Source organism: Salvelinus alpinus, chromosome 1 (assembly GCF_045679555.1).
Source record: "Salvelinus alpinus chromosome 1, SLU_Salpinus.1, whole genome shotgun sequence".
NCBI lineage: Eukaryota > Metazoa > Chordata > Actinopteri > Salmoniformes > Salmonidae > Salvelinus > Salvelinus alpinus.
The window spans coordinates 120,033,508-120,100,596 of record NC_092086.1 but is presented as its reverse complement, the minus strand read 5'-3'; the positions used below and the strand labels follow the sequence as shown (position 1 = coordinate 120,100,596).

Sequence of the window (67,089 nt, the reverse complement as noted above, 5' to 3'; positions counted from 1 at the left end):
GTCAGGGCAGGCATTGATAAGGGGAGAGAGCCATGGATTAGTGATGGAGGGGGGTTGAGGTCAGGCATTGATAAGGGGAGAGAGCCATGGATTAGTGATGGAGGGGGTTGAGGTCAGGGCAGACATTGATAAGGGGAGAGAGCCATGGATTAGTGAAGGAGGGGGGTTGAGGTCAGGTCAGGCATTGATAAGGGGAGAGAGCCATGGATTAGTGATGGAGGGGGGTTGAGGTCAGGCATTGATAAGGGGAGAGAGACATGGATTAGTGATGGAGGGGGGTTGAGGTCAGGGCAGGCATTGATAAGGGGAGAGAGCCATGGATTAGTGATGGAGGGGGGTTGAGGTCAGGCATTGATAAGGGGAGAGAGACATGGATTAGTGATGGAGGGGGGTTGAGGTCAGGGCAGGCATTGATAAGGGGAGAGAGCCATGGATTAGTGATGGAGGGGGGTTGAGGTCAGGCATTGATAAGGGGAGAGAGCCATGGATTAGTGATGGAGGGGGGTTGAGGTCAGGTATTGATAAGGGGAGAGAGCCATGGATTAGTGATGGAGGGGGGTTGAGGTCAGGGCAGGCATTGATAAGGGGAGAGAGCCATGGATTAGTGATGGAGGGGGGTTGAGGTCAGGGCAGGCATTGATAAGGGGAGAGAGCCATGGATTAGTGATGGAGGGGGGTTGAGGTCAGGGCAGGCATTGATAAGAGGAGAGAGCCATGGATTAGTGATGGAGGGGGGTTGAGGTCAGGCATTGATAAGGGGAGAGAGCCATGGATTAGTGATGGAGGGGGGTTGAGGTCAGGGCAGGCATTGATAAGGGGAGAGAGCCATGGATTAGTGATGGAGGGGGGTTGAAGTCAGGGCAGGCATTGATAAGAGGAGAGAGAGCCATGGATTAGTGATGGAGGGGGTTGAGGTCAGGCATTGATAAGGGGAGAGAGCCATGGATTAGTGATGGAGGGGGGTTGAGGTCAGGGCAGGCATTGATAAGGGGAGAGAGCCATGGATTAGTGATGGAGGGGGGTTGAGGTCAGGGCAGGCATTGATAAGGGGAGAGAGCCATGGATTAGTGATGGAGGGGGGTTGAGGTCAGGTCAGGCATTGATAAGGGGAGAGAGCCATGGATTAGTGATGGAGGGGGGTTGAGGTCAGGCATTGATAAGGGGAGAGAGCCATGGATTAGTGATGGAGGGGGGTTGAGGTCAGGCATTGATAAGGGGAGAGAGCCATGGATTAGTGATGGGGGGGGTTGAGGTCAGGCATTGATAAGGGGAGAGAGCCATGGATTAGTGATGGAGGGGGGTTGAGGTAAGGGCAGGCATTGATAAGGGGAGAGAGCCATGAATTAGTGACGGAGGGGGGTTGAGGTCAGGCATTGATAAGGGGAGATGGCCATGGATTAGTGATGGAGGGGGGTTGAGGTCAGGGCAGGCATTGATAAGGGGAGAGAGCCATGGATTAGTGATGGAGGGGGGTTGAGGTCAGGGCAGGCATTGATAAGAGGAGAGAGAGCCATGGATTAGTGATGGAGGGGGTTGAGGTCAGGCATTGATAAGGGGAGAGAGCCATGGATTAGTGATGGAGGGGGGTTGAGGTCAGGGCAGGCATTGATAAGGGGAGAGAGCCATGGATTAGTGATGGAGGGGGGTTGAGGTCAGGGCAGGAATTGATGAGGGGAGAGAGCCATGGATTAGTGATGGAGGGGGGTTGAGGTCAGGTCAGGCATTGATAAGGGGAGAGAGCCATGGATTAGTGATGGAGGGGGGTTGAGGTCAGGCATTGATAAGGGGAGAGAGCCATGGATTAGTGATGGAGGGGGGTTGAGGTCAGGCATTGATAAGGGGAGAGAGCCATGGATTAGTGATGGAGGGGGGTTGAGGTCAGGCATTGATAAGGGGAGAGAGCCATGGATTAGTGATGGAGGGGGGTTGAGGTAAGGGCAGGCATTGATAAGGGGAGAGAGCCATGAATTAGTGACGGAGGGGGGTTGAGGTCAGGCATTGATAAGGGGAGAGAGCCATGGATTAGTGATGGAGGGGGGTTGAGGTCAGGCATTGATAAGGGGAGAGAGCCATGGATTAGTGATGGAGGGGGGTTGAGGTCAGGGCAGGCATTGATAAGGGGAGAGAGCCATGGATTAGTGATGGAGGGGGGTTGAGGTCAGGGCAGGCATTGATAAGAGGAGAGAGAGCCATGGATTAGTGATGGAGGGGGTTGAGGTCAGGCATTGATAAGGGGAGAGAGCCATGGATTAGTGATGGAGGGGGGTTGAGGTCAGGGCAGGCATTGATAAGGGGAGAGAGCCATGGATTAGTGATGGAGGGGGGTTGAGGTCAGGTCAGGCATTGATAAGGGGAGAGAGCCATGGATTAGTGATGGAGGGGGGTTGAGGTCAGGCATTGATAAGGGGAGAGAGCCATGGATTAGTGATGGAGGGGGGTTGAGGTCAGGGCAGGCATTGATAAGAGGAGAGGAGCCATGGATTAGTGATGGAGGGGGGTTGAGGTCAGGTCAGGCATTGATAAGGGGAGAGAGCCATGGATTAGTGATGGAGGGGGGTTGAGGTCAGGGCAGGCATTGATAAGGGGAGAGAGCCATGGATTAGTGATGGAGGGGGGTTGAGGTCAGGGCAGGCATTGATAAGAGGAGAGAGCCATGGACTAGTGATGGAGGGGGGTTGAGGTCAGGCATTGATAAGGGAAGAGAGACATGGATTAGTGATGGAGGGGGGTTGAGGTCAGGGCAGGCATTGATAAGGGGAGAGAGCCATGGATTAGTGATGGAGGGGGGTTGAGGTCAGGCATTGATAAGGGGAGAGAGCCATGGATTAGTGATGGAGGGGGGTTGAGGTCAGGTATTGATAAGGGGAGAGAGCCATGGATTAGTGATGGAGGGGGGTTGAGGTCAGGGCAGGCATTGATAAGGGGAGAGAGCCATGGATTAGTGATGGAGGGGGGTTGAGGTCAGGGCAGACATTGATAAGAGGATAGAGCCATGGATTAGTGATGGAGGGGGTTGAGGTCAGGGCAGACATTGATAAGGGGAGAGAGCCATGGATTAGTGATGGGGGGGGGTTGAGGTCAGGTCAGGCATTGATAAGGGGAGAGAGCCATGGATTAGTGATGGAGGGGGGTTGAGGTCAGGCATTGATAAGGGGAGAGAGACATGGATTAGTGATGGAGGGGGGTTGAGGTCAGGGCAGGCATTGATAAGGGGAGAGAGCCATGGATTAGTGATGGAGGGGGGTTGAGGTCAGGCATTGATAAGGGGAGAGAGCCATGGATTAGTGATGGAGGGGGTTGAGGTCAGGGCAGACATTGATAAGGGGAGAGAGCCATGGATTAGTGATGGAGGGGGGTTGAGGTCAGGTCAGGCATTGATAAGGGGAGAGAGCCATGGATTAGTGATGGAGGGGGGTTGAGGTCAGGCATTGATAAGGGGAGAGAGACATGGATTAGTGATGGAGGGGGGTTGAGGTCAGGGCAGGCATTGATAAGGGGAGAGAGCCATGGATTAGTGATGGAGGGGGGTTGAGGTCAGGCATTGATAAGGGGAGAGAGACATGGATTAGTGATGGAGGGGGGTTGAGGTCAGGGCAGGCATTGATAAGGGGAGAGAGCCATGGATTAGTGATGGAGGGGGGTTGAGGTCAGGCATTGATAAGGGGAGAGAGCCATGGATTAGTGATGGAGGGGGGTTGAGGTCAGGTATTGATAAGGGGAGAGAGCCATGGATTAGTGATGGAGGGGGGTTGAGGTCAGGGCAGGCATTGATAAGGGGAGAGAGCCATGGATTAGTGATGGAGGGGGGTTGAGGTCAGGGCAGGCATTGATAAGGGGAGAGAGCCATGGATTAGTGATGGAGGGGGGTTGAGGTCAGGGCAGGCATTGATAAGAGGAGAGAGCCATGGATTAGTGATGGAGGGGGGTTGAGGTCAGGCATTGATAAGGGGAGAGAGACATGGATTAGTGATGGAGGGGGGTTGAGGTCAGGGCAGGCATTGATAAGGGGAGAGAGCCATGGATTAGTGATGGAGGGGGGTTGAGGTCAGGCATTGATAAGGGGAGAGAGCCATGGATTAGTGATGGAGGGGGGTTGAGGTCAGGTATTGATAAGGGGAGAGAGCCATGGATTAGTGATGGAGGGGGGTTGAGGTCAGGGCAGGCATTGATAAGGGGAGAGAGCCATGGATTAGTGATGGAGGGGGTTTGAGGTCAGGGCAGACATTGATAAGAGGAGAGAGCCATGGATTAGTGATGGAGGGGGTTGAGGTCAGGGCAGACATTGATAAGGGGAGAGAGCCATGGATTAGTGATGGGGGGGGGTTGAGGTCAGGTCAGGCATTGATAAGGGGAGAGAGCCATGGATTAGTGATGGAGGGGGGTTGAGGTCAGGCATTGATAAGGGGAGAGAGACATGGATTAGTGATGGAGGGGGGTTGAGGTCAGGGCAGGCATTGATAAGGGGAGAGAGCCATGGATTAGTGATGGAGGGGGGTTGAGGTCAGGCATTGATAAGGGGAGAGAGCCATGGATTAGTGATGGAGGGGGTTGAGGTCAGGGCAGACATTGATAAGGGGAGAGAGCCATGGATTAGTGATGGGGGGGGGTTGAGGTCAGGTCAGGCATTGATAAGGGGAGAGAGCCATGGATTAGTGATGGAGGGGGGTTGAGGTCAGGCATTGATAAGGGGAGAGAGACATGGATTAGTGATGGAGGGGGGTTGAGGTCAGGGCAGGCATTGATAAGGGGAGAGAGCCATGGATTAGTGATGGAGGGGGGTTGAGGTCAGGCATTGATAAGGGGAGAGAGACATGGATTAGTGATGGAGGGGGGTTGAGGTCAGGGCAGGCATTGATAAGGGGAGAGAGCCATGGATTAGTGATGGAGGGGGGTTGAGGTCAGGCATTGATAAGGGGAGAGAGCCATGGATTAGTGATGGAGGGGGGTTGAGGTCAGGTATTGATAAGGGGAGAGAGCCATGGATTAGTGATGGAGGGGGATTGAGGTCAGGGCAGGCATTGATAAGGGGAGAGAGCCATGGATTAGTGATGGAGGGGGGTTGAGGTCAGGGCAGACATTGATAAGAGGAGAGAGCCATGGATTAGTGATGGAGGGGGTTGAGGTCAGGGCAGACATTGATAAGGGGAGAGAGCCATGGATTAGTGATGGGGGGGGGTTGAGGTCAGGTCAGGCATTGATAAGGGGAGAGAGCCATGGATTAGTGATGGAGGGGGGTTGAGGTCAGGGCAGGCATTGATAAGGGGAGAGAGCCATGGATTAGTGATGGAGGGGGGTTGAGGTCAGGGCAGGCATTGATAAGAGGAGAGAGAGCCATGGATTAGTGATGGAGGGGGTTGAGGTCAGGCATTGATAAGGGGAGAGAGCCATGGATTAGTGATGGAGGGGGGTTGAGGTCAGGGCAGGCATTGATAAGGGGAGAGAGCCATGGATTAGTGATGGAGGGGGGTTGAGGTCAGGGCAGGCATTGATAAGGGGAGAGAGCCATGGATTAGTGATGGAGGGGGGTTGAGGTCAGGTCAGGCATTGATAAGGGGAGAGAGCCATGGATTAGTGATGGAGGGGGGTTGAGGTCAGGCATTGATAAGGGGAGAGAGCCATGGATTAGTGATGGAGGGGGGTTGAGGTCAGGGCAGGCATTGATAAGAGGAGAGAGCCATGGATTAGTGATGGAGGGGGGTTGAGGTCAGGTCAGGCATTGATAAGGGGAGAGAGCCATGGATTAGTGATGGAGGGGGGTTGAGGTCAGGGCAGGCATTGATAAGGGGAGAGAGCCATGGATTAGTGATGGAGGGGGGTTGAGGTCAGGGCAGGCATTGATAAGAGGAGAGAGCCATGGATTAGTGATGGAGGGGGGTTGAGGTCAGGCATTGATAAGGGGAGAGAGACATGGATTAGTGATGGAGGGGGGTTGAGGTCAGGGCAGGCATTGATAAGGGGAGAGAGCCATGGATTAGTGATGGAGGGGGGTTGAGGTCAGGCATTGATAAGGGGAGAGAGCCATGGATTAGTTATGGAGGGGGGTTGAGGTCAGGTATTGATAAGGGGAGAGAGCCATGGATTAGTGATGGAGGGGGGTTGAGGTCAGGGCAGGCATTGATAAGGGGAGAGAGCCATGGATTAGTGATGGAGGGGGGTTGAGGTCAGGGCAGACATTGATAAGAGGAGAGAGCCATGGATTAGTGATGGAGGGGGTTGAGGTCAGGGCAGACATTGATAAGGGGAGAGAGCCATGGATTAGTGATGGGGGGGGGTTGAGGTCAGGTCAGGCATTGATAAGGGGAGAGAGCCATGGATTAGTGATGGAGGGGGGTTGAGGTCAGGCATTGATAAGGGGAGAGAGCCATGGATTAGTGATGGAGGGGGGTTGAGGTCAGGCATTGATAAGGGGAGAGAGCCATGGATTAGTGATGGGGGGGGGGTTGAGGTCAGGGCAGGCATTGATAAGGGGAGAGAGCCATGGATTAGTGATGGAGGGGGTTGAGGTCAGGGCAGGCATTGATAAGGGGAGAGAGCCATGGATTAGTGATGGGGGGGGTTGAGGTCAGGCATTGATAAGGGGAGAGAGCCATGGATTAGTGATGGAGGGGGGTTGAGGTCAGGGCAGGCATTGATAAGGGGAGAGAGCCATGGATTAGTGATGGGGGGGGGGTTGAGGTCAGGGCAGGCATTGATAAGGGGAGAGAGCCATGGATTAGTGATGGAGGGGGGTTGAGGTCAGGGCAGACATTGATAAGGGGAGAGAGCCATGGATTGGTGATGGAGGGGGGTTGAGGTCAGGCATTGATAAGGGGAGAGAGCCATGGATTAGTGATGAAGGGGGTTGAGGTCAGGGCAGGCATTGATAAGGGGAGAGAGCCATGGATTAGTGATGGGGGGGTTGAGGTCAGGCATTGATAAGGGGAGAGAGACATGGATTAGTGGTGGAGGGGGGTTGAGGTCAGGCATTGATAAGGGGAGAGAGCCATGGATTAGTGATGGAGGGGGGTTGAGGTCAGGTCACCTTAAGGGAGAAATAAAAGTTTATGGCCCATATCACTAGTGTCCTGCCTAGCAGTAAAGAACGATGTTTGTACAGATGGGTAGGAGGAGACTCAGCCTATGAGGAACGGTTAAATATCAGTGCTTGTGTGAAACTGTTTTTGTCTGAATGCAGCTGTATTGACCCTCTGGGTGAAGCTTTCATAGTGTCCGTGGAGTTTTTTACCCTGAGGAGTAGAACCTATCAAAGCATAGTAGATTGGAAACTTTGTCCTCTGTTACCATGCACAGCTCAAACAAATAATTTGTGATACCTTTGCTATGGTAAAAGTTGTTAATGAACAATTGGCCATAGTGTCCAGAGCAGATGGGCAACTTCTTAACCAGAGATGAGGCTATAGTGGTAAAAAAATGTTTAAAATAATTTGAAACCTTTGCCTGGTCATAACATGACACATCATCAATATCCAGGCCAATACTACAGGATTTTACCGTATGGGGAGATTATGAGCCAATGTCCTTTAACATTTCACAGTTCACGAGGCTGATGTAAGTAGTCATTAACAGTGTCTATATAATGTTGTGGATTTGGTCTTATCCATTTTGTATCTTGCCTGGTTTCTACAGTTAATATAACCGTCATAATCTTGTAGATTTGTCCCTCTGAATCTGGCCAGGTCACGATCTATTTTCCTTATGAGGTCTAAGATCTCGGAAGTGACCCATTTCCTTGACCGCTGTTTGATTCGAATTTGTTTCATCGGAGCCAGAGTCAAGCTTGATCAACATCATCACAGTTTAGTACATGAGACCAATCCAAAATTCCAAGGACCTCTACAAAACAGTATTTTGAGTATTGTTTCATAGACCGTACCTTCATGTATATATTACCTGGCTCTAGTAGCATTTTGGATGTCTTACGGGTACAGTAGGTTACCATATGATCACTAAAACCAATATTTAAGACTCCTGACTGACAGATGTTCTCTTAGTCTGATACAATAATCAAATCCAAAGTTGATTTACTGTCAATACACACCCGGGTTGGTTCAACAATCAGTTGTTTGAGTCCAAATAAATGATTAAAGTCAGACAGGGCATTTACTAGTGTACTTCTCTGGGGTGATAACTGCACATTTGTATTAAAATCGCCAAGCAGAATACATTTTCTATAAGGAAATACATTGTGATCACAGCAATTCGATTCAAGTAGTTTATAGAAATGATTATGTTTAGGAGGCCGATAGCACACACCAACAAGTACAGGACGACATTCAGAAAGAAGTGTTTCTACCCATGCAACCTCAAGACCATCCATTTTCAGATCTGAACGAGGGTTAAAATGCACATCATTCCTAGTAAAAACACACACGCCGCCACCGTTTCGGTCAATACCATGAATGCTATAACCCGGTAGCTAATCTGTTTCATATAACCCTTTACATTATTAATGGATAATAGGAGAATCATCTTCCTCATTAGAAGATTATCATCAATAGTTGATATGTTATTGTTTTGTTATTATTATACAGAAATAATAAAACCCGAATGACAGCCTCTCGTTGACCAAACCTATTTGAAACAGGCAGTTTGACAGGCGGCTAAAAATTCCAGTCAACTCGAAGGACCGCAAAATAATAACGTCACAGATGTTTACGTTCTACAAGCGTTGGATGGAAGGTGCTGTGGCGAAACTTCATACCGTACTTAGCCTATGTTTTCCAAGTACTGTAGTTTTGGTATTTATTTACACACTACCTTATGTATCTTTCTTAAACATTACATTGATAGAAACTACGGCAACTCTCAAACAACACTTTAGTAGTAGCTAGCTAGGTCTTTCCCCAACAGGCTAACGTTAGTTATGTTTGCTAGTTAGCCTGTATCGTTGGTCTGCTTGCTCACCCTGTTGCAGCTCTGACTTCTCTTCCGCTTTCTCTTTAGATACGTTGGCAACCAGAATAAAGCCTACCGGTTGATTTAGCTACCTGATTTATTTATTTCCTAATTTTCTTAATTATACAGAGAACCTTTATCCAAATACGGCCTATGTACGATGATTATACACACCCCCCTCATCCCCATGTCTTCCTAGCATTACCCTGCCACCACTATGTTAGTTACACAAACCCCCTGCATGGAGCGCAAACTCAGCTGTGTAATCCCCTATTATTTAGAGATGTGGATTGTATATTGCTGTGTGTGTGTATGTATATATATACACACAGTGCTTTGTCCTGGTAGCAACACAGCCTCAGTATATTTAGCCCTGTTGTGTTAAATCCACTATGTTGGTGATGGATACAGTAAGAGCAGCACTAATATAATAACTACACTACCGTTCAAAGGTTTGGGGTCACTTAGAAATGTCATTGTTTTTTAAAGAAAATCAAAACATTTTGTCCATTAAAATAACATCAAATTGATCAGAAATTATGTGTTGACATTGTTAATGTTGTAAGTGACTATTGTAGCTGGAAATGGCATTTTTGTTTTTATTGAATATCTACATGGGTGTACAGAGGCCCATTATCAGCAACCATCACTCCTGTGTTCCAATGGCACGTTGTGTCAACGAATCCAAGTTTGTCATTGGGGCGGCAGGGTAGCCTAGTGGTTAGAGCATTGGACTAGTAACCGAAAGGCCGTCATTGAAAATAAGAATTTTTTCTTAACTGACTTGCCTAGTTAAATAAAGGTAAAATAAATAAAAAAATGTAAAAGGCTAATTGATCATTAGAAAACCCTTTTGCAATTATGTTAGCAGAGCTGAAAACTTGTTCTGATTAAAGAAGCAATAAAACTGGCCTTTAGACTAGTTGAGTATCTGGAGCATCAGCATTTGTGGGTTCGATTACTACAAATGCTGATGCTCCAGATACTCAACTAATTTTATAGGATCTCTATGTGCATGGATTTATCTCTATCACTAATGGTGTATGTATACAGTACATAGGTGCCTGGTATCATGGCGACCAGACGGGCTCTGAAGGCAGTGCTGATTGACCTGAGTGGAACCCTCCATGTAGAAGACACAGCTGTGCCTGGAGCACAGGAAGCCCTCAAAAGGTCAGTCTGCCCAGAGCCCTGTTATCCTTGTTATTCAGTACTCACCCAGCCACTTTCTCCTGAGCTGCTCACACAACCCTCTGGTTCCATCTGAAAGTAAGAAGTCACAAATACATCTAAGATTTGTTCTGCAGCATGCCTCAGTCCCCATATTCACCCAGTCCTCAATTCTGTGAGTTTCTTCTGAAGTCACACGGTCTCTATGTTTGTGATTTATACACTAGGTTACGTCAGTCCTCTGTAGCGGTAAAGTTTGTGACCAACACCACTAAGGAGTGTAAGAGGAACCTTGTGGAGCGTCTCCACAGTCTGAACTTTGACATCCAGGAGCAGGAGATCTTCACGTCCCTGACAGCAGCCAGGAGCCTCGTGGAGCAGAGACAACTACGCCCCCTACTGCTGGTGGAGGACAGTGCACTGGAGGACTTCTCAGGTGAGAGCCAGGGCTAGATGAGGCAGAGCAGATTGCAAACTAACTTACATTCAGAATGCATCCCAATGGAGCTGTATGGACCCGGGTCAAAAGCACTGTATAGGGCACATGTTGCCATTTGAGATGTGTAGTTTTAACTCTATAAAGCGTCTTCTATCCATGTTGTGCTGCAGGTATGGAGACATCCGAACCCAACGCTGTGGTGATAGGCTTAGCTCCAGACCACTTCAACTACCAGACGCTCAACAAGGCATTCAGGTAAATAGCTGAGTCAGTCCTCATACTGTAACCTCCCCTGTTATTGTAATGGTGAAAGGTTAGCATGTCTTGGGGCTTTGATCTTATCTAGATAACGTGTGAAATTAATGAGTCCGACGCTAAGGATATACTGCTTTGTCGAGACAAGGCCAAATCCCCGTCATCAGCATGAAGAAAAGACGGTGAAAAGGGGGAGGAGGGTGGGGTGCCTTGTAAGAATTTGCAGAGTAGGTAAACCACCACTACACTCAGTATTATTGGCCAACATGTAATCATTGTAAAAACACACTGGACAATCTACAATTAAGACTATCCTACGGGACGGGACGGGACGGGACCAACGGGACGTTAAACTGAAATATCTTACGTTCCACCGAGACTTTGCTGACCGACGACACAGATAATATAGAGCTGGCTGGTTTCTCCGTGCATCGGCAGGACAGAGCAGCTACGTCTGGTAAGACGAGGGGCGGGGGTGTGTATCTATTTGTCAATAACTGTTGGTGCGCGATATCTAATATTAAAGAAGTCTCACGGTTGAACACACCAATAGCGTCATTGCATTTTGGTACACTAGAATGACATTAATTTCCAATGAAACGCTGCGTTTGCCTTGCAGCATTGCGTTGCAGTGCGTTTCGGTGTGGTGCGTACGTTGGATTTATCGAACATATAAACACAAACTGTATGTGTAGACGACTTGACAGAAATGGCAGCAGAAGGTGAATTTTGGACTTTTGTTGCAGACATATCCAGATGATGCTGCGTACTATTTCGCACAATGATGTCGGTGTGTTAGAATTGCCTGAGGTAAAATACCTCATGATAAGCTGTAGACCAGACTATCTACCAAGAGAGTTATCATCTATATTATTGGTAGCCTTCTATTTACCACCACAAACCGATGCTGGCACTAAGACGGCACTCAAAGCTGTATAAAATCATATCAAACAAGAGAAATGCTCATCCAGAAGCGGCGCTCCTAGTGGCCGGGGACTTTAATGCAGGCGAACTGGGGATGCACAGATTTGACATTTTTGACCGATATCCAATATTTTCCTTGCCAAAAAAACAGATACCGATATTTAAAATTTTAGCGGCCTTTTAAGTATTCTAGTTCAGTTAAATAGTTGAAACACACACACTGACCAAAAAGTTATTTTGTTGGCATTTACGTATGTCCCCATTACCAGTAAAACATAATAAAACCCTTTTTCTTTCACTTACTTGCTGTGCTGTTTCGTTGTTCATTTGTTCAGTCGTTTCATTCTCAGCCAGGATTTCATCATACATGTCAAGCGGTGAAGTTTCAGCTCTGTCCGTGGCCTCTTCTGTCATGGGTCCTCTTCCTCGGTGTAACTGTGTCCGTTTCCATCCATTTCACGTAAACCCTGTTTCTTGTCTGCATCGAAGTAGCGATCCTTGTACCTAGCATCGAGCATGGTGGCGACACAGTAAAGAGGCTCAGAGAGAATGCCACCAAATCACTGGTGGCATGTCTGGTGGGATAAGTGTGTGTGTCAGAGCTGTGTGTAAGTTGACTATGCAAACAATTTGGGATTTTCAACACTTTGTTTCTTATAAAGAGAATAAATGATGCAGTCAGTCTCTCCTCAACTCTTAGCGAAGAGAGACTGGCTGCATAGTATTTATATCAGCCCTCTGATTACAATAAAGAGCAAAACGTGCCACTCTGTTCTGGGCCAGATGCAGCTTAACTATGTCTTCCCTTGCAACACTGGACCACATGGCTGGACAATAATCAAGATTAGACAAAACTAGAGCCTGCAGAACTTGCTTTTTGGAGTGTGGTGTCAAAAAAGCAGAGCATCTCTTTATTACGGCCAGACCTCTCCCCATCTTTACAACATTCTATATGTTTTGACCATGACAGTTTACAATCTAAGGTAACAGCAAGTAATTTAGTCTCCTAAACTTGTTCAACAGCCACGTCATTCATTACCAGATTCAGCTGAGGTCTCGATCTTAAGGAATGATTTGTACCAAATACAATGCTCTCAGTTTTAGAGATGTTCAGGACCAGTTTATTACTGGTCACCCATTACAAAACAGACTGCAACTCTTTGTTAAGGGTTTCAGTGACTTCATTAGCTGTGGTTGCTGATGCGTATATGGTTGAGTCATCAGCATACATGGACACACATGCTTTGTTTAATACCAGTGGCAGGTCATTGGTAAAAAAAAATGTAAACAGTAGAGGGCCTAGAGAGCTGCCCTGCGGTACACCACACTTTACATGTTTGACATTGGAGAAGCTTCCATTAAAGGAAATCCTTTGAGTTCTATTAGATAGATAGCTCTGAATCCACAATATGGCAGAGGTTGAAAAGCCATAACACATACGTTTTCTCAACAACAGGTTATGGTCAATAATATCAAAGACTGCGCTGAAATCTAACAATACAGCTCCCACAATCTTCTTATCAATTTCTTTCAACCAATCATCAGTCATTTGTGTCAATGCAGTACATGTTGAGTGCCCTTCTCTATAAGCATGCTGAAAGTCTGTTGTTAATTTGTTTACAGAGAAATGGCATTGTATTTGGTCAAACACAATTTTTCCCCAACAGTTTTCTAAGAGCTAGCAGCAAGCTGATAGGTCTGCTGTTAGAACCAGTAGGCCCCTTTACCACTCTTGGGTAGCGGAATGACATTGGCTTCCCTCCAGGCCTGAGGACAAACACTTTCCTCTAACTCAGATTAAAGATATGACAGATAGGAGTGGCTATAGAGTCAGCTACCATCCTCAGTAACTTTCCATCTAAGTTGTCAATGCCAGGAGGTTAGTCATTATTGATTGTTAACAATAATTGGTCCACCTCTCCCACACTAACTTTACAAAATTCTAACTTACAATGCTTTTGTTTCATTAGTTTTTTATGCATGAATACAATTGCTCGCTGTTCATTGTTGGCATTTCCTAAGTTTGCCCACTTTGCCATACATTTTTTAAATTCCTCATCAATCCATGGAGCCTTAACAGTCAATTTCTTAACAATTACATGTTTATCAATAATTGGAAGAAGCAATTTCATAAATTCATCAAATGCAGCGTCTGGATGCTCCTCATTAATCACATCAGACCAACAAATATTTTTAACATCCACATAAGAGTCACAGAAAAATCTTTTGTATGATCTCTTATACACTATTTTAGGCCCAGCTGTTGGAACTTTGGCTTTCCTGGATATAGCCACTATATTGTGATCACTGTGTACTGGGTACGGATACAGCTTCAGAACACATTTCTACAGTATTAGTAAAAATGTGATCGATACATGTGTATAATCTTGTTCCTGTAGTGTTATTTCCTGACGTTCCTGAAGTTTACATACACTTTGGTTGGAGTCATTTAAACTCGTTTTTCAGCCACTCCACACCTTTCTTGTTAACTAACTATAGTTTTGGCAAGTCGGTTAGGACATTTACTTTGTGTATGACACAAGTCATTTTTCCAACAATTGTTTAAAAAGAGATTATTTCACTTATAATTCACTGTATCACAATTCCAGTGGGTCAGAAGTTTACATACACTAAGTTGACTGTGGCTTTAAACAGCTTGGAAAACTCCAGAAAATCCACAGGTACACCTCCAATTAGCCTATCAGAAGCTTCTAAAGCCATGACATCATTTGAGTCAATTGGAGGTGTACCTGTGGATGTATTTCAAGGCCTACCTTCAAACTCATTGCCTCTTTGCTTGACATCGTGGGAAAATCAAAAGAAATCAGCCAAGACCTCAGAAAAAAAATTGTAGACCTCCTCAAGTCTGGTTCATCCTTGGAAGCAATTTCCAAATGCCTGAAGGTTCCACGTTCATCTGTACAAACAATAGTACGGAAGTATAAACACCATGGGACCACGCAGCCGTCATACCGCTCAGGAAGGAGACGAGTTCTGTCTCCTGGAGATTAACGTACTTTGGTGCGAAAGGTGCAAATCAATCCCAGAACAACAGCAAAGGACCTTGTGAAGATGCTGGAGGAAACAGGTACAAAAGTATCTATATCCACAGTAAAACGAGTCCTATATCGACATAACCTGAAAGGCTGCTCAGCAAGGAAGAAGCCACTGCTCCAAATCCACCATAAAATAGCCACACCACGGTTTGCAACTGCACACGGGGACAAATATCGTACTTTTTGGAGAAATGTCCTCTGGTCTGATAAAACAAAAATAGAACTGTTCGGCCATAATAACCATCGTTATGTTTGGAAGAAAAAGGTGGGAGGCTTGTAAGCCGAAGAACACCATCCCAGCTGTGAAGCACGGGGGTGGCAGCATCATGTTGTGGGGGTGCTTTGCTGCAGGAGGGACTGGTGCACTTCACAAAATAGATGGCATCATGAGGTGGGGAAATTATGTGGATATATTGAAGCAACATCTCAAGACATCAGTCAGGAAGTTAATGCTTGGTCGCAAATGGGTCTTCCAAATAGACAATGACCCCAAGCATACTTCCAAAGTTGTGGCAAAATGGCTTAAGGACAACAAAGTCAAGGTATTGGAGTGGACATCATAAAGCCCTGACCTCAATCCTATAGAATTATTTTGGCAGAACTGAAAAAGCGTGTGCGAGCAAGGAGGCCTACAATCCTGACTCAGTTACACCAGCTCTGTCAGGAGGAATGGGCCAAAATTCACCCAACATTGTAGGAAGCTTGTGGAAGGCTACCCAAAACATTTGACCCAAGTTAAACAATTTAAAGGCAATGCTACCAAATACTAATTGAGTGTATGTAACCTTCTGACCCACTGGGAATGTGATGGAAGAAATAAAAGCTGAAATATTTCATTCTCTACTATTATTCTGACATTTCACATTCTTAAAATAAGGTGGTGATCTTAACTGACCTAAGACAGGGAATCTTTACTCGGATTAAATGTCAGGAATGGTAAAAAGTGCATTTAAATGTATTTGGCTAAGGTGTATGTAAACTTCCGACTTCAACTGTATATATTTTTTTAATAATCCCAGCCCCCGTCCCCGCAGGAGGTCTTTTGCCTTTAGGTGGCCGTCATTGTAAATAAGAATTTGTTCTTAACTGACTTGCCTTGTTAAATAAATAAAAAACAACTAAAAATCAATTGGTGCGTGTGCGCTGCGGGGTTGAAGCTACGAACCCATTGGCTTGGCTCTCTCATCCCTTCCAGGCTTCTGGGAGGGAGGGTGGACAATGAGCCTGTCATAGCGGATGTAAGCAACGTCCCCACGTGCTCTGGCAGTTTTCATAGCTGGGATTAGTTCTTTCCTCTTCTGGAGCAGAGCTTCAGGATAGTCCTCGTTGAGGAAGATATACGTTCCTCTCAAGTTCTTGGTTCTTTCAAGAACAGCTACCTTGTCCTTGAACCTCAGGATCCTGACACCTATCGGCCTGGGCCTATCACCTCAATCTTCCTGTGGTCCATCTTCAATTTCTCAGAGATCATTTCCCTCACTTTGTCTCATGTGGAGGTCCTGCAATTCCGTCTACAACCATGTTGTTCCGTCTTGATTGTCCCTCGAGGGTCTGATTTATCTGTCATTGTTATCATGGATTCACACACAGAACTGATGTCCTCTCAATGACTTACAGATCGCTGTCATCATGCCGTTCTCCTGTTTCAACTCATCGAGCTGACCCTGGGAGAACTGCAAACTGTTCTTCAGGTCCTGGACCTCTCTGGACAGGTCGTCCATTCTTTTATTAGTAGAATCCACCAGTATTTGGACAAAATACTTTAAGCTATTTTCTTGTTGTAACAACTGCTTGTCTCTTTTTGTTCATTTTAAAAGATCCTTCACGTGTGATAGAGAGACACCACTGTCCTCAATGGTACTCCCGCCGGCTTTGATCTTTGTCATAGTAGCTAGCAACGTATGTTAGGCTGTTACTCCTCGCAGTTACAGACAGGGCAGGTCACAGGGAAGATGGAAAACAACAAACAGCAGGGATCTAGACAGCCATAAACCCGGGACAATCCACTGTCCCAGCCACAATGGCTAACCGCATCACGGGCTCCTGAAAACCCAGCTAGCTTGATATGTAGCTAGCTAGCAGCTAGGCTAGCTCTGACGCCAAATAGCTCCTCAGACCCGTCCTTGGTCGGCAGGATCACTGGAAAGAGACAAGCAGTCCCAGCAACTGATGCCAACTGCTTCGCGGTATCCATACTAAGAAGCTAGCTAGCTACCAAGAACTTTACAAAACACTTTCAAACAAAGGTATATTTTATGGGTGCTTTAAATATTGACTGGCTTCCATCAAGCTGCCCACTCAAGAAAATGCTTCAAACTGTAACCAGTGCCTGCAACCTGGTTCAGGTTATCAGTCAACCTACCAGGGTAGTTACAAACAGCACAGGAATGCAATACTAATGCTGTAGAAATGTGCTTGAAAGCAGTATGCAGATTCATTCGATTTAGTGATCACGATATAGTAGCCATATCTAGGATAACCAAAGGCTGGGTCTAATGTAGTGTATAAGAGGTAATAGGATAAATTTGTAGTGATTCCTATGTGGTTGATGTAAAGAATTTGTTGGTCCGTGGTGTGTAATGAGGAGCAAACAGACGTGGCACTTGACACATTTATGAAATTGCTTATCCCAGTTACTAATAAGCACGCACCCATTAAGAAAATGACTGTAAAAACTGTTAAATCCCCTTGGATTGATGAGGAATCAAAAAAATTGTATGGTTGAGAGGGATGAGGCAAAAAGAATGGCATAATAATATAAGTAATAAAATAAGACTGGCTGCACAACCGATTGGCAAACGTATTGCAAATTAAGAAATCATGTGACTAAACTGTAATAAAAGAAGAAACTACACTGTAAAACAAAGATAAATGACAAAGAATGATAGTAAACAGCTTTGGAGTGATTTTATTATATTTTATAATTTTAGTCATCAGAAAACCCACTGATATTGTTAACTGCTTCCATTATTTTTCCAACAACACATCCAAGTATATCTGAAAAAATTATAAAAGACGAATTGTAATTTTGAATTCCGTAAAGTGAGTGTGGAAGAGGAGAAAGAATTATTGTTGTCTATCAACAATGACAAGCCACCGGGGTCTGACAACTTGAATGGAAAATTACTGAGGATAATAGCAGACAATATTGCCACTCATATTTGCCACATTTTCAATTTAAGCCTACTAGAGAGCGTGTACCCTCAGGCTTGGAGGGAAGCTAAAGTCATTCCACTACCCAAGAATAGTAAAGCCCCCTTTACTGGCTCAAATAGCCGACCAACCAGCCTGTTACCAACCCTTAGTAAAGTTTTGAAAATGTTTTTTGATTAGATACAATGCTATTTTACAGTAAACAAACTCTTAGCACGATTATAGGGAAGGACATTCAACAAGCACAGGACTTACACAAATGACTGATGATTGGCTGAGAGAAATTTATGATAAAAAGATTGGGGGGGGGCTGTTTTGTTAGACTTCAGGGCGGCTTTTTACATAGTCTGCTGCTGGAAAAACGTATCTGTTAGAGCTTTACACCCCCTGCTATATTGTGGATAAAGAGTTACCTGTCTAACAGAACACAGAGGGTGTTCTTTAATGGAAGCCTATCAAATATAATTCCGTTAGAATCAGGAATTCCCCAGGGCAGCTGTCTAGGTCCCTTACTTTTTGAGTAAAGCCAGTGTGTCTATGTATGTGGATATCTCAACACTATACACGTCAGCTACTGCAGCGACTGAAAGGACTGCAACGCTGAACAAAGAGCTGCACTTTGTTTCAGAATGTGTGGCAAGGAAGAAGTTAGTCCTAAATATATATATTTTTTTATTAAAAAGTGTTGTATTTGGGACACATCATTGACTAAACCCTAAACCTCAACTAAATCTTGTAATAAATAATGTGTAAATTGAGCAAGTTGAGGTGACTAAACTGCTTGGAGTAACACTAGACTGTAAACTGTCATGGTCAAAACATATTGATGCAGCAGTAGCTAAGACGGGGAGAAGTCTGTCCATAATAATGTGCTGCTCTGCCTTCTTAACAACACTATCAACAAGGCAGGTCCTACAGGCCCTAGTTTCTACCTTCTTAACAACACTATCAACAAGGCAGGTCCTACAGGCCCTAGTTTCTACCTTCTTAACAACACTATCAACAAGGCAGGTCCTACAGGCCCTAGTTTCTACCTTCTTAACAACACTATCAACAAGGCAGGTCCTACAGGCCCTAGTTTCTACCTTCTTAACAACACTATCAACAAGGCAGGTCCTACAGGCCCTAGTTTCTACCTTCTTAACAACACTATCAACAAGGCAGGTCCTACAGGCCCTAGTCTCTACCTTCTTAACAACACTATCAACAAGACAGGTCCTACAGGCCCTAGTCTCTACCTTCTTAACAACACTATCAACAAGGCAGGTCCTACAGGCCCTAGTTTCTACCTTCTTAACAACACTATCAACAAGGCAGGTCCTACAGGCCCTAGTCTCTACCTTCTTAACAACACTATCAACAAGACAGGTCCTACAGGCCCTAGTTTCTACCTTCTTAACAACACTATCAACAAGGCAGGTCCTACAGGCCCTAGTCTCTACCTTCTTAACAACACTATCAACAAGACAGGTCCTACAGGCCCTAGTTTCTACCTTCTTAACAACACTATCAACAAGGCAGGTCCTACAGGCCCTAGTCTCTACCTTCTTAACATCACTATCAACAAGACAGGTCCTACAGGCCCTAGTTTCTACCTTCTTAACAACACTATCAACAAGACAGGTCCTACAGGCCCTAGTTTCTACCTTCTTAACAACACTATCAACAAGGCAGGTCCTACAGGCCCTAGTCTCTACCTTCTTAACAACACTATCAACAAGACAGGTCCTACAGGCCCTAGTTTCTACCTTCTTAACAACACTATCAACAAGACAGGTCCTACAAGCCCTAGTTTCTACCTTCTTAACAACACTATCAACAAGGCAGGTCCTACAGGCCCTAGTCTCTACCTTCTTAACAACACTATCAACAAGACAGGTCCTACAGGCCCTAGTTTCTACCTTCTTAACAACACTATCAACAAGGCAGGTCCTACAGGCCCTAGTCTCTACCTTCTTAACATCACTATCAACAAGGCAGGTCCTACAGGCCCTAGTCTCTACCTTCTTAACAACACTATCAACAAGGCAGGTCCTACAGGCCCTAGTTTTTACCTTCTTAACAACACTATCAACAAGGCAGGTCCTACAGGCCCTAGTCTCTACCTTCTTAACAACACTATCAACAAGGCAGGTCCTACAGGCCCTAGTCTCTACCTTCTTAACAACACTATCAACAAGACAGGTCCTACAGGCCCTAGTCTCTACCTTCTTAACAACACTATCAACAAGGCAGGTCCTACAGGCCCTAGTCTCTACCTTCTTAACAACACTATCAACAAGGCAGGTCCTACAGGCCCTAGTCTCTACCTTCTTAACAACACTATCAACAAGGCAGGTCCTACAGGCCCTAGTCTCTACCTTCTTAACAACACTATCAACAAGGCAGGTCCTACAGGCCCTAGTTTCTACCTTCTTAACAACACTATCAACAAGGCAGGTCCTACAGGCCCTAGTCTCTACCTTCTTAACATCACTATCAACAAGGCAGGTCCTACAGGCCCTAGTTTCTACCTTCTTAACAACACTATCAACAAGGCAGGTCCTACAGGCCCTAGTTTCTACCTTCTTAACAACACTATCAACAAGGCAGGTCCTACAGGCCCTAGTCTCTACCTTCTTAACATCACTATCAACAAGGCAGGTCCTACAGGCCCTAGTCTCTACCTTCTTAACAACACTATCAACAAGGCAGGTCCTACAGGCCCTAGTTTTTACCTTCTTAACAACACTATCAACAAGGCAGGTCCTACAGGCCCTAGTCTCTACCTTCTTAACAACACTATCAACAAGGCAGGTCCTACAGGCCCTAGTCTCTACCTTCTTAACAACACTATCAACAAGACAGGTCCTACAGGCCCTAGTCTCTACCTTCTTAACAACACTATCAACAAGGCAGGTCCTACAGGCCCTAGTCTCTACCTTCTTAACAACACTATCAACAAGGCAGGTCCTACAGGCCCTAGTCTCTACCTTCTTAACAACACTATCAACAAGGCAGGTCCTACAGGCCCTAGTCTCTACCTTCTTAACAACACTATCAACAAGGCAGGTCCTACAGGCCCTAGTTTCTACCTTCTTAACAACACTATCAACAAGGCAGGTCCTACAGGCCCTAGTCTCTACCTTCTTAACATCACTATCAACAAGGCAGGTCCTACAGGCCCTAGTTTCTACCTTCTTAACAACACTATCAACAAGGCAGGTCCTACAGGCCCTAGTCTCTACCTTCTTAACATCACTATCAACAAGGCAGGTCCTACAGGCCCTAGTCTCTACCTTCTTAACAACACTATCAACAAGGCAGGTCCTACAGGCCCTAGTTTCTACCTTCTTAACAACACTATCAACAAGGCAGGTCCTACAGGCCCTAGTCTCTACCTTCTTAACAACACTATCAACAAGGCAGGTCCTACAGGCCCTAGTCTCTACCTTCTTAACAACACTATCAACAAGACAGGTCCTACAGGCCCTAGTTTCTACCTTCTTAACAACACTATCAACAAGGCAGGTCCTACAGGCCCTAGTCTCTACCTTCTTAACAACACTATCAACAAGGCAGGTCCTACAGGCCCTAGTCTCTACCTTCTTAACAACACTATCAACAAGGCAGGTCCTACAGGCCCTAGTTTCTACCTTCTTAACAACACTATCAACAAGGCAGGTCCTACAGGCCCTAGTCTCTACCTTCTTAACAACACTATCAACAAGGCAGGTTCTACAGGCCCTAGTTTCTACCTTCTTACAGGCCCTAGTTTTCTACCTTCTTAACAACACTATCAACAAGGCAGGTCCTACAGGCCCTAGTCTCTACCTTCTTAACAACACTATCAACAAGGCAGGTCCTACAGACCCTAGGTTTGTCGCACCTGGACTACTGTTCAGTCATGTGGTAAGGTGCTTCAAAGAGGGACTTGGGAAAATTGCAATTGTGTCAGAACAGGGCAGACACCCATGCATACGCCACAAGACATGCCACCAGAGGTCTCTTCACAGTCCAGAACAGACTATGGGAGGCACACAGTACTACATAGAGCCATGACTACATGGAACTCTATTCCACATCAAGTAACTGATGCAGCAGTAGAATCAGATTTAAAAAGCAGGTAAAAATACACCTTATGGAACAGCGGGGACTGTGAAGCAACACACACATAGGCACATACACACTCATGATAACATACACACGTACACATGGATTTTATGTTGTAGATATGTGTTAGTGGAGTATGTGTCTGAGGGCACACAGTGTGTTGTGAATTCTGTAATGAATGTATTGTAATGTTTTTAAAATTGTATAACTGCCTTCATTTTCCCGGACCCCAGGAAGAGTAGTTGCTGCCTTGGAAGGAACTAATGTGGATCCATAATAAACCCCAGGAAGAGTAGCTGCTGCCTTGGCAGGAACTAATGGGGATCCATAATAAACCCCAGGAAGAGTAGCTGCTGCCTTGGCAGGAACTAATGGGGATCCATAATAAACCCCAGGAAGAGTAGCTGCTGCCTTGGCAGGAACTAATGGGGATCCATAATAAACCCCAGGAAGAGTAGCTGCTGCCTTGGCAGGAACTAATGTGGATCCATAATAAACCCCAGGAAGAGTAACTGCTGCCTTGGCAGGAACTAATGTGGATCCATAATAAACCCCAGGAAGAGTAGCTGCTGCCTCGGCAGGAACTAATGGGGATCCATAATAAACCCCAGGAAGAGTAGCTGCTGCCTTGGCAGGAACTAATGGGGATCCATAATAAACCCCAGGAAGAGTAGCTGCTGCCTTGGCAGGAACTAATGGGGATCCATAATAAACCCCAGGAAGAGTAGCTGCTGCCTTGGCAGGAACTAATGGGGATCCATAATAAACCCCAGGAAGAGTAGCTGCTGCCTTGGAAGGAACTAATGGGGATCCATAATAAATACAGATCTTTGATCATCTAAATTTCTCACTCATTCAGGATTATCCGTAGTCATGGTAGCATCCACATTAATGTAGAAATGTTTCGAAATATATTATATTTTTATTTACAATAAAAGTGACTCAAATGACAATACATGCTTTATTCACCGTTTAATTTCTATTGGGCACAAAATAATCTGAAACACAACCAAACGAACTGCAAATGCATCCAACACGTTTGTGCAAGTTCAGTCACCAGCTTGGTGTAGTCACTGCGTGCTATGAATATGGGACCAAATACTAAACTTGTTACTACTTTATTCAAAAAGAATCTCTACAGGGGTCAATCATTTTTTACTCCTTGTTTGAGCTCCGTATTTGATCTGTTTTATACAGTCATCATGGGTGTTCATCATTTCAGACACCACTGTATATCTCAATGTATTGCTTTAAATGCATTTTCTTGTATGTGCTACTGCAGTGAGCCTTCAGCTGCCTTGGGACACATCAAATACAACTCTTTCCCTCTATCTACCAGGCTGGTTCTAGACGGGGCCCCCCTCATCGCCATCCATAAGGCCAGGTATTATAAGAGGAAGGATGGTCTGGCGTTGGGCCCCGGACCCTTTGTGACAGCGTTAGAGTACGCTACAGACTGTCAGGCCACCGTTGTGGGGAAGCCTGAGGGGACATTCTTCCTGGAGGCTCTGAGGGACATTGGCTGTTGTCCTGAAGAGGCCATCATGATCGGAGACGTGAGTCACACTGGAGGACTCCCACATAGTACCCTATTCTGTGGTGGTGACCACAGACCACTTCTCAGTTCCTATGCTTCCTGGCTGATGTTTTGGTCACTTTTGAATGCTGGCGGTGCTTTCACTCTAGTGGTAGCATGAGACGGAGTTTACAACGGAGTTTACAACCCACACAAGTGGCTCAGGTAGTGCAGCTCATCCAGGATGGCACATCAATGCGAGCTGTGGCAAAAAGGTTTGCTGTGTCTGTCAGCGTAGTGTCCAGAGCATGGAGGCGCTACCAGGAGACAGGCCAGTACATCAGGAGACGTGGAGGAGGCCGTAGGAGGGCAACAACCCAGCAGCAGGACCGCTACCTCCGCCTTTGTGCAAGGAGGAGCACTGCCAGAGCCCTGCAAAATGACCTCCAGCAGGCCACAAATGTGCATGTGTCAGCATATGGTCTCACAAGGGCTCTGAGGATCTCATCTCGGTACCTAATGGCAGTCAGGCTACCTCTGGCGAGCACATGGAGGGCTGTGCGACCCCAAAAAGCAATGCCACCCCACACCATGACTGACCCACCGCCAAACCGGTCATGCTGGAGGATGTTGCAGGCAGCAGAACGTTCTCCAAACATCAGCCAGGAAGCATAGGAACTGAGAAGTGGTCTGTGGTCACCACCTACAGAACCACTCCTTTATTGGGGGTGTCTTGCTAATTGCCTATAATTTCCACCTTTTGTCTATTCCATTTGCACAACAGCATGTGAAATTTATTGTCAATCAGTGTTGCTTCCTAAGTGGACAGTTTGATTTCACAGAAGTGTGATTGACTTGGAGTTACATTGTGTTGTTTAAGTGTTCCCTTTATTTTTTTGAGCAGTGTATATACACACACACACACACAGTGGCAAGAAAAAGTATGTGAACCCTCGCCAATTGAAGCTCAACAGAAGTTGGGTGATGCAACAGGACAACGACCCAAAACACAAGTAAATCAACAACAGAATGGCTTCAACAGAATAAAATATGCCTTCTGGAGTAGAGGTCGACCGATTATGATTTTTCAACGCCGATACCGATTATTGGAGGACCAAAAAAAGCCGATACCGATTAATCGGACGATTTTTAATAATAATAATAATGACAATTACAACAATACTGAATGAACACTTTTATTTTAACTTAATATAATACATCAATAAAATCTATTTAGTCTCAAATAAATAATGAAACATGTTCAATTTGGTTTAAATAATGCAAAAACACAGTGTTGGAGAAGAAAGTAAAAGTGCAATATGTGCCATGTAAGAAAGCTAACGTTTCAGTTCCTTGCTCAGAACATGAGAACATATTAAAGCTGGTGATTCATTTTAAATTGAGTCTTCAATATTCCCAGGTAAGAAGTTTTAGGTTGTAGTTATTATAGGAATTATAGGACTATTTCTCTCTCTACCATTTGTATTTCATATACCTTTGACTATTGGATGTTCTTATAGGCACTTTAGTATTGCCAGCCTAATCTCGGGAGTTGATAGGCTTGAATTCATAAACAGCGCAATGCTTGAAGAGCTGCTGGCAAACGCAGGAAAGTGCTGCTCCTCTAGTCCCACTCGTGGAGTGCAATGTAATCGGCGTCCAAAAATGCTGATTACCGATTGTTATGAAAACTTGAAATTGTCCCTAATTAATCGGCCATGCCTCTATTCTGGAGTGGCCCAGTCAGAGTCCTGACCTCAACCCCATTGAGATGCTGTGGCATGACATCAAGAGACCGGTTCACACCAGACATCCCAAGAATATTGCTGAACTGAAACCGTTTTGTAAAGAGGAATGGTCCAAAATTCCTCCTGACCGTTTTGCAGGTCTGATCCACAACTACAGAAAACATTTGGTTGAGGTTATTGCTGCCACTGTATGGGGGATTGGAAATGATGCAGACATTACATTGATAGAAGCCACAATCTAACTGCAATATTACATCTAACCTCAATCTGTTTAACAGTATTGTTCAATATCTACCCCCCCCTTACAGGACGCCAGAGATGACGTGGGAGGGGCTCAAAACATTGGCATGCTGGGAATTGTAGTCAGAACCGGTAAGAGACATGACATCGCTTCATAACTCAAAGAAAACCTCTATAAAAGCATTCTAAAAACAACTCATGCCAATCATTTCTATTGATTCATGTCTTCTATAGGTAAATACAGAGTGGGAGATGAGGGTAAAATTAACCCTCCACCATACCTGACCTGTGACAGCTTCACTCAAGCTGTGGACCACATCCTCCAACACATCCTTTAACTATGGCTCTCTCATCACTATTAGATCATTTAGACATGGGTATATCTCATCATGTTGCAGTCCCACACCAGACTGTAACGCCTCCTCTAGTCCCACACCAGACTGTAACGCCTCCTCTAGTCCCACACCAGACTGTAACGCCTCCTCTAGTCCCACACCAGACTGTAACGCCTCCTCTAGTCCCACACCAGACTGTAACGCCTCCTCTAGTCCCACACCAGACTGTAACGCCTCCTCTAGTCCCACACCAGACTGTAACGCCTCCTCTAGTCCCACACCAGACTGTAACGCCTCCTCTAATCCCAAACCAGACTGTAACGCCTCCTCTAGTCCCACACCAGACTGTAACGCCTCCTCTAGTCCCACACCAGACTGTAACGCCTCCTCTAGTCCCACACCAGACTGTAACGCCTCCTCTAGTCCCACACCAGACTGTAACGCCTCCTCTAGTCCCACACCAGACTGTAACGCCTCCTCTAGTCCCACACCAGACTGTAACGCCTCCTCTAGTCCCACACCAGACTGTAACGCCTCCTCTAGTCCCACACCAGACTGTAACGCCTCCTCTAGTCCCACACCAGACTGTAACGCCTCCTCTAGTCCCACACCAGACTGTAACGCCTCCTCTAACATCTCACACTCCATCGAACTATGGCTGCTGTGTTCCTCATCTAACTGGGGGTAGTGTTAGGGGTAGTGTTGGGGGTAGTGTTAGGGGTAGTGTTAGGGGTAGTGTTAGGGGTAGTGTTGGGGGTAGTGTTGGGGGTAGTGTTGGGGGTAGTGTTAGGGGTAGTGTTAGGGGGTAGTGTTAGGGGTAGTGTTAGGGGTAGTGTTAGGGGTAGTGTTAGGGGGTAGTGTTAGGGGGTAGTGTTAGGGGTAGTGTTAGGGGGTAGTGTTAGGGGGTAGTGTTAGGGGTAGTGTTAGGTGTCTGTGTTCCTCATCTAACTGGGGTTAGTGTTAGGGGTAGTGTTAGGTGTCTGTGTTCCTCATCTAACTGGGGTTAGTGTTAGGGGTAGTGTTAGGTGTCTGTGTTCCTCATCTAACTGGGGTTAGTGTTAGGGGTAGTGTTAGGGGTCAGTGTTAGGGGTCAGTGTTAGGGGTAGTGTTAGTGTTAGGGGTCAGGGTTAGTCGTCTACTGGGGGTAGTGTTGGGGGTCAGTGTTGGGGGTAGTGATTGGGGGTAGTGTTAGGGGTCAGTGTTAGGGGGTAGTGTTAGGGGTAGTGTTAGGGGTAGTGTTAGGGGGTAGTGTTAGGGGTAGTGTTAGGGGGTAGTGTTAGGGGTAGTGTTAGGGGGTAGTGTTAGGGGGTAGTGTTAGGGGGTAGTGTTAGGGGGTAGTGTTAGGGGTAGTGTTAGGGGTAGTGTTAGGGGTAGGGTTAGGGGTAGGGTTAGGGGTAGTGTTAGGGGTAGTGTTAGGGGTAGTGTTAGGGGTAGTGTTAGGGGGTAGTGTTAGGGGTAGTGTTAGGGGTAGTGTTAGGGGGTAGTGTTAGGGGGTAGTGTTAGGGGGTAGTGTTAGGGGTAGTGTTAGGGGTAGTGTTAGGGGGTAGTGTTAGGGGTAGTGTTAGGGGGTAGTGTTAGGGGTAGTGTTAGGGGTAGTGTTAGGGGGTAGTGTTAGGGGGTAGTGTTAGGGGGTAGTGTTAGGGGTAGTGTTAGGGGTAGTGTTAGGGGTAGTGTTAGGGGTAGGGTTAGGGGTAGGGTTAGGGGTAGTGTTAGGGGTAGTGTTAGGGGTAGGGTTAGGGGTAGTGTTAGGGGTAGTGTTAGGGGTAGTGTTAGGGGTAGTGTTAGGGGGTAGTGTTAGGGGTAGTGTTAGGGGTAGTGTTAGGGGGTAGTGTTAGGGGTAGTGTTAGGGGTAGTGTTAGGGGGTAGTGTTAGGGGTAGTGTTAGGGGTAGTGTTAGGGGGTAGTGTTAGGGGTAGTGTTAGAGGTAGTGTTAGGGGTAGTGTTAGGGGTAGTGTTAGGGGTAGTGTTAGGGGTAGTGTTAGGGGTAGTGTTAGAGGTAGTGTTAGGGGTAGTGTTAGGGGTAGTGTTAGGGGTAGTGTTAGGGGTAGTGTTAGGGGTAGTGTTAGAGGTAGTGTTAGGGGTAGTGTTAGGGGTAGTGTTAGGGGGTAGTGTTAGGGGGTAGTGTTAGGGGTAGTGTTAGGGGTAGGGTTAGGGGTAGTGTTAGGTTACTGTGTTGATGAATAGGTACTGGGATAAGAAGACTGCATCAAACCTTTGCACTTGTGAAGTGTTTAAAATGGCATGTTTCTGAAAACTGGCTTGTGTGTAATTATGTTAATAAAAAAGTGATCATGACGAGTACTACCAATGACTCATATTGTCTTTAATTGAACATAGAGAATCCAGTCACCTGTATAAAACACAGGTCAGCAACCTTCCATTTCTTCAGTGTAGTTACAGAAACCGGTTTTACCAAAGGTTCTGTCTTAGACAAGCCCTGTACAGACACACTGACCTGGGTTCTGTTTCAGACAAGCCCTGTACAGACACACTGACCTGGGTTCTGTTTCAGACAAGCCCTGTACAGACACACTGACCTGGGTTCTGTTTCAGACAAGCCCTGTACAGACACACTGACCTGGGATCTGTCTCAGACAAGCCCTGTACAGATACACTGACCTGGGATCTGTCTCAGACAAGCCCTGTACAGATACACTGACCTGGGATCTGTCTCAGACAAGCCCTGTACAGATACACTGACCTGGGATCTGTCTCAGACAAGCCCTGTACAGACACACTGACCTGGGATCTGTCTCAGACAAGCCCTGTACAGACACACTGACCTGGGATCTGTCTCAGACAAGCCCTGTACAGATACACTGACCTGGGATCTGTCTCAGACAAGCCCTGTACAGACACACTGACCTGGGATCTGTCTCAGACAAGCCCTGTACAGACACACTGACCTGGGATCTGTCTCAGACAAGCCCTGTACAGACACACTGACCTGGGATCTGTCTCAGACAAGCCCTGTATAGACACACTGACCTATTACATTGTATCGTTAATCTAAGATTCTCATTGCTACAGATATGTACAGTGCATTCGGAAAGTATTCAGACCCCTTGACCTTATCCACGTTTTGTTACGTTACAGCCTTATTATAAAATTAATTTAAAAAAAATCCCTTATCAATCTACACACAATAGCCAATAATGACAAAGCAAAAACTGTTTTTTTAGATTAAAGAAATTCTGACCCTTTACTCAGTACTTTGTTGAAGCACCTTTGGCAGCAATTAGAGCCTTGAGTCTTCTTGGGTATGATGCTACAAGCTTGGCACACCTGTATTTGGGGAGTTTCTCCCATTCTTCTCTGCAGATCCTCTCAAGCTCTGTCAGGTTGGATGGGGTGCGTCGCTGCACAGCTATTTTCAGGTCTCCAGAGATGTTAGATCAGGTTCAAGTCCGGTCTCTGACTGGGCCACTCAAGGACATTCAGAGACTTGTCCCGAAGCCACTCCTGCGTTATCTTGGTTGTGTGCTTAGGGTCGTTGTCCTGTTGGAAGGTGAACCTTCACCCCGGTCTGAGGTCCTGAGCGCTCTGGACCAGGTTTTCGTCAATGATCTTTCTGTACTTTGCTCCGTTCATCTTTCCCTCAATCCTGACTAGTCTCCCAGTCCCTGCCACTGAAAAACATACCCTCATGCCACCACCATGCTTCACCGTAGAGATGGTGTCATGTTTCCTCCAGACTTGACGCTTGGCATTCAGGCTAAAGAGTTCAAACTTGGTTTTATCAGACCAGAGAATCTTATTTCTCGTGGTCTGAGAGTCTAGGTGCCTTTTGGGAAACTCCAAGTGGGCTGTCTTATGCCTTTTACTGAGGAGTGGCTTCCGTCTGGCCACTCTACCATAAAGACCTGATTGGTGGAGTGCTACAGAGATGGTTGTCCTTCTGGAAGGTTCTCCCATCTCCACAGAGGAACTCTAGAGCTCTGTCAGAGTGACCATCAGGTTCTTGGTCACCTCCCTGATCAAGGCCCTTCTCACCTGATTGCTCAGTTTGGCCAGGAGGCCAGCTCTAGGAAGTCTTGATGGTTCCAAACTTCTTCTATTCAAGAATGATGGAGGCCACTGTGTTCTTGGGGACCTTCAATGCTGCAGACATGTTTTGGTACACTTCCCCAGATCTGTGCCTCGACACAATCCTGTCTCAGAGCTCAACAGACAATTCCTTTGACCTCATAGCTTGGTTTTTGCTCTGACATGCACTGTCAACTGTGGGACCTTATATAGACAGGCCTTTCCAAATCATGTCCAATCAACTGAATTTACCACAGGTGGACTCCAATCAAGTTGTAGAAACATCTCAAGGATGATCAATGGAAACAGGCAGTCCCTGAGCACAATTTCGAGCCTCATAGCAAAGGGTCTGAATACTTACGGAATTAAGATATTTCTGTTAATAAAAATAATTATTTTTTTTTGCTTTGTCATTAAGGGGTATTGTGTGTAGATGAGGATTTATTTTATTTTAGTTAATACATTTTAAATTAAGGCTGTAACGTAACAAAATGTGGAAAAAGTCAAGGGGTCTGAATACTTTCTGAAGGCACTGTATATTGCTATGTTGAGTGTGTCACACAGACTCGTACTCGGTCTCCCAGGCGGTGTATTTGTCTGTAAGGTTCCTGGCCGAGGGTTTGGTGTGAGCGATCACCTCCAGGAAGTCCTCTGTTGTCACGGTTTCCAGGTGAATGACAGGCATGTTGCAGCTCCCTGTAAGGGGAGGAGTGGTATTATTAATAGCCGTCCTATCACCACGGCCGTCATTTTCTATTCATTTCCAGATGATTCTACATGCTAAATCTACTGCACACAGCCAAGTGCTACTGAAAAACAAAAGCCTCCATTTTTTATTGTCAATACCGGAGTTTTCAGCTGAGTAAAAATGACAATGTATCTTGAACCTCTCTAGAGCATCTAATATCTTCCTGACTGGTCTCACGTCTCTCTAGAGCATCTACTATCTCCCTGACTGGTCTCACGTCTCTCTAGAGCATCTACTATCTCCCTGGCTGGTCTCACGTCTCTCTAGAGCATCTACTATCTCCCTGACTGGTCTCATGTCTCTCTAGAGCATCAAATATCCCCCTGACTGGTCTCACGTCTCTCTAGAGCATCTAATATCTCCCTGACTGGTCTCATGGCTGTTTCCTTACCCTGCTGGTGGCTCTCTAGAGCATCAAATATCTCCCTGACTGGTCTCACGTCTCTCTAGAGCATCTACTATCTCCCTGACTGGTCTCACGTCTCTCTAGAGCCTCTAATATCTTCCTGACTGGTCTCACGTCTCTCTAGAGCATCTAATATCTCCCTGACTGGTCTCACGTCTCTCTAGAGCATCAAATATCTCCCTGACTGGTCTCACGTCTCTCTAGAGCATCTAATATCTCCCTGACTGGTCTCACGTCTCTCTAGAGCATCAAATATCTTCCTGACTGGTCTCACGTCTCTCTAGAGCATCTAATATCTCCCTGACTGGTCTCACGTCTCTCTAAAGCATCTAATATCTCCCTGACTGGTCTCACGTCTCTCTAGAGCATCTAATATCTCCCTGACTGGTCTCACGTCTCTCTAGAGCATCTAATATCTCCCTGACTGGTCTCACGTCTCTCTAGAGCATCTAATATCTCCCTGACTGGTCTCACGTCTCTCTAGAGCATCTAATATCTCCCTGACTGGTCCCACGTCTCTCTAGAGCCTCTAATATCTCCCTGACTGGTCTCACGTCTCTCTAGAGCATCTAATATCTCCCTGACTGGTCTCACGTCTCTCTAGAGCATCTAATATCTCCCTGACTGGTCTCACGTCTCTCTAGAGCATCTAATATCTCCCTGACTGGTCTCACGTCTCTCTAGAGCATCTAATATCTCCCTGACTGGTCTCACGTCTCTCTAGAGCATCTAATATCTCCCTGACTGGTTTCACGTCTCTCTAGTGCATCTAATATCTCCCTGACTGGTCTCACGTCTCTCTAGAGCATCTACTATCTCCCTGACTGGTCTCACGTCTCTCTAGAGCATCTAATATCTCCCTGACTGGTCTCACGTCTCTCTAGAGCATCTAATATCTCCCTGACTGGTCTCACGTCTCTCTAGAGCATCTAATATCTTCCTGACTGGTCTCACGTCTCTCTAGAGCATCTAATATCTCCCTGACTGGTCTCACGTCTCTCTAGAGCATCTAATATCTCCCTGACTGGTCTCACGTCTCTCTAGAGCATCTAATATCTCCCTGACTGGTCTCATGGCTGTTTCCTTACCCTGCTGGTGGCTCTCTAGAGGATCTAATATCTCCCTGACTGGTCTCACGTCTCTCTAGAGCATCTAATATCTCCCTGACTGGTCTCACGTCTCTCTAGAGCATCTAATATCTCCCTGACTGGTCTCACGTCTCTTTGGAGCATCTAATATCTCCCTGACTGATCTCACGTCTCTCTAGAGCATCTAATATCTCCCTGACTGGTCTCACGTCTCTCTAGAGCATCAAATATCTCCTTGACTGATCTCACGTCTCTCTAGAGCATCTAATATCTCCCTGACTGGTCTCATGGCTGTTTCCTTACCCTGCTGGTGGCTCTCTAGAGCATCTACTATCTTCCTAACTGGTCTCATGGCTGTTTCCTTACCCTGCTGGTGGCTCTCTAGAGCATCAAATATCTTCCTGACTGGTCTCATGGCTGCTTCTTTACACACCAGCCTGATATCAGACCCAGAGTATCCTTCCGTCGCCTAGAATATATAGATATTAGTATTAAAATATCAAGACAACAACATCTATTACTACTACAACTGGCTAACTTACTATGATACAAGATAACATCTATTACTTAACTACTACTATAACCTTTCAATTAACAGGTGTGCCTTGTTAAAAGTTAATTTGTGGAATTTCTTTCCTTCTTAATGCGTTTGAGCCAATCAGTTGTGTTGTGACAAGGTAGGGGAGGTTTACAGAAGATAGCCTGTTCGGTAAAAGACCATATTATGGCAAGAACAGCTTTTTAGTAGTCAATCATATAGTCAACAGAGATGTGAGATCCCCCTGTTCCTCCCCCCTACCTGTGCAAGCGTCTCATAGGCCAGCTCGGTGCGTAGCTCCACCCCTCCAGTGCAGCTGAGTGGAGGCAGCCAATGAGAGACCATGGCCTGTCGGGCAGGGCCAGAGGGAAGGCCAACCAGAATCCTTTTCTCCAGACGTCTCAGCATGGCATGATCCAGCTCCCTGAGAAGACGAAGAAAAAGAGAGACGGGGAGAAACCTCTTGTTACCGAGAGCACCTGTCATCCTACCTGTAACCTCCTGACCCTGTAGCTGTTGAACCCTCATTATCTCTACCTGCTCCTAGATCAACACCCTGAGCAGCTTGATAAATACACTCACAGTTCTTCTGAGGATGCCAGGACAAACACCAGGTCCTACCAGGGCAGCTTAGAGGCTGCCAGGACAAACGCCAGGTCCTACCAGGGCAGCTTAGAGGCTGCCAGGACAAACGCCAGGTCCTACCAGGGCAGGTTAGAGGCTGCCAGGACAAACACCAGGTCCTACCAGGGCAGCTTAGAGGCTGCCAGGACAAACGCCAGGTCCTACCAGGGCAGGTTAGAGGCTGCCAGGACAAACACCAGGTCCTACCAGGGCAGCTTAGAGGCTGCCAGGACAAACGCCAGGTCCTACCAGGGCAGGTTAGAGGCTGCCAGGACAAACACCAGGTCCTACCAGGGCAGCTTAGAGGCTGCCAGGACAAACACCAGGTCCTACCAGGGCAGCTTAGAGGCTGCCAGGACAAACGCCAGGTCCTACCAGGGCAGGTTAGAGGCTGCCAGGACAAACGCCAGGTCCTACCAGGGCAGCTTAGAGGCTGCCAGGACAAACGCCAGGTCCTACCAGGGCAGGTTAGAGGCTGCCAGGACAAACGCCAGGTCCTACCAGGGCAGGTTAGAGGCTGCCAGGACAAACACCAGGTCCTACCAGGGCAGCTTAGAGGCTGCCAGGACAAACGCCAGGTCCTACCAGGGCAGGTTAGAGGCTGCCAGGACAAACACCAGGTCCTACCAGGGCAGGTTAGAGGCTGCCAGGACAACGGCAGGTCTTACCAGGGCAGGTTAGAGGATGCCAGGACTACGGCAGGTCCTACCAGGGTAGGTTAGAGGCTGCCAGGACAAACACCAGGTCCTACCAGGGCAGGTTAGAGGCTGCCAGGACAACGGCAGGTCTTACCAGGGCAGCTTAGAGGCTGCCAGGACAAACGCCAGGTCCTACCAGGGCAGGTTAGAGGCTGCCAGGACAAACACCAGGTCCTACCAGGGCAGGTTAGAGGCTGCCAGGACAAACACCAGGTCCTACCAGGGCAGCTTAGAGGCTGCCAGGACAAACGCCAGGTCCTACCAGGGCAGGTTAGAGGCTGCCAGGACAAACGCCAGGTCCTACCAGGGCAGCTTAGAGGCTGCCAGGACAAACGCCAGGTCCTACCAGGGCAGGTTAGAGGCTGCCAGGACAAACGCCAGGTCCTACCAGGGCAGGTTAGAGGCTGCCAGGACAAACACCAGGTCCTACCAGGGCAGCTTAGAGGCTGCCAGGACAAACGCCAGGTCCTACCAGGGCAGGTTAGAGGCTGCCAGGACAAACACCAGGTCCTACCAGGGCAGGTTAGAGGCTGCCAGGACAACGGCAGGTCTTACCAGGGCAGGTTAGAGGATGCCAGGACTACGGCAGGTCCTACCAGGGTAGGTTAGAGGCTGCCAGGACAAACACCAGGCCCTACCAGGGCAGGTTAGAGGCTGCCAGGACAACGGCAGGTCTTACCAGGGCAGGTTAGAGGATGCCAGGACAACGGCAGGTCCTACCAGGGCAGGTTAGAGGCTACCAGGACAAACGCCAGGTCCTACCAGGGCAGGTTAGAGGCTGCCAGGACAAACGCCAGGTCCTACCAGGGCAGGTTAGAGGCTGCCAGGACAAACGCCAGGTCCTACCAGGGCAGGTTAGAGGATGCCAGGACAAACACCAGGTCCTACCAAGGCAGGTTAGAGGCTGCCAGGACAAACGCCAGGTCCTACCAGGGCAGGTTAGATGCTGCCAGGACAAACACCAGGTCCTACCAGGGCAGGTTAGAGGCTGCCAGGACAAACACCAGGTCCTACCAGGGTAGGTTAGAGGCTGCCAGGACAAACGCCAGGTCCTACCAGGGTAGGTTAGAGGCTGCCAGGACAAACGCCAGGTCCTACCAGGGTAGGTTAGAGGCTGCCAGGACAACGGCAGGTCTTACCAGGGCAGGTTAGAGGATGCCAGGACAACGGCAGGTCCTACCAGGGCAGGTTAGAGGCTGCCAGGACAAACACCAGGTCCTACCAGGGCAGGTTAGAGGATGCCAGGACAAACGCCAGGTCCTACCAGGGCAGCTTAGAGGATGCCAGGACAAACGCCAGGTCCTACCAGGGCAGGTTAGAGGCTGCCAGGACAAACGCCAGGTCCTACCAGGGACGGTTAGAGGCTGCCAGGACAAACGCCAGGTCCTACCAGGGCAGCTTAGAGGCTGCCAGGACAAACGCCAGGTCCTACCAGGGCAGGTTAGAGGCTGCCAGGACAAACGCCAGGTCCTACCAGGGTAGGTTAGATGCTGCCAGGACAAACGCCAGGTCCTACCAGGGCAGGTTAGAGGCTGCCAGGACAAACACCAGGTCCTACCAGGGACGGTTAGGGTTAGACCTACCAGGACAGGTTAGGGTTAGACCTACCAGGACAGGTTAGGGTTAGACCTACCAGGACAGGTTAGGGTTAGACCTACCAGGGAAGGTTAGGGTTAGACCTACCAGGGTAGGTTAGGGTTAGACCTACCAGGGTAGGTTAGGGTTAGACCTACCAGGGTAGGTTAGGGTTAGACCTACCAGGGTAGGTTAGGGTTAGACCTACCAGGGTAGGTTAGGGTTAGACCTACCAGGGTAGGTTAGGGTTAGACCTACCAGGGTAGGTTAGGGTTAGACCTACCAGGGAAGGTTAGGGTTAGACCTACCAGGGTAGGTTAGGGTTAGACCTACCAGGGTAGGTTAGGGTTAGACCTACCAGGGTAGGTTAGATGCTGCCAGGACAAAAACCAAATCATCAGATCGGGCCAGTCCATCCATCTGGACCAAAAGCTCTGTCTTCATCCTTCTGCTGCCCTCGTGCTCTCCCCTGGACCAGGACAGCAACACACAGAGAAGAGAGAGCAGAGCCATTAATAACACAGAGAACTACATTAGTAACACAGATAACTGCACTAGTAACACAGAGAGCAGCATTAATAACACAGAGAGCAGCATTAATAACACAGAGAGCAGCATTAATAACACAGAGAGCAGCATTAATAACACAGAGAGCAGCATTAATAACACAGAGAGCAGCATTAATAACACAGAGAGGAGCATTAATAACCCAGAGAGGAGCATTAATAACACAGAGAGGAGCATTAATAACACAGAGAGCAGCATTAATAACCCAGAGAGGAGCATTACTAACACAGAGAGCAGCATTAGTAACACAGAGAGCAGCATTAATAACACAGAGAGCAGCATTAATAACACAGAGAGCAGCATTAATAACACAGAGAGCAGCATTAATAACACAGAGAGCAGCATTAATAACACAGAGAGGAGCATTAATAACACAGAGAGCAGCATTAATAACACAGAGAGGAGCATTAATAACACAGAGAGCAGCATTAATAACACAGAGAGGAGCATTAGTAACACAGAGAGGAGCATTAATAACACAGAGAGGAGCATTAATAACACAGAGAGGAGCATTAATAACACAGAGAGGAGCATTAATAACACAGAGAGGAGCATTAATAACACAGAGAGCAGCATTAATAACACAGAGAGGAGCATTAGTAACACAGAGAGGAGCATTAATAACACAGAGAGCAGCATTAATAACACAGAGAGGAGCATTAATAACACAGAGAGGAGCATTAATAACACAGAGAGGAGCATTAATAACACAGAGAGCAGCATTAATAACACAGAGAGGAGCATTAATAACACAGAGAGCAGCATTAATAACACAGAGAGGAGCATTAATAACACAGAGAGGAGCATTAATAACACAGAGAGCAGCATTAATAACACAGAGAGCAGCATTAGTAACACAGAGAGTGTTACCATAACTCACCCTCCCCTCTCTCTGTAACTCACCCTCCTCCCGTCCCTCTCCGTAACTCACCCTCCTCCCCCCCTCTCCGTAACTCACCCTCCCCTCTCTCTGTATCTCCCCCTCTCTCCGTAACTCACCCTCTCTCCGTAACTCACCCTCCCCTCTCTCTGTAACTCACCCTCTCTCCGTAACTCACCCTCCCCTCTCTCTGTAACTTACCCTCTCTCTGTAACTCACCCTCCTCCCGTCCCTCTCCGTAACTCACCCTCCTCCTTCTCTGTAACTCCCCCTCTCTCCGTAACTCACCCTCCCCTCTCTCTGTAACTCACCCTCTCTCCGTAACTCACCCTCCTCCCGTCCCTCTCCGTAACTCACCCTCCTCCTTCTCTGTAACTCCCCCTCTCTCCGTAACTCACCCTCCCCTCTCTCTGTAACTCACCCTCCTCCCGTCCCTCTCCGTAACTCACCCTCCTCCTTCTCTGTAACTCCCCCCCTCTCCGTAACTCACCCTCCTCCCCCCCTCTCCGTAACTCACACTCCCCATCTCTCCGTAACTCACCCTCTCTCCGTAACTCACCCTCCCCTCTCTCTGTATCTCCCCCTCTCTCCGTAACTCACCCTCCCCTCTCTCTGTATCTCCCCCTCTCTCTGTAACTCCCCCTCTCTCCGTAACTCACCCTCCCCTCTCTCTGTATCTCCCCCTCTCTCTGTAACTCACCCTCCCCTCTCTCTGTATCTCCCCCTCTCTCTGTAACTCACCCTCCTCCCGTCCCTCTCTGGCTCATAACTGACTCCAGTTCATCCAGGAAGATGGTGGAAGGGGCGTGGTAGCGAGCCAGCTCAAACAACACCTGGAGAGAGGAGGTCATTATGTCAACTAATAAACACCCCAGTCTAACATTCATACAGGGACATCAGACAACCACGTACCCTGACCAGCTTCTCAGAGTCTCCTCTCCACTTGCTGACGATGCTGGAGGCTGAGATGTTGAAGAAGGTGGTGTTACACTCTGTGGCTACAGCCTTGGCCAGCAGTGTCTTACCTGTACCTGAGAGGAGAGGTTAGGAGTGTGTGTGTGTGTGTAGGTGTGTGTGTGTGTGTGTGTAGGTGTGTGTGTGTAGGTGTGTGTGTGTTACCTGGAGGCCCGTATAACAGCAGACCTTTCCATGGAGACAGGATGCCAGTGAACAGCTGTGGATACTAAAGGACAGAATGAAGGAATGTTATACAACCATATAAACATCCCCGTCACGATACAACCATGTCTACAAACATCCCCGTCACGATACAACCATGTCTATAAACATCCCCGTCACGATACAACCATGTCTATAAACATCCCCGTCACGATACAACCATGTCTACAAACATCCCCGTCACGATACAACCATGTCTACAAACATCCCCGTCACGATACAACCATGTCTACAAACATCCCCGTCACGATACAACCATGTCTACAAACATCCCCGTCACAATACAACCATGTCTACAAACATCCCCGTCACAATACAACCATGTCTACAAACATCCCCGTCACAATACAACCATGTCTACAAACATCCCCGTCACAATACAACCATGTCTATAAACATCCCCGTCACAATACAACCATATAAACATCCCCGTCACGATACAACCATATAAACATCCCCGTCACGATACAACCATGTCTACAAACATCCCCGTCACGATACAACCATGTCTACAAACATCCCCGTCACGATACAACCATGTCTACAAACATCCCCGTCACGATACAACCATGTCTACAAACATCCCCGTCACGATACAACCATGTCTACAAACATCCCCGTCACAATACAACCATGTCTACAAACATCCCCGTCACAATACAACCATGTCTACAAACATCCCCGTCACAATACAACCATGTCTACAAACATCCCCGTCACAATACAACCATGTCTATAAACATCCCCGTCACGATACAACCATATAAACATCCCCGTCACGATACAACCATATAAACATCCCCGTCACGATACAACCATGTCTACAAACATCCCCGTCACGATACAACCATGTCTACAAACATCCCCGTCACAATACAACCATGTCTACAAACATCCCCGTCACGATACAACCATGTCTACAAACATCCCCGTCACGATACAACCATGTCTATAAACATCCCCGTCACAATACAACCATGTCTATAAAACATCCCCGTCACAATACAACCATGTCTACAAACATCCCGTCACAATACAACCATCATCCCCGTCACAATACAACCATGTCTACTACAAACATCCCCGTCACAATACAACCATGTCTACAAACATCCCCGTCACAATACAACCATATAAACATCCCCGTCACGATACAACCATGTCTACAAACATCCCCGTCACGATACAACCATGTCTACAAACATCCCCGTCACGATACAACCATGTCTACAAACATCCCCGTCACGATACAACCATGTCTACAAACATCCCGTCACGATACAACCATGTCTACAAACATCCCCGTCACAATACAACCATGTCTATAAACATCCCCGTCACAATACAACCATGTCTACAAACATCCCCGTCACGATACAACCATGTCTACAAACATCCCCGTCACAATACAACCATGTCTACAAACATCCCCGTCACAATACAACCATGTCTATAAACATCCCCGTCACAATACAACCATGTCTACAAACATCCCCGTCACGATACAGCCATATAAACATCCCCGTCACAATACAACCATGTCTCTAAACATCCCCGTCACGATACAACCATGTCTACAAACATCCCCGTCACGATACAACCATGTCTATAAACATCCCCGTCACAATACAACCATGTCTACAAACATCCCCGCCACAACCATGTCTACAAACATCCCCGTCACAACACAACCATGTCTAAAAACATCCCCGTCACAATACAACCATATCTACAAACATCCCCGTCACAATACAACCATGTCTACAAACATCCCCGCCACAATACAACCATGTCTACAAACATCCCCGCCACAACCATGTCTACAAACATCCCCGTCACAACACAACCATGTCTACAAACATCCCCGTCACAATACAACCATGTCTACAAACATCCCCGTCACAATACAACCATGTCTACAAACATCCCCGTCACAATACAACCATGTCTACAAACATCCCCGTCACAATACAACCATGTCTACAAACATCCCCGTCACGACACAACCATGTCTACAAACATCCCCGTCACAATACAACCATGTCTACAAACATCCCCGTCACGACACAACCATGTCTACAAACATCCCCGTCACAATACAACCATGTCTACAAACATCCCCGTCACAATACAACCATGTCTACAAACATCCCCGTCACGACACAACCATGTCTACAAACATCCCCGTCACAATACAACCATGTCTACAAACATCCCCGTCACAATACAACCATGTCTACAAACATCCCCGTCACAATACAACCATGTCTACAAACATCCCCGTCACAATACAACCATGTCTATAAACATCCCCGTCACAATACAACCATATAAACATCCCCGTCACGATACAACCATATAAACATCCCCGTCACGATACAACCATGTCTACAAACATCCCCGTCACGATACAACCATGTCTACAAACATCCCCGTCACGATACAGCCATATAAACATCCCCGTCACAATACAACCATGTCTCTAAACATCCCCGTCACGATACAACCATGTCTACAAACATCCCCGTCACGATACAACCATGTCTATAAACATCCCCGTCACGATACAACCATGTCTATAAACATCCCCGTCACAATACAACCATGTCTACAAACATCCCCGCCACAACCATGTCTACAAACATCCCCGTCACAACACAACCATGTCTACAAACATCCCCGTCACAATACAACCATGTCTACAAACATCCCCGTCACAATACAACCATGTCTACAAACATCCCCGTCACAATACAACCATGTCTACAAACATCCCCGTCACGATACAACCATGTCTACAAACATCCCCGTCACGATACAACCATGTCTACAAACATCCCCGTCACGATACAACCATGTCTACAAACATCCCCGTCACAATACAACCATGTCTACAAACATCCCCGTCACAATACAACCATGTCTATAAACATCCCCGTCACGATACAACCATATAAACATCCCCGTCACGATACAACCATATAAACATCCCCGTCACGATACAACCATGTCTACAAACATCCCCGTCACGATACAACCATGTCTACAAACATCCCCGTCACGATACAACCATGTCTACAAACATCCCCGTCACAATACAACCATGTCTACAAACATCCCCGTCACGATACAACCATGTCTACAAACATCCCCGTCACGATACAACCATGTCTACAAACATCCCCGTCACGATACAACCATGTCTACAAACATCCCCGTCACGATACAACCATGTCTACAAACATCCCCGTCACAATACAACCATGTCTACAAACATCCCCGCCACAACCATGTCTACAAACATCCCCGTCACAACCATGTCTACAAACATCCCCGTCACGATACAACCATGTCTACAAACATCCCCGTCACAATACAACCATGTCTACAAACATCCCCGCCACAACCATGTCTACAAACATCCCCGTCACGATACAACCATGTCTACAAACATCCCCGTCACGATACAACCATGTCTACAAACATCCCCGTCACAATACAACCATGTCTATAAACATCCCCGTCACGATACAACCATGTCTACAAACATCCCCGTCACGATACAACCATGTCTACAAACATCCCCGTCACGATACAACCATGTCTACAAACATCCCCGTCACGATACAACCATGTCTACAAACATCCCCGTCACAATACAACCATGTCTACAAACATCCCCGTCACAATACAACCATGTCTACAAACATCCCCGTCACAATACAACCATGTCTACTACAAACATCCCCGTCACAATACAACCATGTCTACAAACATCCCCGTCACAATACAACCATGTCTACAAACATCCCCGTCACAATACAACCATGTCTACAAACATCCCCGTCACAATACAACCATGTCTACAAACATCCCCGTCACAATACAACCATATCTACAAACATCCCCGTCACAATACAACCATGTCTACAAACATCCCCGTCACAATACAACCATGTCTACAAACATCCCCGTCACAATACAACCATATCTACAAACATCCCCGTCACAACACAACCATGTCTACAAACATCCCCGTCACGATACAACCATGTCTATAAACATCCCCGTCACGACACAACCATGTCTACAAACATCCCCGTCACGACACAACCATGTCTACAAACATCCCCGTCACGATACAACCATGTCTACAAACATCCCCGTCACGATACAACCATGTCTACAAACATCCCCGTCACGATACAACCATGTCTACAAACATCCCCGTCACGATACAACCATGTCTACAAACATCCCCGTCACAATACAACCATGTCTACAAACATCCCCGTCACAATACAACCATGTCTACAAACATCCCCGTCACAATACAACCATATCTACAAACATCCCCGTCACAACACAACCATGTCTACAAACATCCCCGTCACGATACAACCATGTCTACAAACATCCCCGTCACGATACAACCATGTCTACAAACATCCCCGTCACAATACAACCATGTCTACAAACATCCCCGTCACAATACAACCATGTCTACAAACATCCCCGTCACAATACAACCATGTCTACAAACATCCCCGTCACAATACAACCATGTCTACAAACATCCCCGTCACAATACAACCATGTCTACAAACATCCCCGTCACAATACAACCATGTCTACAAACATCCCCGTCACAATACAACCATGTCTACAAACATCCCCGTCACAATACAACCATATCTACAAACATCCCCGTCACAATACAACCATATCTACAAACATCCCCGTCACAATACAACCATGTCTACAAACATCCCCGTCACAATACAACCATATCTACAAACATCCCCGTCACAATACAACCATGTCTACAAACATCCCCGTCACGATACAACCATGTCTACAAACATCCCCGTCACGACACAACCATGTCTACAAACATCCCCGTCACGATACAACCATATCTACAAACATCCCCGTCACAATACAACCATATCTACAAACATCCCCGTCACAATACAACCATGTCTACAAACATCCCCGTCACAATACAACCATATCTACAAACATCCCCGTCACAATACAACCATGTCTACAAACATCCCCGTCACGATACAACCATGTCTACAAACATCCCCGTCACAATACAACCATGTCTACAAACATCCCCGTCACAATACAACCATGTCTACAAACATCCCCGTCACAATACAACCATGTCTACAAACATCCCCGTCACAATACAACCATGTCTACAAACATCCCCGTCACAATACAACCATGTCTACAAACATCCCCGTCACGATACAACCATGTCTACAAACATCCCCGTCACAATACAACCATGTCTACAAACATCCCCGTCACAATACAACCATGTCTACAAACATCCCCGTCACGATACAACCATGTCTACAAACATCCCCGTCACAATACAACCATGTCTACAAACATCCCCGTCACAATACAACCATGTCTACAAACATCCCCGTCACGATACAACCATGTCTACAAACATCCCCGTCACAATACAACCATGTCTACAAACATCCCCGTCACAATACAACCATGTCTACAAACATCCCCGTCACGATACAACCATGTCTATAAACATCCCCGTCACAATACAACCATGTCTACAAACATCCCCGTCACGATACAACCATGTCTACAAACATCCCCGTCACAATACAACCATGTCTACAAACATCCCCGTCACAATACAACCATGTCTACAAACATCCCCGTCACAATACAACCATGTCTACAAACATCCCCGTCACAATACAACCATATCTACAAACATCCCCGTCACGATACAACCATGTCTACAAACATCCCCGCCACAACCATGTCTACAAACATCCCCGTCACAATACAACCATGTCTACAAACATCCCCGTCACAATACAACCATGTCTACAAACATCCCCGTCACAATACAACCATGTCTACAAACATCCCCGTCACAATACAACCATGTCTATAAACGTAACATACACAGGATTGGGCCTCAGCGGACACAGGGAGGGTCAGGTAAAGTAACATACACAGGATTGGGCCTCAGCGGACACAGGGAGGGTCAGGTAAAGTAACATACACAGGATTGGACCTCAGCGGACACAGGGAGGGTCAGGTAAAGTAACATACACAGGATTGGACCTCAGCGGACACAGGGAGGGTCAGGTAAAGTAACATACAGAATAATGTGTGTCGGTGTCATCATTAGGCTGTGATAGGACATTAAAGGCCTGTCTGTTCGACCCTTATTGGGTAACAACAGTAATAACAGCACCTTGTTTCCTTCTGCTTTTAGTGGAGACATATTCACAAATAGAATGGAAGTGGTCCGGCAGCAGAGAACGCATGGTGGCCTGTACCTTAATAGGGTAGACGACAGCCTCTTTGACTAATCGCTTGGCGGCCTGCAGGCCTATAATGTCATCCCAGCGCACAGCAGGGTTTTGTAAATAGATGTCCTTTAGAGAGAGGAGAGGGATGGAGCTCAGACCTTCATTAAAAAACACACACATTTCATACAATGGTGGCATAAAATTCACACAACAAAAGCAGCTCATCAGCCCTCTAGTGTTTCACCTGAGTATTACAGATTAAAAGAAGGTCTTCGACTTCCCAAAATAAATAAAAAGGACCCGGCTCATAACAGCTCTTACCCTGCTCATAACAGCTCTTACCCTGCTGACAACAGCTCTTACCCCGCTAACAACAGCTATTACCCCGCTAATAACAGCTCTTACCCCACTGACTCTTACCCCGCTGACAACAGCTCTTACCCCGCTCATAACAGCTCTTACCCCGCTAACAACAGCTCTTACCCCGCTAATAACAGCTCTTACCCCGCTAATAACAGCTCTTACCCCGCTGACAACAGCTCTTACCCCGCTAATAACAGCTCTTACCCCGCTAATAACAGCTCTTACCCCGCTAATAACAGCTCTTACCCCGCTAACAACAGCTCTTACCCCGCTAATAACAGCTCTTACCCCGCTCATAACAGCTCTTACCCCGCTGACAACAGCTCTTACCCCGCTCATAACAGCTCTTACCCCGCTCATAACAGCTCTTACCCTGCTAACAACAGCTCTTACCCTGCTAACAACAGCTCTTACCCCGCTGACAACAGCTCTTACCGCGCTGACAACAGCTCTTACCCCGCTGACAACAGCTCTTACCCCGCTCATAACAGCTCTTACCCCGCTCATAACAGCTCTTACCCTGCTCATAACAGCTCTTACCCCGCTAATAACAGCTCTTACCCTGCTCATAACAGCTCTTACCCCGCTAATAACAGCTCTTACCCTGCTCATAACAGCTCTTACCCCGCTAATAACAGCTCTTACCCCGCTAATAACAGCTCTTACCCCGCTAACAACAGCTCTTACCCCGCTAACAACAGCTCTTACCCCGCTAATAACAGCTCTTACCCTGCTAATAACAGCAGCCAGATCTCTCATCTCACTGTTCATCCCAATGAAGGCGCTGAGGGGTTTCAGAAGAGGCTCCTGGAGAGAAGAGAACAACATCATTTTGTGGTTTGAGGTTTGAAATGAGCTCTAAACACACAGACCATGGAAGAGCTATGGTCTGTGTATTTAGATATGTTCAGACTGTATACGTTACCATGGGTTAAGGGGGGTCATGGGGTCTGGACGGTAGGGTTAAGGGGAGTCATGGGGTCTGGACGGTAGGGTTAAGGGGGGTACCGTGTCATGGGGTGGTAGGGTGAGGGGTCATGGGTAGGGTGAGGGGTCATGGGACGGTAGGACGGTAGGGTGAGGGGTCATGGGGTCTGGGCGCTAGGGTGAGGGGTCAGAGTACAGTACCATGGGGTCTGGACGGTAGGGTGAGGGGTCAGAGTACAGTACCATGGGGTCTGGACAGTAGGGTTAGGGGTCAGAGTACAGTACCATGGGGTCTGGACGGTAGGGTTAGGGGTCAGAGTACAGTACCATGGGGTCTGGACAGTAGGGTGAGGGGTCAGAGTACAGTACCATGGGGTCTGGACGGTAGGGTTAGGGGTCAGAGTACAGTACCATGGGGTCTGGACGGTAGGATTAGGGGTCAGAGTACAGTACCATGGGGTCTGGACGGTAGGGTTAGGGGTCAGAGTACAGTACCATGGGGTCTGGACGGTAGGGTTAGGGGTCAGAGTACAGTACCATGGGGTCTGGACGGTAGGGTTAGGGGTCAGAGTACAGTACCATGGGGTCAGGACGGTAGGGTGAGGGGTCAGAGTACAGTACCATGGGGTCTGGACGGTAGGGTGAGGGGTCAGAGTACAGTACCATTGGGTCTGGACAGTAGGGTTAGGGGTCAGAGTACAGTACCATGGGGTCTGGACGGTAGGGTTAGGGGTCAGAGTACAGTACCATGGGGTCTGGACGGTAGGGTTAGGGGTCAGAGTACAGTACCATGGGGTCTGGACGGTAGGGTTAGGGGTCAGAGTACAGTACCATGGGGTCTGGACGGTAGGGTTAGGGGTCAGAGTACAGTACCATGGGGTCTGGACGGTAGGGTTAGGGGTCAGAGTACAGTACCATGGGGTCTGGACGGTAGGGTTAGGGGTCAGAGTACAGTACCATGGGGTCTGGACGGTAGGGTGAGGGGTCAGAGTACAGTACCATGGGGTCTGGACGGTAGGGTTAGGGGTCAGAGTACAGTACCATGGGGTCTGGACGGTAGGGTGAGGGGTCAGAGTACAGTACCATGGGGTCTGGACGGTAGGGTTAGGGGTCAGAGTACAGTACCATGGGGTCTGGACGGTAGGGTTAGGGGTCAGAGTACAGTACCATGGGGTCTGGACGGTAGGGTTAGGGGTCAGAGTACAGTACCATGGGGTCTGGACAGTAGGGTTAGGGGTCAGAGTACAGTACCATGGGGTCTGGACAGTAGGGTTAGGGGTCAGAGTACAGTACCATGGGGTCTGGACAGTAGGGTGAGGGGTCAGAGTACAGTACCATGGGGTCTGGACGGTAGGGTGAGGGGTCAGAGTACAGTACCATGGGGTCTGGACAGTAGGGTGAGGGGTCAGAGTACAGTACCATGGGGTCTGGACGGTAGGGTGAGGGGTCAGAGTACAGTACCATGGGGTCTGGACGGTAGGGTTCAGAGTACAGTACCATGGGGTCTGGACGGTAGGGTTAGGGGTCAGAGTACAGTACCATGGGGTCTGGACAGTAGGGTTAGGGGTCAGAGTACAGTACCATGGGGTCTGGACAGTAGGGTTAGGGGTCAGAGTACAGTACCATGGGGTCTGGACGGTAGGGTTCAGAGTACAGTACCATGGGGTCTGGACAGTAGGGTTAGGGGTCAGAGTACAGTACCATGGGGTCTGGACGGTAGGGTGAGGGGTCAGAGTACAGTACCATGGGGTCTGGACGGTAGGGTTAGGGGTCAGAGTACAGTACCATGGGGTCTGGCCGGTAGGGTGAGGGGTCAGAGTACAGTACCATGGGGTCTGGACGGTAGGGTTAGGGGTCAGAGTACAGTACCATGGGGTCTGGACGGTAGGGTTAGGGGTCAGAGTACAGTACCATGGGGTCTGGACGGTAGGGTTAGGGGTCAGAGAACAGTACCATGGGGTCTGGACGGTAGGGTTAGGGGTCAGAGTACAGTACCATGGGGTCTGGACACTAGGGTGAGGGGTCAGAGTACAGTACCATGGGGTCTGGACGGTAGGGTTAGGGGTCAGAGTACAGTACCATGGGGTCTGGACGGTAGGGTTAGGGGTCAGAGTACAGTACCATGGGGTCTGGACAGTAGGGTTAGGGGTCAGAGTACAGTACCATGGGGTCTGGACGGTAGGGTTAGGGGTCAGAGTACAGTACCATGGGGTCTGGACAGTAGGGTTAGGGGTCAGAGTACAGTACCATGGGGTCTGGACGGTAGGGTTAGGGGTCAGAGTACAGTACCATGGGGTCTGGACGGTAGGGTTAGGGGTCAGAGTACAGTACCATGGGGTCTGGACAGTAGGGTTAGGGGTCAGAGTACAGTACCATGGGGTCTGGACGGTAGGGTTAGGGGTCAGAGTACAGTACCATGGGGTCTGGACGGTAGGGTTAGGGGTCAGAGTACAGTACCATGGGGTCTGGACAGTAGGGTTAGGGGTCAGAGTACAGTACCATGGGGTCTGGACAGTAGGGTGAGGGGTCAGAGTACAGTACCATGGGGTCTGGACGGTAGGGTTAGGGGTCAGAGTACAGTACCATGGGGTCTGGACGGTAGGGTTAGGGGTCAGAGTACAGTACCATGGGGTCTGGACAGTAGGGTTAGGGGTCAGAGTACCATGGGGTCTGGACAGTAGGGTTAGGGGTCAGAGTACAGTACCATGGGGTCAGGACGGTAGGGTGAGGGGTCAGAGTACAGTACCATGGGGTCTGGACGGTAGGGTTAGGGGTCAGAGTACAGTACCATGGGGTCTGGACGGTAGGGTTAGGGGTCAGAGTACAGTACCATGGGGTCTGGACAGTAGGGTTAGGGGTCAGAGTACAGTACCATGGGGTCTGGACGGTAGGGTTAGGGGTCAGAGTACCATGGGGTCTGGACGGTAGGGTTAGGGGTCAGAGTACAGTACCATGGGGTCTGGACGGTAGGGTTAGGGGTCAGAGAACAGTACCATGGGGTCTGGACGGTAGGGTTAGGGGTCAGAGTACAGTACCATGGGGTCTGGACGGTAGGGTGAGGGGTCAGAGTACAGTACCATGGGGTCTGGACGGTAGGGTTAGGGGTCAGAGTACAGTACCATGGGGTCTGGACGGTAGGGTTAGGGGTCAGAGTACAGTACCATGGGGTCTGGACGGTAGGGTGAGGGGTCAGAGTACAGTACCATGGGGTCTGGACGGTAGGGGTAGGGGTCAGAGTACAGTACCATGGGGTCTGGACAGTAGGGTTAGGGGTCAGAGTACAGTACCATGGGGTCTGGACGGTAGGGTTAGGGGTCAGAGTACAGTACCATGGGGTCTGGACGGTAGGGTGAGGGGTCAGAGTACAGTACCATGGGGTCTGGACAGTAGGGTTAGGGGTCAGAGTACAGTACCATGGGGTCTGGACAGTAGGGTTAGGGGTCAGAGTACAGTACCATGGGGTCTGGACAGTAGGGTTAGGGGTCAGAGTACAGTACCATGGGGTCTGGACAGTAGGGTTAGGGGTCAGAGTACAGTACCATGGGGTCTGGACAGTAGGGTTAGGGGTCAGAGTACAGTACCATGGGGTCTGGACAGTAGGGTGAGGGGTCAGAGTACAGTACCATGGGGTCTGGACGGTAGGGTGAGGGGTCAGAGTACAGTACCATGGGGTCTGGACGGTAGGGTTAGGGGTCAGAGTACAGTACCATGGGGTCTGGACAGTAGGGTTAGGGGTCAGAGTACAGTACCATGGGGTCAGGACGGTAGGGTGAGGGGTCAGAGTACAGTACCATGGGGTCTGGACGGTAGGGTGAGGGGTCAGAGTACAGTACCATGGGGTCTGGACGGTAGGGTTAGGGGTCAGAGTACAGTACCATGGGGTCTGGACGGTAGGGTGAGGGGTCAGAGTACAGTACCATGGGGTCTGGACGGTAGGGTTAGGGGTCAGAGTACAGTACCATGGGGTCTGGACGGTAGGGTTAGGGGTCAGAGTACAGTACCATGGGGTCTGGACGGTAGGGTTAGGGGTCAGAGTACAGTACCATGGGGTCTGGACAGTAGGGTTAGGGGTCAGAGTACAGTACCATGGGGTCTGGACGGTAGGGTGAGGGGTCAGAGTACAGTACCATGGGGTCTGGACGGTAGGGTTAGGGGTCAGAGTACAGTACCATGGGGTCTGGACGGTAGGGTGAGGGGTCAGAGTACAGTACCATGGGGTCTGGACAGTAGGGTTAGGGGTCAGAGTACCATGGGGTCTGGACGGTAGGGTTAGGGGTCAGAGTACAGTACCATGGGGTCTGGACGGTAGGGTTAGGGGTCAGAGTACAGTACCATGGGGTCTGGACGGTAGGGTTAGGGGTCAGAGTACAGTACCATGGGGTCTGGACGGTAGGGTGAGGGGTCAGAGTACAGTACCATGGGGTCTGGACGGTAGGGTTAGGGGTCAGAGTACAGTACCATGGGGTCTGGACGGTAGGGTGAGGGGTCAGAGTACAGTACCATGGGGTCTGGACAGTAGGGTTAGGGGTCAGAGTACCATGGGGTCTGGACGGTAGGGTGAGGGGTCAGAGTACAGTACCATGGGGTCTGGACGGTAGGGTGAGGGGTCAGAGTACAGTACCATGGGGTCTGGACGGTAGGGTTAGGGGTCAGAGTACAGTACCATGGGGTCTGGACGGTAGGGTGAGGGGTCAGAGTACAGTACCATGGGGTCTGGACGGTAGGGTGAGGGGTCAGAGTACAGTACCATGGGGTCTGGACAGTAGGGTGAGGGGTCAGAGTACAGTACCATGGGGTCTGGACGGTAGGGTTAGGGGTCAGAGTACAGTACCATGGGGTCTGGACGGTAGGGTGAGGGGTCAGAGTACAGTACCATGGGGTCTGGACGGTAGGGTGAGGGGTCAGAGTACAGTACCATGGGGTCTGGACAGTAGGGTTAGGGGTCAGAGTACAGTACCATGGGGTCTGGACAGTAGGGTTAGGGGTCAGAGTACAGTACCATGGGGTCTGGACGGTAGGGTGAGGGGTCAGAGTACAGTACCATGGGGTCTGGCCGGTAGGGTTCAGAGTACAGTACCATGGGGTCTGGACGGTAGGGTCAGAGGTCAGAGTACAGTACCATGGGGTCAGGACGGTAGGGTTAGGGGTCAGAGTACAGTACCATGGGGTCTGGACAGTAGGGTTAGGGGTCAGAGTACAGTACCATGGGGTCTGGACGGTAGGGTGAGGGTTCAGAGTACAGTACCATGGGGTCTGGACGGTAGGGTTAGGGGTTAGAGTACAGTACCATGGGGTCTGGACAGTAGGGTTCAGAGTACAGTACCATGGGGTCTGGACGGTAGGGTCAGAGGTCAGAGTACAGTACCATGGGGTCAGGACGGTAGGGTTAGGGGTCAGAGTACAGTACCATGGGGTCTGGACAGTAGGGTTAGGGGTCAGAGTACAGTACCATGGGGTCTGGACGGTAGGGTGAGGGTTCAGAGTACAGGTCCATGGGGTCAGGACGGTAGGGTTAGGGGTCAGAGTACAGTACCATGGGGTCTGGACGGTAGGGTTAGGGGTCAGAGTACAGTACCATGGGGTCTGGACGGTAGGGTTAGGGGTCAGAGTACAGTACCATGGGGTCTGGACAGTAGGGTTAGGGGTCAGAGTACAGTACCATGGGGTCTGGACGGTAGGGTTCAGAGTACAGTACCATGGGGTCTGGACAGTAGGGTTCAGAGTACAGTACCATGGGGTCTGGACGGTAGGGTTAGGGGTCAGAGTACAGTACCATGGGGTCTGGACGGTAGGGTGAGGGGTCAGAGTACAGTACCATGGGGTCTGGACGGTAGGGTTAGGGGTCAGAGTACAGTACCATGGGGTCTGGACGGTAGGGTTAGGGGTCAGAGTACAGTACCATGGGGTCTGGACGGTAGGGTGAGGGGTCAGAGTACAGTACCATGGGGTCTGGACGGTAGGGTGAGGGGTCAGAGTACAGTACCATGGGGTCTGGACGGTAGGGTTAGGGGTCAGAGTACAGTACCATGGGGTCTGGACGGTAGGGTTAGGGGTCAGAGTACAGTACCATGGGGTCTGGACGGTAGGGTTAGGGGTCAGAGTACAGTACCATGGGGTCTGGACGGTAGGGTGAGGGGTCAGAGTACAGTACCATGGGGTCTGGACGGTAGGGTTAGGGGTCAGAGTACAGTACCATGGGGTCTGGACGGTAGGGTTAGGGGTCAGAGTACAGTACCATGGGGTCTGGACGGTAGGGTTAGGGGTCAGAGTACAGTACCATGGGGTCTGGACGGTAGGGTTAGGGGTCAGAGTACAGTACCATGGGGTCTGGACGGTAGGGTTAGGGGTCAGAGTACAGTACCATGGGGTCTGGACAGTAGGGTTAGGGGTCAGAGTACAGTACCATGGGGTCTGGACGGTAGGGTTAGGGGTCAGAGTACAGTACCATGGGGTCTGGACAGTAGGGTTAGGGGTCAGAGTACAGTACCATGGGGTCTGGACGGTAGGGTTAGGGGTCAGAGTACAGTACCATGGGGTCTGGACGGTAGGGTTAGGGGTCAGAGTACCATGGGGTCTGGACGGTAGGGTGAGGGGTCAGAGTACAGTACCATGGGGTCTGGACGGTAGGGTGAGGGGTCAGAGTACAGTACCATGGGGTCTGGACGGTAGGGTTAGGGGTCAGAGTACAGTACCATGGGGTCTGGACGGTAGGGTTAGGGGTCAGAGTACAGTACCATGGGGTCTGGACGGTAGGGTTAGGGGTCAGAGTACAGTACCATGGGGTCTGGACGGTAGGGTGAGGGGTCAGAGTACAGTACCATGGGGTCTGGACGGTAGGGTTAGGGGTCAGAGTACAGTACCATGGGGTCTGGACAGTAGGGTGAGGGGTCAGAGTACAGTACCATGGGGTCTGGACGGTAGGGTTAGGGGTCAGAGTACAGTACCATGGGGTCTGGACGGTAGGGTTAGGGGTCAGAGTACAGTACCATGGGGTCTGGACGGTAGGGTTAGGGGTCAGAGTACAGTACCATGGGGTCTGGACAGTAGGGTTAGGGGTCAGAGTACAGTACCATGGGGTCTGGACGGTAGGGTGAGGGGTCAGAGTACAGTACCATGGGGTCTGGACGGTAGGGTTAGGGGTCAGAGTACAGTACCATGGGGTCTGGACGGTAGGGTTAGGGGTCAGAGTACAGTACCATGGGGTCTGGACGGTAGGGTGAGGGGTCAGAGTACAGTACCATGGGGTCTGGACGGTAGGGTGAGGGGTCAGAGTACAGTACCATGGGGTCTGGACGGTAGGGTGAGGGGTCAGAGTACAGTACCATGGGGTCTGGACGGTAGGGTGAGGGGTCAGAGTACAGTACCATGGGGTCTGGACGGTAGGGTTAGGGGTCAGAGTACAGTACCATGGGGTCTGGACGGTAGGGTTAGGGGTCAGAGTACAGTACCATGGGGTCTGGACGGTAGGGTGAGGGGTCAGAGTACAGTACCATGGGGTCTGGACGGTAGGGTTAGGGGTCAGAGTACAGTACCATGGGGTCTGGACGGTAGGGTTAGGGGTCAGAGTACAGTACCATGGGGTCTGGACAGTAGGGTTAGGGGTCAGAGTACAGTACCATGGGGTCTGGACGGTAGGGTTAGGGGTCAGAGTACAGTACCATGGGGTCTGGACGGTAGGGTTAGGGGTCAGAGTACAGTACCATGGGGTCTGGACGGTAGGGTTAGGGGTCAGAGTACAGTACCATGGGGTCTGGACGGTAGGGTTAGGGGTCAGAGTACAGTACCATGGGGTCTGGACGGTAGGGTTAGGGGTCAGAGTACAGTACCATGGGGTCTGGACGGTAGGGTTAGGGGTCAGAGTACAGTACCATGGGGTCTGGACGGTAGGGTTAGGGGTCAGAGTACAGTACCATGGGGTCTGGACGGTAGGGTTAGGGGTCAGAGTACAGTACCATGGGGTCTGGACGGTAGGGTGAGGGGTCAGAGTACAGTACCATGGGGTCTGGACAGTAGGGTTAGGGGTCAGAGTACAGTACCATGGGGTCTGGACGGTAGGGTTAGGGGTCAGAGTACAGTACCATGGGGTCTGGACGGTAGGGTTAGGGGTCAGAGTACAGTACCATGGGGTCTGGACGGTAGGGTTCAGAGTACAGTACCATGGGGTCTGGACAGTAGGGTTCAGAGTACAGTACCATGGGGTCTGGACGGTAGGGTTAGGGGTCAGAGTACAGTACCATGGGGTCTGGACGGTAGGGTTAGGGGTCAGAGTACAGTACCATGGGGTCTGGACAGTAGGGTTAGGGGTCAGAGTACAGTACCATGGGGTCTGGACAGTAGGGTTAGGGGTCAGAGTACAGTACCATGGGGTCTGGACGGTAGGGTTAGGGGTCAGAGTACAGTACCATGGGGTCTGGACGGTAGGGTGAGGGGTCAGAGTACAGTACCATGGGGTCTGGACGGTAGGGTTAGGGGTCAGAGTACAGTACCATGGGGTCTGGACGGTAGGGTTATGGGTCAGAGTACAGTACCATGGGGTCTGGACGGTAGGGTTAGGGGTCAGAGTACAGTACCATGGGGTCTGGACAGTAGGGTTAGGGGTCAGAGTACAGTACCATGGGGTCTGGACGGTAGGGTGAGGGGTCAGAGTACAGTACCATGGGGTCTGGACGGTAGGGTTAGGGGTCAGAGTACAGTACCATGGGGTCTGGACGGTAGGGTTAGGGGTCAGAGTACAGTACCATGGGGTCTGGACGGTAGGGTTAGGGGTCAGAGTACAGTACCATGGGGTCTGGACGGTAGGGTGAGGGGTCAGAGTACAGTACCATGGGGTCTGGACGGTAGGGTTAGGGGTCAGAGTACAGTACCATGGGGTCTGGACGGTAGGGTTAGGGGTCAGAGTACAGTACCATGGGGTCTGGACGGTAGGGTTAGGGGTCAGAGTACAGTACCATGGGGTCTGGACGGTAGGGTTAGGGGTCAGAGTACAGTACCATGGGGTCTGGACAGTAGGGTTAGGGGTCAGAGTACAGTACCATGGGGTCTGGACGGTAGGGTGAGGGGTCAGAGTACAGTACCATGGGGTCTGGACGGTAGGGTTAGGGGTCAGAGTACAGTACCATGGGGTCTGGACGGTAGGGTTCAGAGTACAGTACCATGGGGTCTGGACGGTAGGGTTAGGGGTCAGAGTACAGTACCATGGGGTCTGGACAGTAGGGTTCAGAGTACAGTACCATGGGGTCTGGACGGTAGGGTTAGGGGTCAGAGTACAGTACCATGGGGTCTGGACAGTAGGATTAGGGGTCAGAGTACAGTACCATGGGGTCTGGACAGTAGGATTAGGGGTCAGAGTACAGTACCATGGGGTCTGGACAGTAGGATTAGGGGTCAGAGTACAGTACCATGGGGTCTGGACGGTAGGGTTAGGGGTCAGAGTACAGTACCATGGGGTCTGGACGGTAGGGTTAGGGGTCAGAGTACAGTACCATGGGGTCTGGACAGTAGGATTAGGGGTCAGAGTACAGTACCATGGGGTCTGGACGGTAGGGTTAGGGGTCAGAGTACAGTACCATGGGGTCTGGACGGTAGGGTTAGGGGTCAGAGTACAGTACCATGGGGTCTGGACGGTAGGGTTAGGGGTCAGAGAACAGTACCATGGGGTCTGGACGGTAGGGTTAGGGGTCAGAGAACAGTACCATGGGGTCTGGACGGTAGGGTTAGGGGTCAGAGTACAGTACCATGGGGTCTGGACGGTAGGGTTAGGGGTCAGAGTACAGTACCATGGGGTCTGGACGGTAGGGTTAGGGGTCAGAGTACCATGGGGTCTGGACAGTAGGGTTAGGGGTCAGAGTACAGTACCATGGGGTCTGGACGGTAGGGTGAGGGGTCAGAGTACAGTACCATGGGGTCTGGACGGTAGGGTTAGGGGTCAGAGTACAGTACCATGGGGTCTGAACGGTAGGGTTAGGGGTCAGAGTACAGTACCATGGGGTCTGGACGGTAGGGTTAGGGGTCAGAGTACAGTACCATGGGGTCTGGACAGTAGGGTTAGGGGTCAGAGTACAGTACCATGGGGTCTGGACGGTAGGGTTAGGGGTCAGAGTACAGTACCATGGGGTCTGGACGGTAGGGTTAGGGGTCAGAGTACAGTACCATGGGGTCTGGACGGTAGGGTTAGGGGTCAGAGTACAGTACCATGGGGTCTGGACGGTAGGGTTAGGGGTCAGAGTACAGTACCATGGGGTCTGGACGGTAGGGTTAGGGGTCAGAGTACAGTACCATGGGGTCTGGACGGTAGGGTGAGGGGTCAGAGTACAGTACCATGGGGTCTGGACGGTAGGGTTAGGGGTCAGAGTACAGTACCATGGGGTCTGGACGGTAGGGTTAGGGGTCAGAGTACAGTACCATGGGGTCTGGACGGTAGGGTTAGGGGTCAGAGTACAGTACCATGGGGTCTGGACGGTAGGGTTAGGGGTCAGAGTACAGTACCATGGGGTCTGGACGGTAGGGTTAGGGGTCAGAGTACAGTACCATGGGGTCTGGACGGTAGGGTTAGGGGTCAGAGTACAGTACCATGGGGTCTGGACAGTAGGGTTAGGGGTCAGAGTACAGTACCATGGGGTCTGGACGGTAGGGTGAGGGGTCAGAGTACAGTACCATGGGGTCTGGACGGTAGGGTTAGGGGTCAGAGTACAGTACCATGGGGTCTGGACGGTAGGGTGAGGGGTCAGAGTACAGTACCATGGGGTCTGGACGGTAGGGTTAGGGGTCAGAGTACAGTACCATGGGGTCTGGACGGTAGGGTTAGGGGTCAGAGTACAGTACCATGGGGTCTGGACGGTAGGGTTAGGGGTCAGAGTACAGTACCATGGGGTCTGGACGGTAGGGTTAGGGGTCAGAGTACAGTACCATGGGGTCTGGACGGTAGGGTCAGGGGTCAGAGTACAGTACCATGGGGTCTGGACGGTAGGGTTAGGGGTCAGAGTACAGTACCATGGGGTCTGGACGGTAGGGTTAGGGGTCAGAGTACAGTACCATGGGGTCTGGACGGTAGGGTGAGGGGTCAGAGTACAGTACCATGGGGTCTGGACGGTAGGGTTAGGGGTCAGAGTACAGTACCATGGGGTCTGGACGGTAGGGTTAGGGGTCAGAGTACAGTACCATGGGGTCTGGACAGTAGGGTTAGGGGTCAGAGTACAGTACCATGGGGTCTGGACGGTAGGATTAGGGGTCAGAGTACAGTACCATGGGGTCTGGACAGTAGGGTTAGGGGTCAGAGTACAGTACCATGGGGTCTGGACGGTAGGGTTCAGAGTACAGTACCATGGGGTCTGGACGGTAGGGTCAGAGGTCAGAGTACAGAGTACAGTACCATGGGTTCTGACAGACTGTTGGATGCATCCTGGATAAGGTCTCTGTAGTCAATCAGCTGACCCTAACAGAGAAAAGCAACACAACCACAGGACTATCAACATAGCAAAATAGCAGCAGCAAAAACTCATGAAACACTTTGACACTGTGTGTGTGTGTGTGTCTGTGGACGTGTTTAACTATACTTGTGAGGACCAGAAGTTCCCACAAGAACAGTAAACATACAAAAAGTGGACCAACTGGGGACATTTTGTTTGTCCCCACAAGGTGAAATGTTATTTCTAGGGGGGTTAGGATTAGAATTAGGTTTAGGAGCTAGGGTTAAGGTTAGGTTTTCAGGTTAGGATTAGGTTTAGGAGCTAGGGTTAAGGTTAGGTTTAGGAGCTAGGGTTAAGGTTAGGATTAGGAGCTAGGGTTAAGGTTAGGTTTAGGAGCTAGGGTTAAGGTTAGGTTTAGGAGCTAGGGTTAAGGTTAGGTTTAGGAGCTAGGGTTAAGGTTAGGTTTAGGAGCTAGGGTTAAGGTTAGGTTTAGGAGCTAGGGTTAAGGTTAGGTTTAGGAGCTAGGGTTAAGGTTAGGTTTAGGAGCTAGGGTTAAGGTTAGGTTTAGGAGCTAGGGTTAAGGTTAGGTTTAGGAGCTAGGGTTAAGGTTAGGTTTAGGAGCTAGGGTTAAGGTTAGGTTTTCAGGTTACGGGTAGGATTAGCAAAAATAGGATTTAGAATGGGACTGAATTGTGTGTCCCCTCGAGGTTAGTTTTACAAAACTGTGTGTTCCCGTTCCCTACCTTCTTAATCTGTCCTTCTCCTGCTCCGCTCCTGACGATGGGGGAAACATTCAGGCCGAACTCTGTCGATTCTGGAGTAGAGGAGCGCCCACCGTTCTCCTGCAACCATCAACAATACCTGCCAATCATAGTGATCAGCAGGAACAAATGGCACCCTATTCCCCATATAGTGCACACTGTTTGACCAGGTCCCATAGGGTTCTATATAGGGAATAGAGGGATGTCACATGGTACAAACAGCCTGTTCTGCTGTGTCTATCGTGAAATGGAAGCACATTCAGTAAACTCATTTGATTGTTTGAAACAGAGTGGTGTGAAAACGTACACCAACAGCTTTCCTGGCGTCCTTGATCACCATCTTGGGTTCTGTCTTCTTGACTCCACCCCTGGAGGGGGGTCTGTGGGAGGAGTTTATTCTGGGGAGGGGCTGAACTCCAGTACAGGGGACCCTGAAGGACACAGACAGGTAGACGGACAGACAGACAGAACACAGCAGACAGACAGACGGACAGACAGAACACAGCAGACAGCTAAGAGCTACACAGAACCCTGATATTGAGCCATTCCAGAAATCCAACACCAGACTCTGAAGCTTGTTTTAACAGAGAAAAAAGGGCTCACCTCTTTTTTCCACAACTTCTTGGATGTTTACTTTCAACTAGATAGAAAAGAGATGAACAGGAGATAACCCAAAACACATAGCAATTAGTGATATGATACATTACCACAAGATAACCTATATCTCTGAAACGGCAGGTTCTTTTTCAATTGTTTTTCATTGTAATTGTGTATTTGTGTATGTATACATTATTATTTTGTTTTGCTACAGAAAATGCAGTGTCTTATGAGCCCATGTGGGCTGGGCATCCTTGAAGATGCATGGCACTATAATAATACAACACATCTAAATGAGTAAAGTGAGATTCTGTCGCCATGCCAACCTGGTTCTGGCAGTTTCTTGGTTAGTTTGGGATATCTCTGGAACTTGATGAAGTAGTAACTCTCATACTCCATCAACACTGTGTCCAGGTCTATATTGTCACACACTTCAAACCGCCGCAGTACGACATTGGTATCCTGTTCCAGAGCACTGGCAGCATCCATGTACCTGTCAACAACATAGTCATGTTCAAGTCGAGCCTTCTGTAGACCTAAAGCTACTTTACAGTACTCAGACATGCACTATATAACACTGACTTACCCTGCCTCCATTAAATGATGAAAGATTAATATGAGTAGATTTCTTCTTCTGGACTCTGTTCTCATTTCATCCTAATGTAAGAAACGAGTTAGTCAGTGTATCAGCCAGGTAACAACCAGACATCTGCAACATGATTCGCTTTCTGTTCCAGCACCATATTCACGACACAGCGCCAAGACAGATTGCCTAGGCAACAGTGGACGCTGAAAGACTCACTGAATGATTCATGCAACTAGCTAGCTAACTGGTTAGCTTGTGAAACTTGTAACTTACTTAATATAAAACACGATGCGAAAAATATAGTGATTCCTTTGTATATTAAGCCATATCGATCAAAACAATACTCACCGCCTCTCTTGCTTGATTCGCGGTTTTAATAGATTGATATGAAAGTTCCATTGTGGATGTTGCGATCTGTCGTTGGCGTGACACTTGGGGTTTTCTGGTTTGGGCACAATGCCGTGTTCAAAACAACTGGGAACTCGGAAATCTCCAACTTCAGGGCGTTCAAGACAACTGGGAACAACAATTAAACGATCTCAGACTGGGAAAAACACATTGTGAACGGTCATCTAACTCGGTATTCAAGTCGGATACTCGGGCATCTTTCTAGAGCTCCGACGTTTAATATCATCACGTCAAGACCTCTGTTATTCCGAAGTTCCCAGTTGTTTTGAAACCGCAAAAGACCGTCCTCTCCTCCATGACCCGGCGTCAGTGCCAGATCCGACTGTCTAACGAACAAAACAACTGGGAACAATACGAGACCAAATCATGACGTCAGTGATCTCCAGGTCAGAGCTCTAGAAAGAGTCCCCGAGTTGGATCACCGTTCAAATAGATTTTTCCCAGTCGGAGCACGTTTTTTCCCCGAGTTGCCATTTGTTTTGAACGCACTGAAGTCAGATTTCTGATTTCCCAGTTGGTTTGAAGGCAATGAAGTCGGATATTTCCGAGTTCCCAGGTGTTGTGAACGCGGCATTACTGACCATCGCGACGAACAAACAAACGTTTTGGAAGCTGATTCGGGTCTCTCCCATAACTCCGCCCCATAGGTACTGTTGCTACTTGCTGCCACCGAACCGAATCAGACGACCAAGTCTCTCATCAACTATGGGTGCGTTCGTAAATTCACTCTGTAGTGCCGGAGTGTGCTCTGGGCGTTCGTAAATTCAGAGCGTTGTCATATCAGATTGTCAGTTGCTAAATCCCGAGCGTTTCGGCTGTTGGAGCGTTCAGAGCGCACACTGCTAGTTACTTCCAGACACAAACGAGAGAACACCTCACTCTGACCATTTTACTCACCCTAAGAGAGGCTGTTTTCATTTTTTATTTCATTTTTTTTTATTTCACCTTTATTTAACCAGGTAGGCAAGTTGATAACAAGTTCTCATTTACAACTGCGACCTGGCCAAGATAAAGCAAAGCAGTGTGACACAGAGTTACACATGGAATAAACAAACATACAGTAAATAATACAGTAGAAAAATAAGTCTATATACAATGTGAGCAAATTAGGTGAGATAAGGGAGGTAAAGGCAATAAATAGGCCATGTGTCAGGACCCGGTGCGAGAAACAGTCACTAATAATCGTCAGAACCCAGAAGATGAGGCAGACACAGCAGTACTAGAGATGGTGGTTTAATTAAAGAACAAAATCTTCAGGCAAAGAAACTAAATCCACAATGTCCAAAAATAAAGACAAAAGGCACAAAATGGAAATCCTCCAAAATACAAAAGAAACTCCACAAAGTGGTAAAAAACAGCAGGGAAAAACAAACCTCAAAAGACTACTCAAATAATACACAAGAACTAAACCAGAGAACCTCTGGAAAATCCAACAAGAGAAATATCTGAATAAAACAAGGCTTGGGCTGGGGCTGGGTGCTAACTTACAAACACTGAGCAAGGAACTGAGGAACACACAGGGTTTAAATACTAACAAGGGAATGACCTACAGGTGCAAACAATAATTAGAGCAAGAAAAACGGTGCAATGGGGACATCTAGTGACCAAAACCCGAACAGTCTTGGCCAAAACCTGACACCATGGTGGCGAAGTAAATACAATATAGCAATTAAAACGGTAGATTTGACAGTAGATGAGTGTGCAGAGTAGAGATATTGGGTGCAAAGGTGCAAAATAAATAAATACAGTAGGGGAAGAGGTAGTTGTTTGGGCTAAATTATAGATGGTCTATGTACAGGTGCGGTGATCTGTGAGTTGCTCTGACAGCTGGTGCTTAAAGCTAGTGAGGGAGATAAGTGTTTCCAGGTTCAGAGAGTTTGTAGTTCGTTCCAGTCAATGGCAGCAGAGAACTGGAAGGAGAGGCGGCCAAAGGAGGAATTGGCTTTGGGGGTGACCAGTGAGATATACCTGCTGGAGCATGTGCTACGGGTGGGTGCTGCTATGGTGACCAGCGAGCAGAAATAATGCGGGACTTTACCTAGCAGAGACTTATAGATGACCTGGAGCCAGTGGGTTTGGCGACGAGTATGAAGCGAGGGCCAGCCAACGAGAGCATACAGGTCACAGTGTAGTATATGGGGCTTTGGTGACAAAACGGATGTCACTGTGATAGACTGCATCCAATTTGCTGAGTAGGGTATAGGAGGCTATTTTGTAAATGACATCGCCGAAGTCGAGGATCGGTAAGATGATCAGTTTTACGAGGGTATGTTTGGCAGCATGGGTGAAGGATGCTTTGTTGCGAAATAGGAAGCCAATTCTAGATGTAACTTTGGAATGGAGATGTTTTATGTGAGTCTGGAAGGAGAGTTTACAGTCTAACCAGACACCTAGGTAGTTGTAGTTGTCCACATATTCTAGGTCAGAACCGTCCAGAGAAGTGATGCTGGGTGGGCAGGCAGATGCAGGCCCTGTCCGGGGGTATCATCGGATGGGGCCACAGTGTCTCCTGACCCCTCCTGTCTCAGCCTCCAGTATTTATGCTGCATTAGTTTATGTGTCGGGGGGCTAGGGTCAGTTTGTTATATCTGGAGTACTTCTGTCTTATCCGGTGTCCTGTGTGAATTTAAGTATGCTCTCTCTAATTCTCTCTCTCGGAGGACCATGCCTCAGGACTACCTGGCACGATGACTCCTTGCTGTCCCCAGTCCACCTGTCCGTGCTGCTGCTCCAGTTTCAACTGTTCTGCCTGCGGCTATGGAACCCTGACCTGTTCACCGGACGTGCTACCTGTCCCAGACCTGCTGTTTTCAACTCTCTAGAGACAGCAGGAGCGGTAGCGATACTCTTATGAAAAGCCAACTGACATTTACTCCTGAGGTGCTGACTTGCTGCACCCTCGACAAATACTGTGATTATTATTATTTGACCATGCTGGTCATTTATGAACATCTTGGCCATGTTCTGTTATAATCTCCACCCGGCACAGCCAGAAGAGGACTGGCCACCCCTCATAGCCTGGTTCCTCTCTAGGTTTCTTCCTAGGTTTTGGCCTTTCTAGGGAGTTTTTCCTAGCCACCGTGCTTCTACACCTATATTGCTTGCTGTTTGGGGTTTTAGGCTGGGTTTCTGTACAGCACTTTGAGATATCAGCTGATGTACGAAGGGCTTTATAAATACATTTGATGTTGAATACACCGAGCTGCCTGTCTAAACTACTGGCACACAGCTCCGGACACCCATGCATACTAGAGGTCGACCGATTATGAATTTTCAACGCAGATACCGATACCGATTATTGGAGGACCAAAAAAGCCGATACCGATTAATCGGCCGATTTTTAAAAATGTATTTGTAATAATGACAATTACAACAATAGTGAATGAACACTTATTTTAACTTAATATAATACATCAATAAAATCAATTTAGCCTCAAATAAATAATGAAACATGTTAAATTTGGTTTAAATAATGCAAAAACAAAGTGTTGGAGAAGAAAGTAAAAGTGCAATATGTGCCATGTAAGAAAGCTAACGTTTAAGTTCCTTGCTCAGAACATGAGAACATATGAAAGCTGGTGGTTCCTTTTAACATGAGTCTTCAATATTCCCAGGTAAGAAGTTTTAGGTTGTAGTTATTATAGGACTATTTCTCTCTATACCATTTGTATTTCATATACCTTTGACTATTGGATGTTCTTATAGGCACTTTAGTATTGCCAGTGTAATAGTATAGCTTCCATCCCTCTCCTCGCTCCTACCTGGGCTCAAACCAGGAACACATCGACAACAGCCACCCTCGAAGCAGCCTTACCCATGCAGAGCAAGGGGAACAACTACTCCAAGTCTCGGAGCGAGTGACGTTTGAAACGCTATTAGAGCGTACCCCGCTAACTAGCTAGCCAATTCACATCGGTTACACCAGCCTCATCTCGGGAGTTGATAGGCTTGAAGTCATAAACAGCTCAATGCTTGAAGCACAACGAAGAGCTGCTGGCAAAACGCACGGACGTGCTGTTTGAATGAATGCTTACGAGCCTGCTGGTGCCTACCATCGCTCAGTCAGACTGCTCTATCAAATCATAGACTTAATTATAACATAATAACACACAGAAATACGAGCCTTAGGTCATTAATATGGTCGAATCCGGAAACTATAATTTCGAAAACAAAACATTTATTCTTTCAGTGAAATAAGGAAACGTTACGTATTTTATCTTACGGATGGCATCCATCAGTCTAAATATTGCTGTTACATTGCACAACCTTCAATGTTATGTCATAATTACGTAAAATTCTGGCAAATTAGTTCGCAATGAGCCAGGCGGCCCAAACTGTTGCATATACCCTGACTCTGCGTGCAATGAACGCAAGAGAAGTAACACAATTTCACCTCGTTTATATTGGCTGCTAACCTGAATTTATTTTAGCTAAATATGCAGGTTTAAAAATATATACTTCTGTGTACTGATTTTAAGAAAGGCATTGATGTTTATGGTTAGGTACACGTTTGAGCAACGACAGTCCTTTTTCGCGAATGCGCCCCGCATCGATTATATGCAACGCAGGACACGCTAGATAAACTAGTAATATCATCAACCATGTGTAGTTAACTAGTGATTATGATTGATTGATTTTTATTAGATAAGTTTAATGCTAGCTAGCAACTTACCTTGGCTTACTGCATTCGCGTAACAGGCAGGCTCCTCGTGAGGCAGGTGGTTAGAGCGTTGGACTAGTTAACCGTAAGGTTGCAAGATTGAATCCCTGAGCTGACAAGGTACAAATCTGTCGTTCTGCCCCTGAACAAGGCAGTTAACCCACCGTTCCTAGGCCGTCATTGAAAAAAGGAATGTGTTCTTAACTGACTTGCCCAGTTAAATAAAGGTGTAAAAAAATAAATAACTTGAAATCGGCCCTAATTAATCGGCCATTCCGATTAATCAGTCGACCTCTAATGCATACCCTACAAGACATGCCACCAGAGGTCTCTTCATAGACCCCAAGTCCAGAACAGACTATGGGAGGTGCACAGTACTACATAGAGCCATGACTACATGGAACTCTATTCCACATCAGGTAACTGATGCAGCAGCAGAATCAGATTTAAAAAGCAGGTAAAAATACACCTTATGGAACAGCGGGGAGTGTGAAGAGACACAAACATAGGTAAAGTCACAAGCATACAAAAACACGATAACATACGCACTATCCACACACATGATAACATTATACACACATAGATGTTGTGATATGTGGTAGTGGTGGAGGAGGGGCCTGAGGGCACACAGTCTATTGTGAAATCTGCAGTGTTGTAAAGTATTTCAGTAAAAATACTTTATAAAGTGCAACTTAAGTAGTTTTGGGGGGTATCTGTACATTACTATTTATTTTTTTTGTGTACTTTTACTTCACTACATTCCTAAATAAAATAATGTACTTTGTACATACATTTTCCCTGACACCCAAAAGTACTCGTTACATTTTGAGAGGAAAATTGTCTCTTGTTTATCAAGAGAACACACACTTGTCAAGAGAACATCCCTGGTCGTCCCTACTGCCTCTGATCTGGAGGACTCACTAAACATCCCTACTGCCTCTGGTCTGGAGGACTCACTAAACATCCCTACTGCCTCTGGTCTGGAGGACTCACTAAACATCCCTACTGCCTCTGATCTGGAGGACTCACTAAACATCCCTACTGCCTCTGATCTGGAGGACTCACTAAACATCCCTACTGCCTCTGATCTGGAGGACTCACTAAACATCCCTACTGCCTCTGATCTGGAGGACTCACTAAACATCCCTACTGCCTCTGATCTGGAGGACTCACTAAACATCCCTACTGCCTCTGATCTGGAGGACTCACTAAACATCCCTACTGCCTCTGGAGGACTCACTAAACATCCCTACTGCCTCTGATCTGGAGGACTCACTAAACAGAGAACATCCCTGGTCATCCCTACTGCCTCTGATCTGGAGGACTCACTAAACAGAGAACATCCCTGGTCATCCCTACTGCCTCTGATCTGGAGGACTCACTAAACAGAGAACATCCCTGGTCACCCCTACTGCCTCTGATCTGGAGGACTCACTAAACAGAGAACATCCCTGGTCATCCCTACTGCCTCTGATCTGGCGGACTCACTAAACAGAGAACATCCCTGGTCATCCCTACTGCCTCTGATCTGGAGGACTCACTAAACAGAGAACATCCCTGGTCACCCCTACTGCCTCTGATCTGGAGGACTCACTAAACAGAGAACATCCCTGGTCATCCTTACTGCCTCTGATCTGGAGGACTCACTAAACAGAGAACATCCCTGGTCATCCCTACTGCCTCTGATCTGGAGGACTCACTAAACAGAGAACATCCCTGGTCATCCCTACTGCCTCTGATCTGGAGGACTCACTAAACAGAGAACATCCCTGGTCATCCCTACTGCCTCTGATCTGGAGGACTCACTAAACAGAGAACATCCCTGGTCATCCCTACTGCCTCTGATCTGGCGGACTCACTAAACAGAGAACATCCCTGGTCATCCCTACTGCCTCTGATCTGGAGGACTCACTAAACAGAGAACATCCCTGGTCATCCCTACTGCCTCTGATCTGGAGGACTCACTAAACAGAGAACATCCCTGGTCATCCCTACTGCCTCTGATCTGGAGGACTCACTAAACAGAGAACATCCCTGGTCATCCCTACTGCCTCTGATCTGGAGGACTCACTAAACAGAGAACATCCCTGGTCATCCCTACTGCCTCTGATCTGGAGGACTCACTAAACAGAGAACATCCCTGGTCATCCCTTCTGCCTCTGATCTGGAGGACTCACTAAACAGAGAACATCCCTGGTCATCCCTACTGCCTCTGATCTGGAGGACTCACTAAACAGAGAACATCCCTGGTCATCCCTACTGCCTCTGATCTGGAGGACTCACTAAACAGAGAACATCCCTGGTCATCCCTACTGCCTCTGATCTGGAGGACTCACTAAACAGAGAACATCCCTGGTCATCCCTACTGCCTCTGATCTGGAGGACTCACTAAACAGAGAACATCCCTGGTCATCCCTACTGCCTCTGATCTGGAGGACTCACTAAACATCTCTACTGCCTCTGATCTGGAGGACTCACTAAACAGAGAACATCCCTGGTCATCCCTACTGCCTCTGATCTGGAGGACTCACTAAACAGAGAACATCCCTGGTCATCCCTACTGCCTCTGATCTGGAGGACTCACTAAACAGAGAACATCCCTGGTCATCCCTACTGCCTCTGATCTGGAGGACTCACTAAACAGAGAACATCCCTGGTCATCCCTACTGCCTCTGATCTGGAGGACTCACTAAACATCTCTACTGCCTCTGATCTGGAGGACTCACTAAACAGAGAACATCCCTGGTCATCCCTACTGCCTCTGATCTGGAGGACTCACTAAACAGAGAACATCCCTGGTCATCCCTACTGCCTCTGATCTGGAGGACTCACTAAACAGAGAACATCCCTGGTCATCCCTACTGCCTCTGATCTGGAGGACTCACTAAACATCCCTACTGCCTCTGATCTGGAGGACTCACTA

The 67,089-nt window shown here is 48.3% G+C and overlaps 2 protein-coding genes across 6 annotated transcripts; one reads left to right on the top strand and one right to left on the bottom strand.

Moving 5' to 3' along the window:
• The first annotated feature begins 8,597 nt into the window (after positions 1 to 8,597).
• hdhd2 (haloacid dehalogenase-like hydrolase domain containing 2) lies at positions 8,598 to 26,546 on the top strand. Of its 4 annotated transcripts, none has more exons than XM_071343000.1 (7): positions 8,598 to 8,679; positions 9,949 to 10,068; positions 10,293 to 10,501; positions 10,675 to 10,759; positions 23,324 to 23,540; positions 25,557 to 25,620; positions 25,723 to 26,546. In XM_071343000.1, exons 2-7 carry the CDS (start codon positions 9,968 to 9,970, stop codon positions 25,824 to 25,826), a joined length of 780 nt encoding a protein of 259 aa, XP_071199101.1. In that variant the 5' UTR covers positions 8,598 to 8,679; positions 9,949 to 9,967; the 3' UTR covers positions 25,827 to 26,546. The 4 variants fall into 4 exon arrangements, with proteins under 4 accessions (XP_071199101.1, XP_071199084.1, XP_071199093.1 ...); XM_071342983.1 differs by having other exon boundaries at positions 8,627 to 8,724; XM_071342992.1 differs by having other exon boundaries at positions 8,630 to 8,738.
• Positions 26,547 to 28,124: 1,578 nt separating this feature from the next.
• Positions 28,125 to 65,497, bottom strand: katnal2 (katanin p60 subunit A-like 2). 2 transcript variants are annotated; one of them, XM_071342959.1, is made up of 16 exons: positions 59,447 to 65,497; positions 59,099 to 59,169; positions 58,839 to 59,005; positions 58,519 to 58,555; positions 58,223 to 58,346; positions 57,898 to 57,996; positions 57,118 to 57,180; positions 45,552 to 45,629; positions 44,487 to 44,585; positions 38,092 to 38,155; positions 37,885 to 38,003; positions 37,714 to 37,805; positions 35,884 to 35,994; positions 32,890 to 33,052; positions 32,457 to 32,559; positions 28,125 to 30,544 (listed from the first exon to the last, which is right to left on the bottom strand). In XM_071342959.1, the coding sequence occupies exons 1-16, from the start codon at positions 59,495 to 59,497 to the stop codon at positions 30,405 to 30,407; spliced, it is 1,581 nt and encodes a 526-aa protein (XP_071199060.1). In that variant the 5' UTR covers positions 59,498 to 65,497; the 3' UTR covers positions 28,125 to 30,404. The 2 variants fall into 2 exon arrangements, with proteins under 2 accessions (XP_071199060.1, XP_071199070.1); XM_071342969.1 differs by lacking the exon at positions 44,487 to 44,585.
• Between the last annotated feature and the right edge of the window lie 1,592 nt (positions 65,498 to 67,089).

Bases quoted from the DNA above. Each gene is read 5' to 3' on its own strand.
- katnal2 (XM_071342959.1), bottom strand. From the start codon at position 59,497: ATGGAACTTTCATATCAATCTATTAAAACCGCGAATCAAGCAAGAGAG. The intron at 58,347-58,518 runs GTGAGCCCTTTT...TGTGTCCTTCAG, and splicing joins AGAAGTTGTGGAAAAAAGAG to GGTCCCCTGTACTGGAGTTC. The intron at 37,806-37,884 runs GTACGTGGTTGT...TCCTCTCTCCAG, and splicing joins ACTCTGAGAAGCTGGTCAGG to GTGTTGTTTGAGCTGGCTCG.
- hdhd2 (XM_071343000.1), top strand. From the start codon at position 9,968: ATGGCGACCAGACGGGCTCTGAAGGCAGTGCTGATTGACCTGAGTGGA. The intron at 10,502-10,674 runs GTGAGAGCCAGG...GTTGTGCTGCAG, and splicing joins TGCACTGGAGGACTTCTCAG to GTATGGAGACATCCGAACCC. The intron at 10,760-23,323 runs GTAAATAGCTGA...TCTATCTACCAG, and splicing joins ACGCTCAACAAGGCATTCAG to GCTGGTTCTAGACGGGGCCC.